The sequence below is a fragment of the Tachyglossus aculeatus genome, chromosome 13, assembly GCF_015852505.1.
Source record: "Tachyglossus aculeatus isolate mTacAcu1 chromosome 13, mTacAcu1.pri, whole genome shotgun sequence".
Classification (NCBI taxonomy): Eukaryota; Metazoa; Chordata; class Mammalia; order Monotremata; family Tachyglossidae; genus Tachyglossus; species Tachyglossus aculeatus.
Genome location: NC_052078.1, coordinates 1,180,033 through 1,249,131, shown reverse-complemented (window position 1 = coordinate 1,249,131; position 69,099 = coordinate 1,180,033). Strand labels below are relative to the sequence as shown.

Sequence of the window (69,099 nt, the reverse complement as noted above, 5' to 3'; positions counted from 1 at the left end):
CGTGGGCAAATCACATCACTTCTCTGGGCTTCAGTTACCTCATTTGTCAAATGGGGATAAAGACTTGGAGCCCTAGGTGGAACAGGAACTGTGTCCATCCTGACTAACTTGTATCTACCCCAGCGCTTCATACAGTTCCTGGCACATAGTAAGCGCTTAACAAATACCATAAAAAAAGTCAAGGAGAAGGAAGGGAGGGAGGTGGGGAGGGAGGCCCAAAAGGCTGCAGCCTCCATCCCAGGGACTGTGGCCCTGGAACCATCACCACGGCGCCCACCATGGTCCTCCCTGAAACACGGCCACAGATACCTCTGACCCTTGGCTTGGCCAATGTGGGCCTCTCCCTTGGAGAGGCAACTCTCCCAGGAGGTCTTCCCCGATTGCATCCATCCATGTGCCAGGGAGGTGAAGGGGCTGGTCCAGAGAGGGGAAGGGGTGGGGGGGAGACGAGACAGACAGGTGAAGAGCACCTCACTCCTTGGGCGATGGAATATTGGGTGCACTCCAGGCGTGTCTCTGTTGGGCTGCGATGAGCAGGCAGGGGTTCTGGCTCCATTCGGGGCCCCAGCGGGAGACCTGAGTTGTACTTTCCAAGCGCTTAGTACAGTGCTCTGAACACAGTAAGCACTCAATAGATATGATTGAATGAATGAGACCCCTCCTCCCGCTAGTCGGGAAAACTCGGCAGCCCAGGCTGCCAGGAGATGCGGAGGTGGGGGTGGCCCCACTGAGGCACGGGAAGCGGGTAGTGGAAGGATCCCAGGCCGGGAGAAGCCAACGGAAACCATTTGGGATGGCATCCGGCAGCTCCAGGTCCTCTTGGCTCCTCACTGTGGTGCCAACTTTCCCTTCTCTATATTGTGAGATCAAATAATAATGGTATTAGTTCAACGCTATGTGCCAGTCACTATACTAAGCGCTGGGGTGGATACAAGCAAATCATATTGGACACACTTCCCGTCCCATGTGGGGCTCAAAGACTCAAACCCCATTTACAGTTGAAATGATTGAGGCCTAGAGAAGTGAAGTGATTTGCCCAAGGTCACACAGCAGACAAGTGGTGGAGCTGCGATTAGAGCCCATGACCTTCTAACTTCTAGGTCCATGCTCTATCCCCTATGCCACGCTGCTTTCCTGCTACTTCTGTTGTGTTGAACTCTCCCAAGCGCTTAGTACAGTGCTCTGCACACAGTGAGTTCTCAACAATTCCAGCGACGGATTGACACGCTGCTTCCCCGCTACTTCTGTTGTGTTGAACTCTCCCAAGCACTTAGTACAGTGCTCTGCACACAGTGAGTTCTCAACAATTCCAGTGACAGATTGACACGCTGCTTCCCTGCTACTTCTGTTGTTTTGAACTCTCCCAAGTGCTTAGTACAGTGCTCTGCACACAGTGAGTTCTCAACAATTCCAGCGACGGACTGATTTTCAGCCCAGAAAGGCAGTGCCGGCAGTCAGTATATATCAGTCAATCGATCGATCAGCGATCCATCACCCGCGTAGCTTGACCTCCCGCTGAATTCCACGTACTGTATTGAACGCTTGGGACAGCTTGCCAGAAACAAGACACAGGCCACCTGCCATTGGGCTCCTGCTGTGCCCGCCAAGTCCTCAGTTCAACCCCCTGCACCCATAGGGTGCTCAGTACATACCACTGCTACAATTACTACTTCTCCAGGAATTTATAAACCCACGGGGAAGACAGTCAGTCAAATGGTAGTTAGCAACTGGAGCAACAGGAGAAAGAACAAGGGTGAGATGTCAGGTGTCATTTCCTCCTGGGATTTACTGAGTGCTCACTGTGAGAGTGAAATGAGACAAGGCCCTGTCCCACCCGGGGCCTCCAGTCTATAATAATAATAATAATACTTGTCAAGTGCTTACTATGTGCCAAGCACTGTTCTAAGCACTGGGGCATATACAAGTTAAACAGGTTGGACACAGTCCCTGTCCCATATGGGGCTAGCACTCTTAATCACCATTTTACAGATGAGGGAATTGAGGCCCAGATAAGCTAAGTGACTTGCTCAAGGTCACACAGCAGATGGCAGCCCGAGGATTAGAACCCAGGTCTTTCTGACTTGCAGGCTCATACTCAATCAACTAACCCTTGCTGCTTCTTGAGTGGGGGAGCAGAGGGACCTCACCCGTGATGTACAGAGGAGGAAAAGGAGGCCCAGAGAGGTTGAAAGGCTTGCCCAAGGTCCAAAAGCAGGCCAAGAAGATCCAGCCTCCTGACTCCCTCCAGCGTTCTCTTTCCCGGGCCTCGCTGCCCCACAGCCTTCAACGGGAAGCCCCCAGAGGCCTCCAAAACTCTGGCCCCGAATGGAAATAGGTAGCTGGACCAGCCCAGTGGCCAGCAGGTAGGACTGTATCAAGCCGTCCTCTCCCAAGCACTCAGTACAGTGCTCTCTCTGTAGACAACGCGCAATACAGACCACCGATTGATCAACGGAGCTGTAAGCCTGGTGACTTGCTGGGTAGACAGAGGCAAGTCCCAAGGCGGGCAGGGACTGTATCTGATCTGCTCTTCCCTTGTGTCCACCCCAGTGTTCAACAAACTTCCTCACAGTTTCCCGACGGGGAGCTGAGACCTCCGCTTTCCGCGCCCCTTTTCCCCGGGGGGCCCCTGGCGGGGCTGGTTCCAGGCTGCTCCACCCTGCATCCCCCCAGCTCTCGGCTCACCAGTCACCCCCACCAGGTGCCCAAAGTCACTAAGGCAGCTGTAGCTGAGAGGGTCCTGGCCAGCTGGGCGGACGGCCTATCACCCAGAAAGAGACAATAATAATAATAATGGCATTTATTAAGCGCTTACTATGTGCAAAACACTGTTCTAAGCGCTGGGGAGGTTACAAGCTGATCAGGTAGTCCCACGTGGGGATCACAGTCTTAATTCCCATTTTACAGATGAGGTCACTGAGGCAAAGAGCCGTGAAGTGACTTGCCCAAAGTCGCACAAGTGGCGGAGCCGGGATTTGAACCCCTGACCTCTGACTCCAAAGCCCGTGCTCTTTCCACTGAGCCACGCTGCTTCCCATCTGCTTCCCAGATCAAAGCTCAAAGGGCCCCGGCAGCGGTGGAGCTGGGATTTGTCCCGGGACACCCGACTTCCCGTGGGGAGGGGTCAAGGTCAGAGATGGCGGGGTCGGTGCGGGGGCTGTGGGAATGCGCTCCCCGTGGCAAGATCCCACGCAATGATCTCGGATTCTGGCTGGAAAAGGGGTCAGGATGTTCAGACGGGGCTTGGGAGCGAGTCCTTGGCTAACTGTTCGGCCCAGCCGGACCGGGGACATCTTGATCTGTTTGGAGCCTTGGGAGAGGGAGGTGGGTGGGGGGGAGACGAGAGGGAGGGGGACCCCTTAAAGGGACAAAGCAGCTCAGCTTCTAGAATCCCATAATCACAGCTCAACCCTCGACTGACAAAACGATGTAAAACGGTGCGCAAGTGTGTTCTCTTACAGGACTTTTTCCCATGCAACGAACATGCCAACTTGCACCATTTGGCCTTGTTCTCATTTTTATGGCAACGAACGAACTAGGCACTTAGTCGGGGCCAAGCACCATGCTGAACGCTGGGATGGGCACAGGGGAGTCTGATAAGATCCAGACTCCATCTTTTTTTTAACGGCATTTATTAAGCGCTTACTATGTGCGAAGCACTGTTCTAAGTGCTGGGGAGGTTACAAGGTGATCAGTTGTCCCACGGGGGGCTCACAGTCTTAATCCCCATTTTATCATCATCATCATCAATCGTATTTATTGAGCGCTTACTATGTGCAGAGCACTGTACTAAGCGCTTGGGAAGTACAAATTGGCAACATATAGAGACAGTCCCTACCCAACAGTGGGCTCACAGTCTAAAAGGGGGAGACAGAGAACAAAACCAAACATACTAACAAAATAAAATAAATAGAATAGATATGTACAAATAAAATAAATAGAGTAAAAAATATGTACAAACATATATACAGGTGCTGTGGGGAAGGGAAGGAGGTAAGATGGGGGGGATGGAGAGGGGGACGAGGGGGAGAAGAACTGACGCCCAGAGAAGTGAAGTGACTTGCCCAAAGTCACATAGCTGACATTTGGCGGAGTTAGGATTTGAACCCATGACCTCTGACTCCAAAGCCCGGGCTCTTTCCACTGAGCCACGCTGCTTCTCAAGGGAGGGCAAGGGACTCGTTGTGTCAAATGCAGGGAGGGCAGGGATCTCACCCTGATTGAAAGAGAGGGAAATGGAGCCCCAGAGAGGTTGAATGATTTGACCCAAATCACCCAGAAGAAGAGGGGCAGAGTTAGTGATAAGAAGCAGCATGGCAAACTGGCTAGAGCACAGGCCTGGGAATCAGAAGGTCACGGGCTCTAATCCCGGCCCTGCCATTTGTCTGCTCTGTGACCATGGCAAATCACTTAGCTTCTCTGTGCCTCAGTTCCCTCATCTGTAAAATGGGGATTGAGACTGTCAGCCCAACCTGATTTGCTTGTATCCACCCCAGCGCCTAGTACAGTACCCGGCACATAGGTGATCAAGTTGTCCCACAGGGGGCTCACAGTCTTAATCCCCATTTACCAGATGAGGTAACTGAGGCACAGAGAAGTTAAGTGACTTGCCCAAAGCCACACAGCTGACAATTGGTGGAGCCGGAATTTGAACCCATGACCTCTTACTCCAAAGCCTGTGCTCTTTCCACTGAGCCACGCTCCTTCTCTTGCAGCGCTTAACACATTTTGCTGCAAGAGAAAATAGCACATTTTGTGCTATTTTGTTAAGCACATAGTAAGCGCTTAACAAAAACCATAATTATTATGATTATTGTCATTATTAAGAACTGGGATCTCCTGTGCTCCTTCAGGAGCTCAGATTTGCCATTACCATTGTGGAGCCTGTAAGCTCCTTGTGGGCCGGGAACGTGTCTACCAAATCTATTACACTGTACTCTCCTAAGCACTTAATACAGTGCTTGGCACACAGTATGTGCTCAGTCAATACAAGTGATGGATTGAGAAGGACACACTTCCACTGAAATGGGCCTCACGAGGGGGAATTTTCCTCTAGCGACACCAATCTTACATGGGCGACCCCCGTGTGAGGTTAACCTGGAAATCGGCCAGGGGAAGGGGCTTATTCGGAAAGAACACTCTTTGCTTTGGAAGGCCTAAAGGTCTTCAACGACTCTGATGGTAGCACACAACAAAGCAACTCTGCGGGTCACAGACAGCAGACACTCGGAAATGGCAAATACATGTTCCATCACCTATGTGAGGTGACCCAAGGGTGACCCAAGGGTGACGAAAAGAAGCAGCGTGGCTCAGTGGAAAGATCCTGGGCTTTGGAGTTAGAGGTCATGGGTTCAAATCCTGGCTCCGCCACTTGTCAGCTGTGTGACTTTGGGCAAGTCACTTCACTTCTCTGTGCCTCAGTTACCTCATCTGGAAAATGGGGATTAAGTCTGTTAGCCCCACGTGGGACAACTTGATTACCTTGTCTCTACCCCAGTGCTTAGAACAGTGCTTTGCACATAGTAAGCGCTTAATAAATGTCATTATCATTAATAAATGCCATTATCACTCTACCTGACCCTTCAGTCCCAGTGCAAGTCCCATCTATCTCTCAGACCAATGTCAGGGCCACCTCCATCGTGGACTGGACCACAGTTCCTAGGGGTTTTGGGGACGTGCATAGCATGGTTGGGTTGACCAGTTCCACACCAGCCTTCTCATCCAAAGGTTACTGTCCCCAGGTGACATCTTTGTCATCAGTGGGCACCTGTGTACAAGAATGAGGAGAATCACCTGAGTTTTGGTGTCTCCAGATAGTGCAAGGGTCACTGGCACATGGAAACATGCCCCAATTTCACTGCAGGAAGAGAGAGGGCCTAAAACTAGAGACCCCGGGGTCACTAGCCACTCTTGGCCCCCCAGCCCCATTTTCTGAGAGGCTGGATACCCTCTCTTCCTCCCCATCCCCCCCGCCCTACCTCCTTCCCTTCCCCACAGCACCTGCATATATATATCTGTACAGATTTGTTACCCCGTTTATTTTACTTGTACATATTTATTATTTATTTTGTTAATGATGTGCATATAGCTTTAAATTCTATTTGTTCTGATGATTTTGACACCTGCCTACATGTTCTGTTTTGTTGCCTGTCTCCCCCTTCTAGACTGTGAGCCCATTTTTGGGTAGGGACCGTCTCTAGATGTTGCCGACTTGTACTTCCCAAGCGCTTAGTACAGTGCTCTGCACACAGTAAGCGCTCAATACAATTGAATGAATGAATGAAAAATGACTGACTCTCTTGCTGTTTAGAAGAGAAGGACCAGGGAGGGCACTTCTAGCTGGAGGTCAGGTCAAAGAGGGTAAGGCTCAAGAAGGGCTTGAGATGGTCGTAGGAGAGGAATGGGCGGAGAGCACAGGACACATCACTCCTGGCCGGTGGTTGTTTGAAACCGGCTTCTGGAGCGGCCGAGAGTACGTCCAGGGCAAGGTGGGATGGTGGATCGTAGCCTGTTTGGCAGAACCTCAGTCGCTACAGCGTGCCCCCAAAGATCCACAGTCATGACCCCCAACTCTCGTAGCCCAGCCTGGCCAAGGGCCTGGGCTCCATCCCCGCCATCCGCCACACAATCTGATGGGGCCATTTTGGAAAAACCGGGGCAGTGAGCGAGGCTCAGGGGCTGCCTCACTGAGAGAGGAAGCCCCAGCACCATGCCCAGGGAATAATAATTGTAATAATTGTGGTATTTGTTAAGCATTTACTACGTGCCAAGCACTATACTAAGCGGTGGGGTGGATACAAGGAGATCAGGTTAGACACTGTCCCTGTCCCGCATGGGGCTCACGGTCTTAACCCCCATTTTCCAGATGAGGTGATTGAGGCGCAAAAAAGTGAAGTGACTTGCCCAAGGTCACACGGCAGACAAGTGGCAGGTCCGGGATTAGAACCCAGGGCCTTCTGATTCCCAGGCCTGTGTTCAATCCACAATGCCATGCCACTCATTGGGAGCAAAGCTCAAAGCTCTCCATCATCTCGCCCCCCTCCTACCTCACCTCCCTTCTCTCCTTCTCCAGCCAAGCCCGCACACTCTGCTCCTCTGGCGCCCTGGCCCAGGTCCTACCTCTGGCCTATAATGCCCTCCCTCCAAACATCCGCCAAACTAGCTCTCTTCCTCCCTTCAAAGCCCTACTGAGAGCTCACCTCCTTCAGGAGGCCTTCCCAGACTGAGCCCCCCCTTATAATAATAATAATAATGGCATTTATTAAGCGCTTACTATGTGCAGAGCACTGTTCTAAGTGCTGGGAAGGTTACAAGGTGATCAGGTTGTCCCATGTGGGGCTCACAGTCTTAATCCCCATTTTACAGATGAGGTAACTGAGGCTCAGAGAAGTTAAGTGACTTGCCCAAGGTCACACAGCAGATGTGGCAGAGTCGGGATTCGAACCCATGACCTCTGACTCCAAAGCCCGTGCTCTTTCCACTGAGCCACGCTGCTCCTCCTCCTCCCCATCGCCCCACTCCCTCCCTCTGCCCTACCCCCTTCCCCTCCCCACAGCACTTCTATTTGTCCATATTTATTACTCTATTTTATTAATGATGTGTTTATAACTATAATTCTATTTATTCTGATGGTATTGACACCTGTCTACTTGTTCTGTTTTGCTGTCTATTCCCCTTTCTAGACTGTGAGCCCATTGTTGGGTAGGGACTGTCTCTATCTGTTGCCGAATTGGACTCTCCCAAGCACTTGAGAAGCAGCATGGCTCAGTGGAAAGAGCCCGGGCTTTGGAGTCAGAGGTCATGGGTTCAAATCCCCACTCTGCCAGCTGTGTGACTTTGGGCAAGTCACTTAACTTCTCCGGGCCTCAGTTCCCTCATCTGTAAAATGGGGATTAAGACTGTGAGCCCCCCATGGGACAATCTGTAACCTTCGCAGTGCTTAGAACAGTGCTTGGTACATAGTAAGCACTTTTCCTCTCCTCCCCCACCCCCCCCACCCTACCTCCTTCCCCTCCCCACAGCACCTGTATATATGTTTGTACAGATTTATTACTCTATTTATTTTACTTGTACATATTTACTATTCTATTTATTTTATTTTGTTAATATGTTTTGCTTTGTTGTCTGTCTCCCCCTTCTAGACTGTGAGCCCACTGTTGGGTAGAGACCGTCTCCATACGTTGCCAACCTGTACTTCCCAAGCGTTTAGTCCAGTGCTCTGCACACATTAAGCGCTCAATAAATACAATTGAATGAATGAATGTCATCATTATTGTTATTAGTCCAGTGCTCTGCACACAGTAGGCGCTCAATAAATACGACTGAATGAATGAATGAATGAATGATTCGGGCCGGCCCATGAGGCGCCCCGACAACGCCTCAGGCCCGCCCGCCCACATGGAGGCGCATGCGCATGACCGCCGAGGCGAAGGCGCACCCGCGCGCGAGCCCCAGCCGGGCGCTCCCCGCCCACCCCGTGGATCCCTCTCCCGATTGGTCGAGCTCCCCGCCCACCCCGGGGATCCCTCTCCCGATTGGTCGATCTCCATGTCTGCCCCTCCTTCCCCCCCTCGCCACCTCCCAGCCGGGCGAAAGGTGACGTCACGGGCCGGCCACGCGCCGGCTTGCCGGCCTGTGATTGGCTGCGGCGGGTGAGGGAAAGGCCGGGGCCCGGCCCGGCGTCGAGTAGAAGCCGGTTGGCGCCTTGTGCTGCGCGTTGTAGCATCCTGTCAGCGTCGGTGAGTGGGCGAGGGGGGGCGGGGGGACCCCCACAGACAGACAGACAGACAGACAGACAGACAGACAGACAGACAAACAATGGCGGAGCGTGAGGGGAACCCGGAAAAAGGACGGGTCGTGGCGGACCTGAGGGCGGGGAGTTGAAGGGAAGGTCACGGGCAGGGGTCGCCGGGACCAACCATTTGTTAATATCAATCGTATTTATTGAGCGCTTACTATGTGCAGAGCACTGTACTAAGCGCTTAATAATAATAATAATAATGTTGGCATTTGTTAAGCGCTTACTACAAAGCACTGTTCTAAGCGCTTGGGGGGGCTGCAAAGTCCCACGTGGGGCTCCCAGTCTTCATCCCCATTTGACAGTTGAGGTACCTGCCAGTTGTCAGCCGTGTGACTTTGGGCAAGTCACTTCACTTCTCTGGGCCTCAGTGGCCTCATCTGTAAAATGGGGATGAAGACTGTGAGCCCCACGTGGGACAACCTGATCCCCTTGTATCCCCCCCCAGCGCTTAGAACAGTGCTGTGCACATAGTAAGCGCTCAATAAATACGGCTGAATGAATAACTGAGGCTCAGAGAAGTTGTCATCATCATCAATCGTATTTATTGAGCGCTTACTATGTGCAGAGCACTGTACTAAGTGCTTGGGAAGTCCAAGTTGGCAACATATAGAGACAGTCCCTACCCAACAGTGGGCTCAGTCTAAAAGGGGGAGAGAGAGAACATAACCAAACATCCTAACAAAATGAAATAAATAGGATAGATATGTACAAGTAAAATAAATACATAAATAGCATAATAAATATGTACAAACATATATACATCTATACAGGTGCTGTGGGGAAGGGAAGGAGGTAAGATGGGGGGATGGAGAGGGGGACGAGGGGGAGAGGAAGAAGTTAAGTGACTTGCCCAAGGTCACACAGCAGACATGTGGCAGAGCTGGGATTAATGGCTTTAGTTTTGTCGTCCGTCTCCCCCCTCCAGACTGAACCCGCTGTTGGGTAGGGACCGGCTCTAGATGCTGCCAACTTGTCCTCTCCCAAGCGCTTAGTACAGTGCTCTGCACTCATTCATTCAGTCAGTCGTATTTATTGAGCGCGTACTGTGTGCAGAGCACTGGACTAAGCGCTTAGGAAGTCCAAGTCGGCAACATCTAGAGACGGTCCCTACCCCACAACGGGCTCACGGTCTAGAAGGGGGAGACCGACAACAAAACAAAACACGCAGACGGGTGTCAAAGTCGTCGGAACAAATAGAATTAAAGCTCGATGCACAACATTAACGAAATAAATAGAATGGTAAATATGGACGAGTAAAATAGAGTAATAAATATGTACAAACATATATACAAGTGCTGTGGGGAGGGAGGCAAGGCGGGGGGGATGGGGAGGAGGAGAGGAAAAAGGGGAAGCAGCGTGGCTCAGTGGAAAGAGCCCGGGCCTTGGAGTCGGGGGTCATGGGTTCAAATCCCGGCTCCGCCACTTGTCAGCTGGGTGACTGTCTGCATCATCATCATCATCATCAATCGTATTTATTGAGCACTTACTGTGTGCAGAGCACTGTACTAAGCGCTTGGGAAGTACAAATTGGCAACAAATCTGCACACAGTATGCGCTCAATCAATACAATCCTCTCCCCCTCATCCCCCTCTCCATCCCCCCCATCTTACCTCCTTCCCTTCCCCACAGCACTTGTCTATATGTTTGTACATATTTATTACTCCATTTATTTATTTTACTCGTACCTATCCTATCTATTTTATTTTGTTAGTATGTTTGGTTTTGTTCTCTGTCTCCCCCTTCTAGACTGTGAGCCCGCTGGTGGGTAGGGACCGTCTCTAGATATTGCCAGCTTGTACTTCCCAAGTGCTTAGTACAGTGCTCTGCACACAGTAAGTGCTCAATAAATATGATTGATTGATCAATTGAACCGACAATGTGCCCGTCCAGGGGCCCGGCTCCCTCAGGGCCCTGACCTCGTTGGGTTGGGGGCAGCCAACCCCCCAGGATCTCCCAGAACCCCCCCGCTCCACGAGGACTAATAGTCATTATAATCAATCAATCAATCGTATTTATTGAGCGCTTACTGTGTGCAGAGTACTGTAATAAGCGCTTGGGAAGTACAAGTTGGCAACATATAGAGACAGTCCCTACCCAACAGTGGGCTCACAGTCTAAAAGAAGCGCCTGTTAAGTGCAAGGCACTGTACTAAGCGCCGGGGTAGAGAAGCAACGTGGCCCAGTGGAAAGAGTCCGGGCTTTGGAGTCAGAGGTCGTGGGTTCGAATCCTGGCCCCGCCACTTGTCAGCTGGGTGACTTTGGGCAAGTCACTTAACTTCTCTGAGCCTCAGTTTCCTCATCTGTAAAATGGGGATGATTACTGTGAGCCCCACGTGGGACAACCTGATCACCTTGTAACCTCCCCAGCGCTTAGAACAGTGCTGTGCGCATAGTAAGCGCTTAATAAATGCCATTATTATTATTATAATAAAAGAAGCACCTGTTAAGTGCGAGGCACTGTACTAAGCGCCGGGGTAGAGAAGCAGCGTGGCCCAGTGGAAAGAGCCCGGGCTTTGGAGTCAGAGGTCATGGTTTCCAATCCCGGCCCCTCCACTTGTCAGCTGGGTGACCTTGGGCAAGCCACTTAACTTCTCTGGGCCTCAGTGACCTCATCTGAAAATGGGGATTAAGACCGTGAGCACCCCCGTGGGACAACCTGATCACCTTGTAACTTCCCCAGCGCTTAGAACGGTGCTTTGCACATAGTAAGCGCTTAATAAATGCCATTATTATTATTATTATCCAGGGTAACTGGGTTGGACTCCGTCCCTGGTTCACAGTCTTAATCCCTGTTTTACAGATGAGGGAACTGAGGCCCAGAGAAGGAAAGTGATTTTTCCCAAGGTCACACAGCAGACGTGCGTAGGGTCCTTCTGACTCAGGCCTGTACTCTGTCCACTAGGCTATGGTGCTTCTCTAGTAACTTCTGACTTTAAGTTGGGTCCGCATGGCCCAACCGATGCAGGTGAGAAAGCCCGTGGGGAATGCCCGCCTGGCATCAAGCTGACCCTCGCCCCCCAGAAAATAATACTGATGATATTTGTTAAGCGCTCACTATGTGCAAAGCACTGTTCTAAGCGCTTGAGGGGGGGTACAAGGTGATCAGGTTGTCCCACGTGGGGCTCACAGTCTTAATCCCCATTTTACAGATGAGGGAACTGAGGCCCAGAGAAGTGAAGTGACTTGCCCAAAGTCACACAGCTGACAAGTGGCGGAACCGGGATTTAGAACTACGTGCAGAGCACTGCATTAAGCTGTTGGGACAGTACAGATCAACAGAATTGGTAGACACGTTCCCCGCCCATAATGAGTTTACAATCTTGGAGAAAGAGCAGGTATAATCTCCATTTTCCAGATGAGGAAACCGAGGCCTAGAGAAGTTAGGTGGCCTGCCCAAGGTCACAGCTGACAAGTGGCCAGGCCTGGGTTAGAAACCAGATATTCTGTCTCCTTGGTAATGGTTTTTCTACTGTGCCACGCTGCTTTTATTTACAACTTTTTTTAGGGTTTTGTTTTTTTTTTTTAACGATTTTCACTGTCCAGGTGACCTCAGAATGTCCCCCAATTTCACTATGGCCTACTTAAGTGGCTGGGTGTGTCTTTTCTGTAAGGGTTCGTCACTTAGCCATTGTTGCGGAGGGTTTGTCTGCTCTGTCTTGGGTAGAGGGTGTGGCCATCCTTAGGCAGCTGGTGCCTGAAGTCATGGGAGGGTCAATAATAATAATAATGATGATGACATTTATTAAGCGCTTACTATGTGCAAAGCACTGTTCTAAGCGCTGGGCAACATGGTGTAGTGGATAGAGCAAGGGCCTGGTACTCAGACGGTCATGGGATCTAATCCTGGCTCCACCACTTGTCTGCTGCGTGGCCTTGGGCAAGGCACTTCATTTCGCTGCCTCAGTTACCTCATCTGCAAAATGGGGATTAAAGACTGAGCCACTTCGGGGACAGGGACTGTGTCCAACCCGATTTGCTTGTATCCACCCTAGTGCTTAGTACTGTGCCTGGCACATAGTAAGCGCTGAAGAAATACCAGAATTAATAATAATAATGGCATTTATTAAGCGCTTACTATGTGCAAAGCACTGTTCTAAGCACTGGGGAGGTTACAAGGTGATCAGGTTGTCCCACGTGGGGCTCACAGTCTTAATCCCCATTTTACAGATGAGGGAACTGAGGCCCAGTGAAGTGACTTGCCCCAAGTCACATAGCTGACAAGTGGCAGAGCCAGGATTTGCACCATTAACCTCTGACCCCAAAGCCCGGACTCTTTCCACTGAGCCACGCTGCTTCTCTACTGTTACTACTACTGTTATTATTATTGTTATTTTTATCGGCGTCCCTGGGGCGGGAGCATCCAAGCCACTGAGACATCATGGTCCAACTTGGCATCAAAACCCAAAGCAACGGTCTCGACGATGCCAAGAATGCCAGCGGGCAGCGTTCATGGACCATTCATCCCTGTGGGCAATACGTGGCCTTATTCAAAAGACAGCTTGTGTTCTTTTGGCCCAAAGTTCAGCCTGATCTCTTCGCCACCCTGGCATCAGTCTCAGAGGGTGGTATTTTTTTAAAATGACGTTTGTTAAACAGTTACTATGTGCCGAGCACCGTGCTAACCACTGCAGTAGTTGCAAGATGTTCAGGTTGGGCACAGTCCATAACCCACTTGGGGTTCACCGCTTTAATCCCCATTTTACAAATGAGGTAACAGGCCCAGAGAAGTGAAGTGACTCGCCCAAATTCACACAGCAAACAAATGGCAGATCTGGAATTAGAACCCCCAGGTCCTCTGACTCCCGGGGCCTGGGCTCTTTCCACTAGGCCAAGCTGCGTCTCTGTTTTTAACAATAATAATAATAATGGTATTTGTTAAGCGCTTACTATGTGCCAAGCACTGTTCTAAGTGCTGGGGTAGATACAGGGCAATCAGGTTGTCCCAAGTGGGGCTCACAGTCTTAATCCGCATTTTACAGATGAGGTCACTGAGGCCCAGAGAAGTCATGTGACTTGCCCAAAGTCACACAATTGATAAATGGTGGAGTTGGGATTAGAACCCACAACCTCTGACTCCCAAACCCGAGCTCTTTCCACCAAGCCACGCTGCTTCGAACCTGAAAACTCCACCCTCTGGTATCGGGCCGTCTGACTTTGGTCAAGTCAGGACTAGATGAGGCTGGGATCTCCTCCTTCCTCAGAGGCCAGGGCGCACAATAATTGTGGTTAAACGCTTACTACGTGCAAGGCATTGTACTGAGTGCTGGGGTAGATACAGGTAATGGGGTTGGATACAGTCTCTGCCCCACCTAGGGCTCACAGTCTTACCTTCCTGCCCCCACACGCATCTCCCCAGGGCTGGGCAGGAAATGGGCACCTCACCCCGGTTGCTCAAACGACTGTGTACATTACTCATCGGACCTAGGGAGGGGGGCGGGGAGGGTAGCAGAAGGGAGGAGTGTGGGGTAAAAGTAAAATTGCTCACCGGGCCACCTCCCTGCCCACTCACAGCCGGACTCAGGTGTGAGGGGAGCAGGGGGCTCTCTGCGGCCCAAAGTGACACTGGGCTTGGGGCCAGAATCGGTCCCCCCCGGCGAGGGGTGAGTATGCCAAAAGGGATGGGCTCTATCTCTCCGTGGAGCGCTAGGGGTTCTGTTAGGGGGGATCCGGCCCCGGCCCGTGCCCCTTGGCAGGCTGGAATGTATGGGCCACGTACCAGAGTGGAGGTCTGGGATTGAAGGGAGTGGGGAAGAAAGGCGGAAGGTGGTTTGGTGCAGAGGAAGGGGGGACCGGAGAGATAAAGCCGGGGAGCACTGTGAGTCGGGGCAAAGGAGAACCTCGTTGGGACTTCCTCTCCTCCTCCCCTTCCTTCCTCTCCCTCTCGTCCCCCTCTCCATCCCCCCCATCTTACCTCCTTCCCTTCCCCACAGCACCTGTATATATGTTTGTACATATTTATTACTCTATTTATTTTACTTGTACGTATCTATTCTATTTATTTTATTTTGTTAGTATGTTTGGTTTTGTTCTCTGTCTCCCCCCTTTAGACTGTGAGCCCAATGTTGGGTAGGGACTGTCTCTAGATGTTGCCAATTTGTACTTCCCAAGCGCTTAGTACAGTGCTCTGCACATAGTAAGCGCTCAATAAATATGATTGATTGATTGACTTCGGACACCAGCCGGGAGCCCTTGATGGTTCGGTATCAAGCAATGGTGGCTTCAGATGGTCAGTGCGAATTGACCAGTGGCAAAACGGGCGTGGAACCCCGTTGGGAGCCTGCGGGGGAGATGGGTTCATGCCTTTGGAGCAAGAAACAAACTCCCGGCTGAACTGAGGAACTGCCACAGGGCAAACGACGCCTCCTGTTCCATCTAAAGGAAGTCAGGTCCTCGCCAAGCCTCCATTAGGAGCAGGGCGGCTGAAGGGAGATAATTCTGGACTCAGTTTTCATCCTGCTCAGCTAGCCCGGATAAGGAAATGGGACACAGTCCTGTCCCCCCTCGGCACTCCCAGTCCAAGAGGGAGGGCCAACGGGTGTCTTGCCCACATTGTGCCGAGGAGCAAGTTGGCAGGGAATGTGTCTGCTATGGACTTTCCTAAGCGCTTAGTACAGTGATCTGCACACTAAGTGCTCATTAAGTATGATTGACTGACTGAAGCCCAAAGAGGCTAAATGACTTGCCCGAGGTCACCCTGCAGGCCCAGGGCAGAGCTGGGCAGGTCCCTTGACTCCCGTGCCTTCTTCAAGAGGGCAAGCACCTGTTCCGGCCTTCACGTGGTCACTGGGATTTCTCGAGGCTCCCTCGGGGGGGGCACCGTGTGTGCCATCCTCAAACCACGGAACCACCGGAGGTAGGTTGGGGTTAGAAGGGGAAGGTGGGCGGCAAAGCCTGACCAACGTGGGTGGAAACGGCCCAGATTTGCTACCGCTTCTGTGGACGTGTCTCTCCTCCAGTTCCTATCCGTCACAGAGGGGCCAAACCGGTTGGGAAGCAATACGTCGTGGGCATCGTTTCAAGTGATCCCTCACCCCTGACAGCTGGCTTACCAGAAGGCCCCAAAAAGCCATCTCTCCTGGGATGTTCTTCTAGGAAAGTGGTCCCCAAAACTGGTATCCGCGGCGCTCCTGGTTTGTCTGAATCCAGGAAACCCCCGTGACACCACCGGTCTCTGGAAACCCGAATTGGGCTGATGGCTGACCCCGGCCTCTTTGATGTTGGTTTAGGACAATCCCAGCCACCATGTCGTCCAACGCAGACATCGCCCTTTCTTCCTACCAGTCAGACGAGGACCAGGGCTCCAAACTGATCCGCAAAGCTAAAGAGTCACCCTTTGTACCCGTGGGTAAGTGCCCGGTGGTCGCTGAGGCGGGAGAGGGGCCACGGCCCCTCTGTTGGCAGCCATGAGGAGATCAGCGAGAATGGTGATGGCATTATTCAGCATCCACCGGTACCGGTGCTATTCTCTTTTTGGGGGGAGACAAGATCAGATTGGGCACGGTCCCCATCCTACGTACGGCTCATAGTCTGAGAGGGAGGGTAGAGGGCAGAGGAGGAAACTAAGGCCCAGAGTAAGTAAATGGCGTGGCACGGGTGGGCCCTGTGAAGCCGTTGCTCTGTTTGGTGGGCCTCCCCACATTTCCCCCCCCATCTCCGGGCCCACGCAGGAGCCAAAGGGCAGAGGATCCCCCAGTTGGCCCACGGTGGGTTGCGGGGAGGGCCAGCTCCCCGGGCACCCACCCTCACGCTCTGTTGGCTCTCGACTGTCCAGGGATAGCAGGCTGCATGGCGGTGGTGGCATACGGCTTGTACAAGCTGAAGAGCAGAGGGAACACCAAGATGTCCGTCCACCTGATCCACATGCGAGTGGCCGCCCAGGGATTCGTCGTCGGCGCCATGACCCTCGGTAAGCACGCGTGTGCCCGGCCTGTCCTCCGCTAGTCATCTAATACTATTAAGAATTGCGGTGGTCGTTGTTACGTGCTTAGTAGGTGCCAACCACTGGGCTAAGCACTTGGTAGATAGAAGATCATCAGGTTGGACAACAGCTCCGATCCCATAGAGGCCTCAGAGCCTACGTAGGAGGAAGAACAGGTTTCGGGTCCCCATTTTACAGATGAGAAAACTAAAGCACAGAGAAGTTGAATGATTTACCCAAGGTCACAAAGCAAGCAAGTGGCAGAGCAGGGATGAGAATCCAGATCGTCTGACTTCCAGGCCACTAGGCTGAACTGCTTCTCACACCCTCGGTTCTTTCCCTTTCCCCCCCTTCCCCGCCTCTCCCCCCACAGTGTCCACCTGACCAGTAATAATAATAATGATAATGGTATTTGTTAAGCGCTCTCTATGTGCCAGGCACTGTAGTGAGCGCTGGGGTGGATACAGGCAGATCAGGTTGGGCACGGTCCCGATCCCCATTTTCTAGATGAGATAACGGAGACACAGAGAAGTTAAGTGAGTTGCCCAAGGTCACACAGCAGACAAGCGGTGGAGGCGGGAATAGAACCCATGACCTTGTGATGCCCGGACCCCGTGCTCTGTCCACTTACTATACTGCTTCACTCCAACGTGGCCCTGTTGTTTGCTCTAGGTATGGTCTACTCCATGTACCGCGAGTACTGGGTGAAACCCAAGCCGTAGAACCACCAAGGGGTTCAGCACTGCGGGGAGACCTCACATTGAGGTGTCCCACTCTCCTTGTCTCTGCGAATGTGTGTGTGTGTTTGTGTGTGTCTCGCTCTCCCGGTTAAATAATAAATCCTGTCCGAGTCTGGTTCGAACTTCCACCCGAGGGGATCGGATCGTGTCTCGGGCAGATGAGCTCCTCTCTCACACTCGCCCGAAAGCAGCCGCAGGTCACCGTGGAGGCCGACGGGCGTGAGATGAGCTAGCCGTCGCTACCCCCTTGGCCTAGGTCAGAGCTGCCCCTCCCCGGCCCCCCAGGCTGGTCCCGCCTCTGGGGCTGGAAGCGAGGGGCTGCCCAACCTGGGCAGGGGACCCTTCCGCAAGCCCTTGCTCCCAACTGCCAAGAAAACAAACTCCCTTTCCTTTATTTAAAATAAGACTAATAATAGCAAACACGCTGCTCGAGAGTAGTATTTATAATAGAGCCTTAACTTGAGGAACTTAATGGAAATTGGGACTCGGCGCCGGGGAATGCCCTCACCCAGCCTCACAACGTGCGAAGTGTGATCCTGGGCCGCCTGATGTTTCCGAAATGTCATTGGGAAGAAAAGTGTATTTGCGATGTTCGTGTCATCGGGGAATTAAAGGCCTCTTTAATCTGTGTCAATCATCTGCCGTCTTTGAAAGGACCTTAAAACCTTCCTCCAGTGAAAAGTGGGTTTGGTGTCGCTCAGCCGGGGGCAGATTGGGGCCACCGGACGGGAGGAAGACGATTTGAGCCGTGTGAAGCCCCCTGTGCCCAAGAGGTTGGCACCACGGGGCATGTGGGGGACCCCGCCGGCCGACTTGGGTGGTGGGCTGGACCCCCCATGGCCTTGGAGTTCCGGACCAGAAGTGAGTTCCACCGAGTGAACCCGTCGGGGTGACGCTCCCGTTTCTGGGCGGGGGGAAGCAGGGATGGGGTACTCTACCGGATCTCCTCCACACTGGGGTGAGGGGGTGGTAGAAGAGGGTGGGGCCGGGATCGATCATTGACAGAGCCCTCACGGGGAAACTGCTTTTCTGCGTCTCTGCTGGGATGGAACCAGGTTCAGGCCCTGAAAGTGTGGTGGCCTTAATTTCTGCTCTGGCCCTCTGTGGGCGGCGCGGCTGGTGAAAGACCACCAGAGGTGGGAACAGGAAGGATTTGGAAGCCCAGCCCAGGCATAGAACTACTTGGCTAAAGAAAGACATACAGTTTGGGGGGGAAATTACCCAGGTGCCTCACGTAAGCAGCTCATTAGCCCCCAGGAGTAAAGAGAACTAAAGTACTCCCTATTAATAACTGGCATTGGGTAAGTGCTTACTATAGGCCTAGCACTTACAAGGCGCTGGGGTAGATACACAATCCCCATCCCACATGGGGGCTTACAATCTAAGGGAAGGGAGAACAGGTATTAAATCCGCATTGTACCAATGAGGAAACTGACACAAAGAAGTTAAGTGACTTACCCAATGCACCCAGCAGGCGAGTGGCAGAGCTGCCCGTGTTCTTGGCACTGGCCCCGCTGCTTCCGTTTTTTCATTTTGTTTTATGGTATTATCTAAGTGCTTACTGGGGGCCGGGCACCCTTCTAAGCCCTGAGGTAGATACGAGGTAATCAAGTTGAACACAGTCTGTGTCCCACTTGGGGTGGCACCGTTTTTAAAAATCCAGTTTACAGATGAGGCAACTGAGGCAACAGAGAAGTGAAGTGACTTGCCCAAGGTCACCCAGCAGACAACTGGCAGAGTGGGGACCAGAACCCAGGTCCTTCTCACTTCTAGGCCTGTGCTCTATCCACTAGAGCACACTACTTCCTAAACGGACACCCTCCCTCCACACCCCCTAAAAATGGAGGCATTTAGGCCTTTAATAGAATAATAATAAAAACAATAGCATTTATTAAGCACTTACTATGTGCCAAGCACTGGGGAGGTTACAAGGTGAACAGGTTGTCCCACGGGGGGCTCCCAGTCTTCATCCCCATTTTACAGATGAGGTAACTGAGGCCCAGAGAAGTTAAGTGACTTGCCCAAAGTCACACAGCTGACAATTGACGGAGCGGGGATTTGAACCCACGACTTTATGATGCACCAAGCCCTTTACTAAGTATGGGAGTAGATCCAAGATTGTCAGGTTGGACTTAGTACGGTGGTTTGTACATAGTAAGCGCTCAATAAATATGATTGAATCAATGACACAGTCCATAATTGTAATGGTTATTACAAAGCAATTTCCCTCCCTCCACACATCCGCCAAGCTAGCTCCCTTCCTCCCGTCAAAGCCCTACTGAGAGCTCACCTCCTCCAGGAGGCCTTCCCAGACTAAGCCCCCTTTTTCCTCTCCTCCTCCCCCTCCCCACAGCACTTGTATTTATTTGTACAGATTCATCACGCTATTTATTTGTACATATTTACTATTCTATTTATTTTGTTAATGATGTGCATATGGCTTTAATTCTATTTGTTCTGACGAATTTGACACCTGTTTACATGTTTTGTTTTGTTCTCTGTTTCCCCCTTCTAGACTGTGAGCCCGTTGTTGGGTAGGGACCGTCTCTATATGCTGCCGACTTGTACTTCCCAAGCGCTTAGTACAGTGCTTTGCACATAGTAAGCGCTCAGGAAATACGATTGAATGAATGAATGAATTTCCTGACGGGCGCCAGGGCGAGCCCAGCTATGGAGAAACCCGCCACCTTGTGGAGAGAGGAGGAATTGAATGCAGTCATAACTTTAATCAATCAATCAATCAATCGATCGTATTTATTGAGCGCTTACTGTGTGCAGAGCACTGTACTAAGCGCTTGGGAAGTACAAGTTGGCAACATACTTTGTTTTTTTGAAAAGGGACTTTCCCACCATTTCTCTCCTCCAATCCTCATAGCATTTCAAAAGGAGAGGTCGTAGGTGCCAAGCCTCTCTGTAAATTTTTTTGAATGTCTGCCTCATCCCCTAAGACTTTGAGCCCGTTGTTGGGAAGGGACCAGCTATATGTTGCCGATTTATACTTCCCAAGAGCTTAGTACAGTGCTTCGCACACAGTAAGCGCTCATTAAATGCGACTGAATGAATAAAGTTGAGGGCAGGAATCATGTCTACCAACTCCATTGTATTGTGATAATAATAAGGATGATGGCATTTGTTAAGTGCTTACTATGTGCAAAGCACTGTTCTAAGTGCTGGAGGGGGATACAAGGTGATCAGGTTGTCCCACGTGGGGCTCAAAGTCTTAATCCCACAGTAATTATTGTACCTGGTGAACACATACTGTGTGTCAGACACTTTACGAAGCGCTGGGGTAGATACAAGCTAATCCAGTAAAACACAGTCCAAGTCCCAAGTGGGGCTCACAGTCTTAATCCCCATTTTACAGATGAGGTAACTGAAGCACAGAAAAGTTAGGTGACTTGCCCAAGGTGACACAGCAGGCATGTTAAGTGCTTACTATGTGCCAAGCACAGTTCTAAGCAGTGGTGTAGAAACAAGATAATCTGGTCCACCTGGGGTTCACAGTCACAGTAGGCAGGAGAATAGGTATTGAATCCCCTTTTTGCATATGAGGGAACTGAGGCAGAGAAGGGAAGTGACATGCCCAAAGTCACACAGCTGGTAAGTGGTGGAGCCAGGATTAGAACCCAGGTCCTCTGATTCCCAAGCCCAGGATTTTTCCACTAGGCCACACTGCTTCTCCCCAAGAACTTTGTAAAGTGCTCTGTACACAGTAAGTGCTCAGTAAATACCATCAATAGATTGATTGGCCAGGGTATGATCATCTTTAAGCTTGCCGCGTTCAGCCGAAGCAATGCTCAGAGCTCGGGGTCAGGAGTAGCCAAGGGGCACGGGGGAATAATAATAATAATAATAATAATAGCATTTATTAAGTGCTTACTATGTGCAAAGCACTGTTCTAAGCGCTGGAATGCCACTAGTCCCTGGGGAGGGTCCACCCTCCCTCCCAGCCTCCTCTCCCACATGCTCAGCACTCCTTTCATGCAATAGTATTTACTGAGTGCTTAACTGTGTGCAAAGCACTATACTAAGCGCTTGGGAGAGTACAATACAACAATAAACAGACCCATTCACTACCCACAATGAGCTGACAATCTAGACAATCTAACGAGGGAGACAGACATTAATGGAAATGAATAAGTGACACATATGGACATAAGGACGGTGGGGCTGGGAGGGGGATGAATAAAAGGAGCAAGTCAGGGTGATGCAGAAGGGAGTGGGAGAAGAGGGAAGGAGGGCTTAGTCGGGGAAGTCTTCTTGGAGGATATGGGCCTTTGATAAGACTTTGAAGAGGCCCGAAGTCACACAGCTAACAATTGGCAGAGCTGGGATTTGAACCCATGACCTCTGACTCCCAAACCAGGGCTTGGAAGTCAGAGGTCCCTTCTCACTCTCGGCTTCAAGGCTGTCCATCCCCTCGCCCCCTCCTACCTCACCTCCCTTCTGTCCTTCTCCTGCCCAGCCCGCACCCTCCGCTCCTCTGCTGCCGCTAACTTCCTAACTGTGCCTCGTTCTCACCTGTCCCGCCGTTGACCCCTGGCCTGGAAGGCCCTCCCTCCAAACGCCCACCAATCTAGCTCTCTTTCTCCCTTCAAAGCCCTACTGAGAGCTCACCTCCTCCAGGAGGCCTTCCCAGAATAAGCCCCCCTTTTCCTCTCCTCCTCCCCATCCCTTCCTTCCTCTCCCCCTCGTCCCCCTCTCCATCCCATCTTACCTCCTTCCCTTCCCCACAGCACCTGTATATATGTATATATGTTTGTACATATTTATTACTCTATTTATTTATTTTACTTGTACATGTCTAGTCTATTTATTTTATTTTGTTAGTATGTTTGGTTTTGTTCTCTGTCTCCCCCTTTTAGACTGTGAGCCCACTGTTGAGTAGGGACTGTCTCTATATGTTGCCAACTTGTACTTCCGAAGTGCTTAGTACAGTGCTCTGCACACAGTAAGCGCTCAATAAATACGATTGATTGATTGAATGATTGATACCCCCCACCCTACCTTCTTCTCCTCCCCACAGCACCTGTACATATGTTTGTACAGATTTATTACCCTATTTATTTTACTTGTACATATTTACTATTCTATTTATTTTGTTAATGATGTGCATCTATTTCTACTTGTTCTGATGACTTGACACCTGTCTACATGTTTTGTTTGGTTGTCTGTCTCCCGCTTCTCGACTGTGTGCCCGTTGTTGGGTAGGGACCATCTCTATATGTTGCCGACTTGTGCTTCCCAAGCACTTAGTACAGTGCTTTGCACACAGTAAGCGCTCAATAAATATGACTGATTGAATGAATGAGAGTCATTGTTGGCTTTGAGGAGGGAGGGCTTTCCAGGCCAGAGGGGGGATGTGGTTGGCCACGAGAAAAAGGAGATCCTCTGCCGCTGTTCCTTTCCCAGTCTCCCCCAGTGGCTGAGGCCGGGTCCCCTCCCACCCAGCTGCCTGCGGCCAGCAGCTGTTATTCGGAGGTAAGACAGAGTCCTTGCAAGCTGAAACACAAAATACCACAACTGCCCATATGTGCAAACGTGTGTGCACACACAGACACTGAGTGGGTGGGCTGGCCAGCCTGGTTTTGAGAGGGAAGGCCAAATCACACCTCACTAACCCGGAGTTCTCTGAAGAGGTCATGAGGGTCTTCACTGATTTATTCTACCCAGACACTCCCCTTTGCATCCCCTGACCCCAGTACTTTGTGCCAAACACCACGCACTTTGGGGCTCATAGCTGCTAAAACCACTACCCTATTACTTAAGCACTTAAGATTAAACAGTAATCGTGGTGTTTTTTAAGTACTTATTATGTGCCCGGCACTGCACTAAGGGCTGGGGTAAATATAAGATAAGCAGGTTGGGCACAATCCTAGTCCTGCATAGGGCTCAGGGTCTAAGTAGATGAGGGAATAGGGAATAAGTATTTGAATCCCGATTTACAGGTGAGCAAACTGAGGCACAGAGAAGTGAAGTGACTTGCCCAGGATCGCAAAGCAGACAAATGGCAGGGCAAGAATTATAACCCAGGTCCTTTAAACTCCCAGGCCCTGGGCTCTATTCACTAGACCAAGTTGTTTCTCATCCTTATTGTCAAAGAAAAGAAAACCCAAAACCCCGAAAGCACAATTTTACCAATTGTAATAATAATCACTATGGTAGCTGGTAAGCACTTACTGTGTGCCAAACATTGTTCTAAGCGCTGGGATAGATGCAAGTTAATCAGGTTGGACACAGTCCCTGTCCCACATGGGGCTCATACTCATCCCCATTTTACAGATGAGTAACTGAGGCACAGAGAAGTAAGGTGACTTGCCCAAGGACACACAGCAAACAAGTGGCAGAGTCGGGATTAGAACCCAGGTCCTTCCGACTCCCAACCCCTTGCTCTTAACACTAAGCCACATTGCTTCTATCGTGCACAGTCGTAACAAGCGCTGAGCACTTGGGGCGGAGACCCGGACCTAAGGAGGTCGAGGAAGTGCCCGGCCTCTGCCTCTCCCCAGCTCCCCTCTCCCTCCCCTCTTGTCATAACAGGAGAAGCAGAAGCAGCATGAAACAGCGTGGCACAGTGGAAAGAGCACGGGCTTAGGAGTCAGAGGTCATGGGTTCTAATCCCAGCTCCGCCACTTGTCAGCTGTGTGACTTTAGGCAAGTCACTTCACTTCTCTGTGCCTCAGTTACCTCATCTGCAAAATGAGGACTAAGACTGTGAGCCCCACGTGGGGCAACCTGATCACCTTGTATCCCCCCCCAGCGCTTAGAACAGTGCTGGTATTAACAAATACCATCATTATCATTATTATTATTATTCTCTGTGCCTCAGTTCCCTCATCCGTAAAATGGGGATTAAGACAGCCCCGTGTGGGCCAGGGACTGATTAACTCGTATCTACCCCAGCGCCTAGAACAATGCTTGGCACCTGGTAAGCGATTATTAAATGTTACAATTAATTACTAGTATAATTGATTAATATCATAATTATTTGTTATATTTCATAAACCAGGGGCCCGGGACGTACGGCTCCTTACGGTCGCGACTCCGGGACCTCCATCACGGCGGGCGTCGCGCATGCGCCGGTGTGGGTGAGTGGTTCCCATGGTAACGGTTACCAGATGCCAAGCGACCCTAGCAACGGGCAGCCTGAGGGGACCGGCTCCTTGGGCGGCGGGGCAAGAGCGGGCCCGGCCGCGCATCTCGAACTCTGACCCCTGACCCCGCCCTCCGACCCCCGGCCGGTGCCTCCTGCCGACCCTCCCGTCGCCGGGGTAAGTGTTGAGGGCCCCGTGGGAGAAAGCACACCCACCCAGGCAGGCACACTCAATCATTCATTCGTTCATTAGTTCATTCATTCATTCATTCAATCCTATTTATTGACCAATTAATAATAATTATTATTATTATAGTATTTGTTAAGAGCTTACTATGTGCCAAGCACTGTTCTGAGCGCTGGGTGGATACAAGCTAATCGGGTTGTCCCACGTGGGGCTCACAGTCTTAATCCCCATTTTCCAGATGAGGTAACTGCGGTACAGAGAATAATAATAATAATGGAATTTGTTAAGTGCTTACTATGTGAGAAGCACTATTCTAAGTGCTGGAGGGGATACAAGGTGATTAGGTTGTCCCGCGTTGGGCTCACAGTCTTAATCCCCATTTTACAGATGAGGTCACTGAGGCGCAGAGAAGTTAAGTGACTTGCCTAAAGTCACACAGCAGACAAGTAGCTGAGACTGAATTAGAACCCATGACCTCTGACTCCCAAGCCCGGGCTCTTTCCACTGAGTCACGCTGCTTCTACTGTGTGTACAGCACTGTACTAAGCGCTTGGGAAAGTACAACACAACAATAAACAGGGACACTCCCTGCCCACAACGGGTTTACAGTATAGAGGGGGGTGGCAGACATCAATACAAATAAATAAAATGACAGATAGGGACACAAGTGCTGTGGGGCTGGGAGGAGGGAAGAGCAAAGGGGGCAAGTCAGGGTGACGCGGAAGGGAGTGGGAGAGGAGGAAAAGTGGGGCTTAGTCTGGGAAGGCCTCTTGGAGGAGGTGGGCCTTCAGTAAGGCTTCAAAGTGGGGTCGGGGGGAGAGTCATTATCTGTAAAATTTGAGGAGGGAGGGCGTTCCGGGCCAGAGGCAGGATGTGGGCCAGGGGTCGGCGGCAGGATGGGCGAGATGGAGGCCCAATGGGAAGGTTGCGACAGAAGAGCGGAGTGTGCGGGCTGGGCTGGAGAAGGAGAGAGAGAGGTGAGGTAGGAGCGGGCAACGTGATGGAGAGCTTACAGTCAGTGGTGAGTTTTTGTTTGACACAGGGACAGAGGGGCAACCACACTCACGCCCTCATGGGCACACTGACATCCACGTGGGGCCTGGAGTCCCCTCCCTCCTAAGACGCCCCTGCCTGGCCACCTCCTTCCCACTCGGCCCCCATCGAAACGGCCTCCTTTCCCAAGCGCTTAGTACAGTGCTCTGCACACAGTAAGCACTCAGTAAATATGACTGACAGACTGACACCTCCTAGGTAGCCCCCCAACCTCCCTCCTTGACAGAGCCCCTCCGGAGTACCCAAATACAGCCAGGTCACGTCATCATCATCATCACTACGTACTGAAAATGTGTCCGCAATAGTCTGTGCTGGGTGCCTACTAGGTGCAAAGCCCTGTGCTGGGCACCTAGTAGGTACACAGCCCTGTGCTGGATGCCTACTAGGTACCCAGCTCTGTGCTGGGCACCTACTAGGTGCAGAGTTCTTTGGTGGCTGCCTATCAGTCTCCCAAGCGCTTAGTACAATGCTTTGCAAACAGAAAGCGTTCAATAAATATGATTGAATGAAATGAACGAATACTAGGTACCGAGTTCTGTGCTGGGCATCTACTAGGTGCAGAGCTCTGAGCTAATAATAGTGATATTGGTTAAGCACTTTCTATGTGCCAAGTGTTGAACTAGGGACTGGAGTGGACACAAGATAATCAAGTTGGACACAGCCCCCATCTACTTGGGGCTCACAGTCTAAGGGGGAGAGAGAGTAGGTGTTTAATCCCCACTTTAAAGAAACTGAGGCAAAGGCAGGCAAGTAGCTCAGGACTAGTTTCCTGGCTCCCAGTTCTAAGCTCTCTTCACTAAGCCATTCTGCTTCTCTTCCTAAGTCTCCATCCGTGTCCCGGCCCGGAAGAGCCCTGGAATAATAATAATAATAGTAACAATTGTTTTTGTCAAGCACTTACTATGTGGCAAGCACTATTCTTAGCACTGGAATAGACAGAAGCTAATCAGGTTGGACACGGTCCCTGTCCCATGTGGGGATCACAGTCTTCATCCCCGCTTTACAGATGAGGGAACTGAGGCCCAGAGAAGGGATGCGACTTGCTCGAGGTCCCACAGCAGACAAGTGATGGAGTTGGGACTAGAACCCGGGTCTTTCTGACTCGCAGGCCCACGCTCTATTCACTAGACCACATTGCTTCTCAGGGATTCGGGAGAGAGCCAGCTTGTGTGGCGGAAGGGCTGCGAGACACTCCGGTCCTGTTCCACCCTCCGGAGGGGCTCCGGGCGCCCACCCGGCAGCCGGACATGGAGTCTGACGAGAAAACTTGCCAGCAGCTCAGGCTCCAGTTCCAGGCTTTGCAAGCCCAGCAGCTGAAGCGGCTGCAGAAAGTGATGGAGAGAAGGAAGGACAGGCCGCCGGCCACCCACGGCCAGGAGACCGACGAGGCTCAGCCCCGGACTGCCCCGGACCGGCCGAGCCCACCGGAGCCGGACTCCCGGCCACCAGCCACTGAGGACCGCAGCCAGAGGTAAGGGGAGGTGCAGCTGGATGCCAGAGAATCCATTTCCCTGACAGAACGTGAGCCCTGGGGTGCTGGGATAGTAGTAGTAGTAATAATAACAACAACTATAATAATAATAACAATAATGATAATCATGGTGATATTTGTTCAACTATGAACGGGAGCACTGTACTAAGCCCTGGGATGGATACAAGAAAGACGGGTCGGACGCAGTCCCTGCCCCTTGTCGGACTCCCGCTCTGAGTAGGAATAAGATCGGCGTTGCAGGGTAGGGCACTGTACTAAACGATTGAGAGTGTTCAGAATAAGGAAGCAATCAATTCCCTGTGTGTATGTTTTTTATTGGTATTTGTTAAGCATTTACTATGTGTCAAACACTGTTCTAAGTGCTGGGATAGGTATGGGTTCATTAGGTTGGACACAGTACCTGTCCTATATGGAGCGCTCCGTACAGTATTCAAGCGCTTAGTATAGTGCTCTGCACACAGTAAGCACTCAGTAAATACGATTGAATGAATACGGAGCTCACAGTCTAAGTAGCAGGGAGGAAACATTTGAGGAAACTAAGGGCCAGAGAAGTGAATAATAATATAATGATGATGGCGTTTGTTAAGCGCTTACTATGTTCTAAGCGCTGGGGGATACAAGGTGATCAGGTTATCCCACGTGGGGCTCACAGTCTTAATCCCCATTTTACAGATGAGGTACCTGAGGCTCAGAGAGGTTAAGTGACTTGCCCAGGGTCCCAGAGCAGACAAGTGACAGAGCCGGAATTAGAACCCAGGGCCTTCGGACTCTCGGGCCCGGGCTCTCTCCACTAGGCCACGCTGCTTCTCTTAAGGAGCTTGCGCACTAACCTAGCCCAGGAGGGGAGGGCTCCCTGGCAGAGGAGGCCTTCTGAGCCAGGGGCCGGGGTTCCCGCTGTCCAGGTTGCTGGAAGAGGAGCTGACGCTGCTGCTGGAGCAACTGCGAGAGGTCAGGGACGAGAACGGGAGGCTGCACAAGCTGGTCAGGGACAGAGACGGGGAAATCAGGCACCTGACCAGGAAAGCGGAGGAGGACCGACTGGCCCTCGCAGGTAGCCACCCCGGCCCTGTCCCCCACTTCTAGCTCCTTTTGGGCAGGGAATGTGCCTGTCACTTTGTTCTATTGTACACTCCCAAGCGCTTAGCACAGTGCTCTGCACACAGAAAACGCTCAATAAATACAACTGACTGGCTCTCGGGCGCCAGCCAAGGACGGGACGCTGCCCGGGCCCCACCTGCCCCCCGGGGCAGCGGAAGGCCGCAGCCGAATGCCAGGGTTCCTCCCTCCAGGGGTGGCCGGTGGGGCGGGGGACGTGGCCGCCACCAGGATCGTCGAGCTGTCCAGGAGGAACCGGGACCTGACCGCGGAGGTGGAGAGCCAAAAGGCCAAGGCCAAACAGCTGAGCGGCAGAGTGCGCGAGCTGGAGAGAGAGGTGCCGGCTGCTGGGCTGATCCTCCCTCATGCCACCCCCGGCTCCCAAGGGGCTCCCAGCCTGGGAGGGTGGGAGGGCAGGGATCTCACCCCATTGTACAGAGGAGAGGCAGTGAGGCCCAGAGATGTCAAGTGACTTGCCCAAGGTCACCCAGTAGGCCTGAGGACTGGAACCTGGGTCCCCGGGGTGGCAGCCCCGCACTCTCTCTTCTGAGCGGCACGGCTTGTGGTAGGACAAATGGTCGATGGCCCGAGAGTCTGGACCCGGGGAGTGGAGGGTGAGATACTCAGGAGGACACTTGGCCTTCCCAGCTGCAGGCGGTGGAGACCAGGGCCCGGGGCTGCGGCGGCCCTGGGGCTCATGATCCAGGCTCCAAGCAGCTCGGTGCCGGGATGCAAGGAGGCACAGAGGTAGGAGAAGCAAGGGATGCTGGGCCCAGGGCTGGTGACGGGGTTGGTCGGGCTGTGGGGGCCCATTGGGAACATGAGTCAGAAGGATCTGGGTTCTAATCCCGGTTCTGCCACTTGTCTGCTGTGTGACCTTAGGCGAGTCACTTAACTTCTCTGTACCTCAGTTACCACATTAGGAAAATGGGGATTAAGACTGTGAGCCTCACCTGGGATTGTGACTGTGTCCAACTTGATTAGCTTGTATCTCCCCCAGTGCTTAGTACAGTGCCTCACACATAATAAGCACTTAACAAATATCACAATTATTACTATCATCAACATCATCATCATTACTATTATTAACGTGGAGGCCCAGTCAGGGCCATGGGGGCATATCATTTGGCGGGGTTTAGCGTCGGGGCACTGGAAAGGCCAGAGTGAAGAAATGGTCAGCGGTCAACTGCTCAAGCCGGAAGCTGAGTCTGACCCCCCTGTCAGACCCTGTGGACAGGAGGGCCCTGGCAGCTATAAAGATGGGAACCCCACCCTCCTCCCGCCCTGCATGACCCTCCCCCTCCAGCCCAATGCGAAGGCACATCCTTGCCACCCACAATTACATCCCAGGGGACATACATGTCCACCTGAAAGGCCATTCCGGGTCATCTCCCTCCCTGAACATGTCCATACCACCACTAGCTTAAAAAGAAGGCACCATCTATGTCTACACCAACATCAGTTCCCCAGGCTGTGTCTACACTGCTGTTGGTTAGTGTCCATCTGAAGGGCTGAGTCGGTGCCTGGCCAGCTGGGTCTACGCCGCCCTCCCTCCATCTCCGCCGGTCGGGTCTTCACTGCTGTTGGTCGGGCAGGGTTCTGGATTTAAAGCCCCAAGTCCTCATTTTCTCCCCTTGTCTCCTCACCTCCTCCCTTGTCTCCTTGCCAACCCCCATGTCTCCTCGCCCGGCCCCTCGTCGTCTCTCATCCCCAGGCGGAAAGCCCAGAGGTGAAGGCTTTACAGGAGAAACTGTCGGCGGCCCAGCTGAAAGTGGTCGAGTATCGCAACCAGATCCAGGTGGCCAGGCAGGAGCTCAGAGTGGCGCACAAGGTGCCGCATATCTCCCCCTGTCCTGCCCCCTTCCCCCACCCCCGTGGCTGTTTGCCCTCCTCAAGGGCAGGGATGGCCATTCCCACATCCACTATCCTGTCACAAGCCCTCAGTACAGCGCTCTGCACTCCACGGCGCTCAAACAGTAGCTCTGACAGACCGCTTGATGGCAGGTTTTAGCCAGCGAAGTCGGGGAGGACGCCAACATCGCCCAGCTGCTGTCATCCCCTGGAAGCTGGAGGGGCCGGGCCCAGCAGATCCTGGTTCTTCAGGGCAAGGTGGGCGACACCCCCCAGCCTGGGAGGACCCGAGCCACCTCGTGAAAAAGGACTGGGCCTGGGAATCAGGAGACCTGGGTTCTCATACTGGCTCTGCCAATTCATTCATTCAATCGTGTTTCTGAGCACTTCCTGTGCGTGGAGCACTGTACTGAGTGCTTGGGAGAGTACAACATGATAATAATAATAATGGTATTTGTTAAGCGCTTACTATGTGCAAAGCACTGTTCTAAGTGCTGGGGGGATACAAGGTGATCAGGTTGTCCCACGGGGGGCTCACAGTCTTCATCCCCATTTTACAGATGAGGGAACTGAGGCACAGAGAAGTGAAGTGACTTGCCCAAAGTCACACAGCTGACAATTGGCGGAGCCAGGATTTGAACCTATGACATCTGACTCCAAAGCCCGGGCCCTTTCCACTAGTCACGCCGCTTCTCTATGCTTGCTGTGTGACCTTGGGCAAGTCCCTTAACTTCTCTGTGCCTCGGTTTTCTCAGCTGTAAAATGGGGATTCAATGCCAGTTATCCCTCCTGCTTAGACTGAGCCCCATGTGGGACAGGGGCTGTATCCGACCTAATTAACTTGTACCTACCCCAGTGCTTAGAAAGGTGTTTGATATATAGTAAGAGCTTAACAAATACCATTAAACAAAAAAACAAAATAAATAATTTTTAAAAACCCAGAAGCAAAACACGCTCCCTCTGTCCTCCAGGAGCTAACAATCTAAGGGACAAGCCACATTCCCCATCGTCATGGAGTTCAGATTCTATTGGGAGCTGAGGTGGCCAGCCTCCCTGTGGGTTGTACTCAGTGCCAAGCACTGTGCTGGGGCACTGGGGTGGACATAGGACAGTCAGAGTGGACCCCCACAGGACTTCCAGTGTGATGAGAGGGAGAGTATCGCCATTGGGCCGAGGAGGAGACTGAGGCCCGGAGAGGACCTTCCCAAGGCCTCAGAGCATGCCAGGAGCCCAGCTGGGACTGGTGGCTCCTGGGTCTCCATACTCCCAGGCCCGGGCGCGCGCTCCCCAGCAGGATGCACTGCCCCAGAGGCCTTTGGAACAGTTCTGCTCGCCCACCCACCTCAGGTCCGGGAGCTGGAGGGCCAGCTGGGCCGCAGCCAGAGCAAATGGTCCGGCGAGGAGGCGGCGTCTGGCCCACGGGGCCTTCACCGGTCTCCCGCCCGGGAGAAAACCATCCAGAAGATCCGCTGCTTGGAGAGAGAGAGGAAGGAAACGCTGGAGGTAACCGGCTGTTGGTCGCTGCACCCGCGTGGCACTTTACGGGGAGGAATTATCCTCTCAGCCTCCTCGAAGGGGCTCTCTGGCGTTGACTGCCCGCTCTCCCAAATGGCCCTTTGTGAGGAGCAATGACGGTCAGTGTTTCCAAGTGGCATTTTGGGAGGAACAGTGACTGTCAGTACTCCCAACTGGCGCTTCTGGGGGAAGCATGGACAGACCACACCCACCCGATATGGGGGGACTTCGGGAGGAGCACTGACTGTAGGCCCTCCCAAGCGGCTGGGGCATTTTGGATCACATCTGGCTTGGGGATGGCACCCTGAAGCATTGGCCTGGCTGAGCCGACCAGGTGCTGTCCAGACCTCTGTGCCAGACTACCGCACTAACCACTGTGCTGAACGCTGGGCAGATGACAGAGATACGGGTCGGACCCGATCCCTGTCCCCCACAGGGCCCGAGTGGGAGGGAGAGCGGGGATTTCTCAGGCCCATCCTACGGAGGAGGGGCCGGAGGGGCAGAGCTGGGAGGAGAACCCAGGTGCAGTCTTTCCCCTCTGTCCCGGCACCATCCTGCGGTGGTGGCAGAAGCTGAGCAGCGAGCGGGACGCGTTGCAGCGGGACCACGACAACCTGAGGAGGAAGTGGGAGGGCGTGAGAGCCCGCAACCAGGTCCTGACGGCCGAGGGGAAGGCGCTCCGCAGCCAGGTCCTCACCCTGTTGGACAAGGGCAAGCACGACGACGAGCTTATCGACGCCCTCCTGGTAACCGAGGACCTCTGCCCCCTGGGGAGCCTTCCCGCTGCCCCGGCCAGCCAGGGCGAGGATAGCCAGCTTGGCAAGGGGCAGAGGAGGAGTCTGGTGGTGGGTGGTGGTCCATGCTGGGTCCCCGGGCAGGGTCAGGGGTGTGGGATGGTCCATGCTGGGACACTGGGGGAGAGTCGGGGATGGAGAGGGGAGAGTTCGGGGGGTTGGATGGTCTGTGCTGGGTCACTGGGGGGGAATTAGGGAGAGTGGAGAATCAGGGATATCGGGTGTCCAGATGGCGACCAGTAAACAGTTCCTCCCAGCGGCCTGGTGAAGGAAGTAGGGACAGAGTCCTGAGCTAGACAGGCCAGGAGGCCAGCCCCGGGGCATGGGGGTCACTTTAAGGCAGAAGCACTATATTTTGGAGGCAGGAGCCAGAGTGGGAGGAGTCAGTGAGGGCAACCCAGGAAGGTTCCCTGGAAAAGGTGTGGGATCAGTGCTTGGGGGGCACGGTTCGGGGGACTAGGGAGGGGAGACGGGCCCTGCACCCTCAGGGCTGCCCCCTGCCCTCTTTCCGGGGACCACCCAGGGACAGCCTAGGGGTTCCTACTTGTATAGGAACAGATGAAACAGTTGCAGGAGACTCTAAGCCGCCTGAGTCACCAGGAGGAGCAGAACAGGGAATCCCAGCAGCCGCTGGGCCAGAGGCTGCACAGCGAGGCGCAGAGGACCAATTGCCTCGTGGCCCAGCTCCGGGCCCTGGTAGCCGAGCGAGAAGCCAAGGTCCAGGAGCTGGAAGCCGAAGTCGGACTCCTCAGGCTCCAGGTAGCCCGGGCCGGTTCCAGCTACCCCCATCGGTCTCCCTGGAACCCCACCTCCCCAGCTTCTTCCTAAAGCAGTAGCCAAAGGCCCAGGGTAGGAGCCAGGAGGCCTGGGTTCCAGGCCCAGCCCTGCCCCGGACCTGGTGATTGCCCTTGGGCAAGTGTCTCAACCTTTCTGTTCCTCAGTTTTCCCCTCTGCCACTGCTATCCCTTCTGAATGGGGCGGGAGGAGTTGAAGAGGGACAGGGGTAAGGAGTTCAGGAGCGAGGGACCAAGCCCCGGACAGGATGAGACCAGAAGAAAAATAGCAAGTTACACTACCTTGTAGGTGCCTACTATGGGCCAAGCACTGGGGCAAGCCCTGGCCGGAGACAAGAAAATAATAATAATAATAATAATAATGGTTTCTGTTGAGCACTTACTATGTGCCAAGCACTGTTCTAAGTGCTGGGGTGTATACAAGTTGATCAGTTTGTCCCCAGTGGGGCTTACAATCTTAATCCCCATTTTACAGATGAGGTAACTGAGGCACAGAGAAGTTAAGTGACTTGCCCAAAGTCACACTGCTGACAAGTGGTGGAGGCGGGATTAGAACCCACGACCTCTGATTCCCAAACCCATGCTCTTTCCACTAAAATCTGATCAGTCTCAGTCCCTTCCCACAGCGGGGCTCACAGCCTAGAAGAGGAGAGCAGGGATCTTACCCCCGAGGTAAAGAGGAGGAAAGGGAGGCCCAGAGAGGGTGCGGGCCGTGCCCGAAGTCACACAGCAGGCCACCGGCAGGGCCGGAGCTTGAACCTGGAGCTCCCGACTTCTGACCCCGCACTTTCTCTGCCAGACCACCGGACCCCTTGGTGGGGCAGGGCGTAGTGGGAATGCTGCTGCATGGGGTTTCTGCTGTGCCCCCGGCCTCCCCCAGCAACCAGGATCTCCCTCACCTGCCAGGGCAGCGCAGAGCCCGGCACATGGACCTCGGACCCCCCGAGCCCCCAAGACCCGGCCCCTGACCCCGGCTCGGCCCGCCCGGCTCTAGAAACAGAGGAGGGGTCTGCCGGCGAGCCTCCCGACCCCCAGGAGGAACAGAGTGGATCCCTGACTTGGCCCCCAGCCTCGACAGAAGACCCCAGGGACAGGCCTACACTGCCTCGGTGAGACGTACTCCGGGGGCCAGGGAGAGGAGGGAGGAGGGGGTGCGGGGAAGATGGCACCACGATTGAAGCCCTCTGCTCCAGCCTCCCCCAGGGCTGAAACAGTCCAACGTTGGGACTGCCAGGGACTGGACCTGGGCCACCAGACAGCTGCTTCCCAGCTGCCGTGGCTTCGCATCCAGAGCCCATGGACGGGTGGTCCCAGCCTTCCCGGGATCCAGCCGGACCCCTGCCCTGCCCACGGCTCATCCTAGATCCACTGGGAAATGACCTTTGACAAGTTGGGAGGGTCAAGGGGAGAGAGCTGGGGGGCTTGGGACCCTGGGAGTCAGAAGAACCTGGGTTCTAACCCCACCTGCTGTGTGACCTTAGGCAAGTCAATTAACTTCTCTGTGCCTCAGTTACCTCATCTGCAAAATGGGGATTAAGACCGTGAGCCCCACGTGGGACTGTGTCCAATCTTACTGGCTTGTATCTAACATAGAGCTTAGTACAGTGCCTGAAAGTCAGCACTTAACAAATGCCACTGAAAAAAATATAAAAATCCAGAGCTGGGAGGTGGGAGATCCTGCTGGGAGACGCCACGCCAGTCACTTAACCTCTCCGGGCCTCAGTTTCACCTTCTACACCTGGCAGACAAGATCCCCACTCTCTCTCCTTCTCAGACCGAGGGGCTTATCTCGTACCAGACTATGTAAGACCCCAATGATAACACTCGGGTTCAGAGAGGCTTGCAGGGAGTCGGTCGTTACACTGTTAGGTCCACAAGGGCCCCGGCCTTCCATAGTGGCAGACCTCAAACGCTCGGGTGGACAGTGTGGGGGTCTCGTGGTACGTGGCCCCCGATCACCTCGGCATGTCCCCCACCCTGCAGCACTGTGAGCCAGCTGGGACACACCCTGGTGGAATCAGCTGTTACTCAGCCAGCCCGCGTCCCTCGTCTGGCCATCTCCCCAACCAGGTACCTTGCCGATGCACCCCCAGCAAGGACGATCTCTCAGCCGCTGCAGCATCCCCTCTCTCCCTGCCCCGGCCTCCCCCAGGATTCACCCCCGACCCTCACCTGCCCTGACCTCTCTCCCCCGTCCCTGGGCCCGTAGAGCCTCCGGGCTCTCCCAGCTGCCCCCGCTCTTCCCCGGCACAGGCCTCTGGAGGCCTACCCCGCGGCGGAGCAGGGCTGGCGGGCTCAGCTGGCCGAGGTCACGGCACGCTGTCAGGCCACCCAGGTGGAGCAGGACCGGCTCCTGGAGTTTGTCACCGTGCTGCAGAAAAGGTAGAGACAGGTGCCAACTCATGGACCCTCTCTGGGCCTTCGTTTCATTTCCCACTCCGACTGGGAGCCCCGTGTGGGACGGGGGCTATTGTCCCATGTGGTGGTCCGGCACTTGCCCGTCGCTCAATAAATAAGTTAATCATAAATGTCCCCCTAATGACGAGTGTGTTGAGCAGGCCCAGCCCAGCCCACTACCCCCTCCGGGGGTCAGAGGAGCCACGGCAGCGCTTGGCCTCTGGAACCCACACTCCAACTCCCGGGGACCCACACTGGCCCAGAGGGACGAGGGGAGGCAGGCCGTGGACTTCCCCCACCCCCAGACACCAGTGGGCAGAGAGGCGCTGGCTCCGAGGGGGTCCCCAAGTCTCCTGCATCACACGGACGTGCCACCAGACACAGTGTTTTGTCTCCAAACATGGATAACTCAGGGCCTTCGGCTCCACACCTCAGGTCGGCAGGCTGGCTCCGGGATCCACGCCAGAATTGGGGGGTGAATGACCCACATCTGAGCCAAACTGCACCTGGAACCCAATTCCATCCTGCTGTCCAGTACTCCTCTCCCACCCCCCACAATGCTGCTCATGGCTCTGCACATAGCAGACACCCATGACAGGGATCTAACACAACAGGTGCCCAGTACAGTGCTCTGCACACGGCAGGCACTCAGTACACAGTTCATTCATTCAATCGTATTTATTGAGCGCTTACTGTGTGCAGAGCACTGTACTAAGTGCTTGGGAAGTACAAGTTGGCAACATATAGAGATGGTCCCTACCCAACAGCGGGCTCACAGTCTAGAAGGGGGAGACAGAGAACAAAACAAAACATATTAACAAAATAAAATAAATAGAATATGTACAAGTTCTGGACATAGCAGGCACCCAGTACACATTTATATTAATACCTGTCTATCCCTCTAGCCTGTAAGCTCACTGTGGGCAGGGAATGCATCTGTTTATTGTTATTTTCTACTCCCCCAAGCACTTAGTATAGTGCTCGGTTCACAGTAAGTGCTCAATAAATACAATTGAATGAATGAACACTCTGCACACAGCTGACACCCAACAGTTGTTCAGTACAGCACTCCCCACACAGCAGGTGAAGTTTGTCTACTGACGCATGATCCTGATTAGCATCAGGTGAAGTTTGAAGCAATTCATCCCGATTGTTTCCCACCAAGATCCATGATGGGTGGACCGACCAGCAGGGCAGCACCGGTCAGCGAGGATCCAGCCCCGTGGCGCTGCCCCATTCAGGAAAGGGCCCTCCCCCCACCCCCCGAAGGCCACCACAGCCCCAAGAACTGGGGACCCCGAGGCCTCGGGTGGGCTGCGACCCCTCCTCCCTACTACACTGTCCACCTCCACTAGACTGTAAGCTCGTTGTGGGCAGGGAATGTGTCTGTTTATTGTTGAATTGTACTCTCGCAAGCGCATAGTGCAATGCTCCGCAAACGGTGAGTGCTCAATAAATATGATTGTCTGACTGAGTCCCTGACACAGAGGCCAAGGGACAGAGTCTGTGTCCAACTTGATTAACTTGTATCGACCCCAGGGCTTAGAACAGTGCTTGGCACATAGTAAGCGCTTAACAAATACCACTATTATTATTATTATATTTTTATTATTATTATTTATCTGGCTGCACCAGGGGTGATTTCTCTCAAACCCTTCCTCCAGGCGGATTCTGGCTTGGAGCCATCAGCGACCTGAGCCCCCGGCTCGTGGGGCGGAGGGATGAGCATCAACCGGGAGAAAGGTCACGAGGGGTCACCTGAGAAGCAGCTTGGCCTAGTGGAAAGAGCGTGGGCCTAGGCGTCAGAGGACCTGGGTTCTAATCCCGGCTCTGCCAATTTCTTACTGCGTGACCTTGGGCAAGTCGCTTCACTCCTGTGCCTCAGTTCTCCTGTTCTCCCTTGTACTTAGACTGTGAGCCCCAAGTGGTACAGGGACTTTGTGCAGCCTAATTCCCCTGTATCTACTGAAATGCTTAGAATAGCGTTCGACACATAGTAAGAGCTTAACAAATACCATAAAAAAAGAGAGGTCCGGGTTCGATCAGTGGAGCGACCGGTCCGCCGAGGCAGGGAGTCTGCCAGCGGCCTCCGGCTCTTCCCGACCGGAAATGTCCCAGTGGCTAAGCTGCGGCGGGAGACCCAGGCCCTCTCCAAGGCGCGGGGCCCCCATTTTCCCGCTTCACTGGGCACGGAAGCCACGTAACCAAAAGAGCCTGAGGTCTTGTCACAGGAGCCTCGTTGTTCCCATCCCCCTCCTCAACTCCCTATCTGCCCCCTCACCTTCCCTCCCTCACCATCTCCCTCCTTGGTTAGCATGACCCACTGGGTGGCTGCACTTAAGTCACTTGCCCTCTCGGACCCTCGTTCTTTTCTGAGCTGCAAAATGGGTACAGCCCCCTTCCACCACCGCCAGAAAGGGGCAGGGCACCCTAAGAGGCCAGAGTGCTGGGCAAATCTGGGTTGGAGCTGGGCAGAGCCAGCCCACGAAGAACCCCACACTCTGACTGAATCAGTTTGATAGGGAGCGGGACCACGACCCGGGCTGGTCATCCCCAGCCTGGAGGGTCATCGAGGACCACGGTGGCCATCAGAGGACAAAATCCACTGGCCAGAACGGGCCCCGTTGCTCAGTGCCCCTCTCCCGGCCTAGAAGCTCCCTGTGGGCCAGGAGTGGGCATCTCCCCAGCACTTCCAAGGGCTCAGGAGATACTACTCACAACACGAGCTAAACAACACAAGCGCACAGGAAGCGCTGTACTAGTGCTGGGGAGAGCCCAGCTGAAGCAAAAGTCATGTCCCTTGCCTTCAAGGAGCTTGGCCCCCTCCCACCTCCTTTTTTTAAATGGTATTAAGCATTTACTATGTGTCAGGTGCTCGGGTAAATACAAGCTAACCAGGTTGGGCCCGATACATGTCCCATGTGGGGCTCACAGTCTTAAACATGAGGTAACTGAGGCACAGAGAAGTGACTTGGCCAAGGTCACACATCAGACAAGAGACAGAGCCGGGATTAGAACCCAGGTCCTGCTGTCTTCCAGGCCCGTGCTCTATCCTCTGAGCCACGCTGCTTCTCGATTCCCCCAACAGGGAGTTGATTAATTAGTGGCTCTGAGCCTTGGCCGGACGGCACTGAAGGCCGCTCTCGACTCTCGGCTACCCTGGCCTCTGACCCGTTGAGCCCTCGGAGGGCAGACCCGTGCCCGGGGTCTGTTGGTCTGTCTGGATCCCGGCCCCCCTGCCAGCTGCCCGGGGTCATAGGATGGCGAGCCATCCTCAGCTCTCAGGGCCCGGGGAGACCCTCCTCACCACAGCAGTGACCCCAGCGAGTCAGGGCGGTTTCCATCTGCCCGACAGGGTGGGTGACGGGGCTGCCCGGCTCTGGGAGACGGAGAGGAGACTGCAGGAGGAGCGGCGCCGGTCAGTGGTCCTGGAGCAGCTGCTGGAGAGGGCCCAGTTAGACGCAGCCAAGAATGGGAGCTCCCAGAATCACACAGGCCAAGGCGGAGCAGGTAAGAAGTCCAGTGGTCTGGGAACTTTAAGTACCAAAGTGTCCACCTGAACACGCAAAGCACTAACTCACCCTTGCAGAACAGAGAGAAAATCAGTCGGTCTGTCAATCATATTTATTGAGTGCTTACCGTGTGCAGAGCACTGTACTAAGTGCTGGGGAGAGTATAATAAAACAACAAACTGACATATTCCCTGTCCACAACAAGCTTACAATCTACAGGGGGAGGCAGACATTAATATAAATCAATAAATGGCAGAGATGGACATAAGTGCTGTGGGGCTGGCAGGGGTGGGATGAATAAAGGGAGCAAGTCCGGGCGACACAGAAGGGAGTGGGAGAAAAGGAAACAGGGGGTTTAGTCAGGGAAGAACTCTCGGAGGAGATGGGCCTTCAATAAGGCTTTGAAGCAGTGATTCAGAGAAGTTTACCATCCTGCAAAAATGGGTATTTCATACCAAGCCAAGAAGCTCACGGGGTGGGAGAGAGATCTAATCAACCTTCTCCTTTGTTCGCATATATCTGCAAGGCTGTTGGGGTCTCGTGGCCTAGTGGAAATAGCCTAGGTCTCGGAGTCAAAGGACCTTGGTGCTAATCCTGACTTTGCCACTTGCCTGCAGGGTAACCTTCTCTGGGCCTCAGTTTTCTCATCTGTAAAATGGAGACTCGATACTTGTTCCCCCTCCAATAGAGTTGGTAGGCACGTTCCCCGCTCACAGGGAGCTTAAAGTCTAGATGGGGTTTAAGTTATTTTCCAAGTTACAATTCACAATCATACTCAACACTAATATAACCGGAACACTTCTAACACTTCCAGGAGTGCACATAAGTGAACCATATATTTTTAACCTAATCAAATAACACAGTTGATACTTCTACCCATTTACTCAGACATTCAGCATATTTTCTCATGAAGAAAGCTACTCTCCCATCACCCTACCTGCATTTATTGGCTAGGTCTCTGGCAACAACGATTTTTCCAATACCTGCAGGGCCATAAAACATGTAACCCCTTGGAGGTGGAGGGAGGAGGACTGCATCTGACCCGATGATCTTAATAATAAAATAATAACAACAATTGTGGTATTTGTTATGCACTTACTACACGCCATGCACTATACTAAGCGCTGGGGTGGATACAAGCAAATCGGGTTAGACACGATCCCTGTTCCACAAGGGGCTCACAATCTTAAGTCCTATTTTATAGATGAGAGAACTGAGGTACAGAGAAATGAAGCGACTTGCCCAAGGTCACACAGCAGACAAATGGCAGGGCCGGGATTAGAACCAAGGTCCTTCTGACCCCCAGACCACTCTGTTTCTGTGGGGTGGATCTGCTGAGGCTCCGGTTGGCAAATTAAAAAAAAAACTGATTAGGGTTAGGGTTGGGGTTATTTGTCAGTAACAACAACAACAATAATAATAAGTGTAAGAATTTGAGGCAGAGAATCTGGGTTTCCAACTTGGGTCTGCCCTCTGGTCCTCCCTTGCTCCTTCCTTTCCTTCTCTTCTTCTCTCTCTCTCGCCTTCCCCGTGTCCCCCTACTCTCTTCTCTCTCCACCTCCCCAGTCCTGCTCTTGCCCAGAATGGCACGGTGCCCTCTGGGAGGGTCTGGAGGAAACCCTGGCCCTCAGCTTTCCCTGGCTTCTTCATTACATCCTCGACGACCCCCTCAAGTCCCCCACTGCCGCTGAAGGTTAAGTTCCGAGTCGGGGGCCGGGGGCAAGGTGGGCAGCGTTGCCCCTTCAGTGCTGCCGGGCCAGGATCAGGGGGCGGCGGTGGGTAACCGGACCCCACTGGAATGTGATAACGGGCCGCTATAAATAGGGCACTCGGCTCGGATGGCCGGGCTAAAAAAGGCTCCGGGCACCAGGTTCCCGGCCCATCCCATCAGCCTCAGGACTCTCTGCCCCTGGAGACTTGCCGGGACAAACCCCACCCCAATACAGACCCACCCTTTGCAGGGGTCGACAGGACTCTGACCTGAAGGCTGGCACCAACACCAAACCCGGGCACCCCTTACCCTCACCAGGTCCTTGCCATCCTGCCGCTCTAGTTAAAGCAAAGGCAGCGATTGGGGCCAGATCAGTGGGGCATTTGGGAGCCCTCTGTTACCCAAATCATCACTCTCATCATTGATGGCAGAGCTAACTAAGCCCTTACTTTGTGCAAAGCATTGTGCTGGTCGAAGTAAGATCATCAGATGGGACACATTCTCATCCCCCGTGGGACTCCTGGTCTATAAGGGAAGGAGGGAGGGAATGGGGCCCAGAGAGGTTCAGAGGGGTAGAGAGGGAAACTGCATGTGTGCAAATGTATGTGCATGTGTGTGCATACATGCGTCTGTGTACATGTGTGTGTGTGTTTGTGTCTGAGCAGTGAGGATGGATGATGAACAAAGGGCACAGGTTTCTCCTGCCCCCAGACCAGTAGCCTCCAGCAGCCCCACCCCCATCCCATCATGACACATGGAGGGCAGCGACCATGCTTCCATCCTCTCTCCATTTTTTGTCTAATAATAATATTTGTGAAGTGTTTACTATATGTCAAGCACTGTTCTAAGCACTGGGGAAGATACAAGTTCATCAGGTTCCCTCCCTGTCCCACTCTCTCCAGTCCCCCTCTGGCCCCCAGCTCCCTGCCTCCCAAGCACCGTTCTGAACTCCCAACAGCTCCCTGCCTCTCCAGAATTAATAATAATGGTATTTGTTGAGTGCTTACTATATGCCAGGCACTGCACTAAGCGCTGAGGAACTGTACTAAGTGCTGGGGCACTGTAGGTCCCCCACCTCCTGGGCCCCTTCCCTCTGTCCTCCATCCCCCTGAATGCAGGGCTCAGAGCCCGGAGCCAGCCAGCCCTTCTCTAGAGGCCGAGACTCAGTGGGCGCTGCCCATGGGAGAGGGCATTGTTTTGTCTGGAGACCTAGAACAATGGCACTCACGGCATGTAGCACACCGAACCGGGAAGCTACTGTGTACAGCAATACTCTCAAAGTGCCCAGCACAAGGCCCAGCCTCTGCATCCAGCTCCATCCTCTGGACAGGTGGGCCTGAGGAGAGGAGGCGAGGAATGGGCACCTGAGCGGTGGCCCAAGACTGATGCCAGTCCCCTGTGTGCCCACACAGGCTCTGGTTGCAGCTGGCTGAGATCGGGGTCCTGAGGGCGGCCACCCTGCACCACTCTCTGAGCGGGGAAGAACAGAGACGCGAGATGATGCCGGCCGATCCTCATCTTCCTGTGGTCCCTCGGCCGACAGGGTGAATTCCACACTTGGCTCCTTGCCCATCTCGGTCAGAGAGTCCCTGGGCCCCTCAAGGGAGTCACTGACCATGGGCAGCAGCACAGGTTGGGGTACTGTTATTGCCCCCTGCTCCCCTAATTTCACTCCTAGCAATGGGCACCATAAAAGGCCCTGTTGGGGCTGACTGGGCACTCCAGGCACCGAGGACTGGCTAACCCCATGAATTAAATGCCAAACTTCCTCCAGCAATGTCAAGGATCAAGGTCTGACTCTTGGCCAAATCCTCACCAGGGCACCCGGCATTCCCCCCTCCCAGATAGCAGTGGTCTGTTCACGTTTGCCACGTCCCCAGTAAGGACTAAGGGTGGCGAACCAGGCCCCCTTTCAACAGGTCTGGTGCCCATACCCGGTGCCCATACTGCAGGCTGATGCTCAGCACCCAAAAGTAGTGCCCATATTAAGCGCCAGTACCCAATGACGGTCCCCATTGCCCCAACGCAGTACCCAGAGAGCACTGCTGAAGGGTAATAATAACAACAGTGATATTTGTTAAGCATTTTCCAAGCACTCTACTAAACACTGGGGGAAAAACAAGATAATCAGGTTGGACACAGTCCCTGTGCACATGGGGATCACAAGTCTAAGTGAAAGGGAGAACAAGTTGATGAACTTCCCATTCTGCAATTGAGGGAACTGAGGTACAGAGAAGTTTAATGACTCACCCAAGGTAACACAAGCAGGTTCGTAGTGGAGCCGGAGCTGGAATTAGAGCCCAGGACTTCTGACACCCAGGCCCCGACTCTTTCCATTAAGTTGGGGAGCAAGTGTGTCCCCAGAGTGGAAGTGAAAGCCGCCCAGCTCAGTTCAGCCTGGCTACAGGCCTCCGGGCCCAGCTTGACTCTCCAGCGAGTCCCAGCTCAGAGTTGTTGGCAAGGAACACCTCCGGTCTCCTCCCCAGCCCACATCTGGCCACCATCCAACCCCTGGCCACTGTCCACCCTACCCCCCACCCTTGGCCCTACCAAGCTCCTATCTGACCCCCAGCCCCTTTCCTTCCCAGTCCCTGGCCCTCACCCAACCCCTGGCTCCCTGCCTCCCCTACACCCCCTTCTGGCTCCCATTCAGCCCCCAGCTCCTGCCCATGGCCTTCCGCCTCCCCAACATCAGTACTCCCCCCACACACAGCCCCCTGCCATTCTCAGCCCCCTGCTTCTCCAGCCCTGGTTCCTGGGAAAGGGGGAGTTCCCACCTCTAGAGGGGCCTGGTCCTGCTGGGACTGGAAGGGAGGAGAGGGAGCTGGGCTAGGGGGAAGACTTGCCTAAGGGTCATCAAGTCCGTGGATGGCGATCGCTTAGGCAACGATCGCCCTGCTGCTCTCACTGCATCCACTGGGGAAAGAACCACAGGAAACTGCAGCAGGAGGGACTGGGGCTATCCTCAGGGAAGGCCTTTCCGGTAGCCCATCGGACACCGGAACCGGGATGCTGAAGGATCTCCATCTCCAAGGACTGAAAACCCTGGAAGGCTAGGTTGGGTTTGGGCTTGCCCGGAGACAGGGGGATGGATGCTACGACCCCTCAGGGTCTCTTCGGCCTGACCCTTTGCCACCTGCAGGTGGAGGGACGCCTCTCCCCCACCCACAGCTGGTGACCCCGACCCCGTATAACTGGGCTGGGGTCCGCTCCGGCCCCCGGCCCAGCTGACCGACAATTGTGGAGACTCCAAGAGCCGGCGACAGAGGCCAAGGAGTAGGGAGGTCAAGGCCCTGCAGGTGCCATGACCCCGAGCTGCATCCTCACTCTCCCCCACCCCCTTGAGCCTCCCCGTCCTGGGCTTCCCAGGCCCACCCCCAGCCAGGCTCGGGGCAGGTTCCCCTGGCACAGCTCAGCTGAGAGGGAGGGAGCTCCCAACCGCCCTCCGCACTGCAGAGCTAAAATAAACCCTTCTCCCTGCTCTGCTCCCACCACCCGCAGCTAACTTGGTCCTGGGAGAGCCCCCTCCCCCGATCTATTCTGCTCCCCCGCCGGACCTAAATAAAGGCAGCCCGGCCCACCTCCAACCCTGCGCTCCCGGGGTGCGGACACTGCACACCCACTGGCCACCCACTCGGCGGTCGGACACGGATCCTGACGGTGCCAGCCAGTACTGAGCGGAGCCTCCACCCCCTCGTCCCTGCTGCTGGGCTCCCAGTTGGCCGCTCCAGCTTCGTCCAGGTCAGTGACAGCGCTGCCCCCGGTCCTGGCCACCAAACATGGGCCACCAGGCCTGGACAACTGGCCAAGGTCGGAGCTGGAGGCTGGGGAGCTTCGGGTAGGGACTGTCTCTATGTGTTGCCAATTTGTACTTCCCAAGCGCTTAGTACAGTGCTCTGCACATAGTAAGCGCTCAATAAATACGATTGATTGATTGATTGATTGATTGGTGCCCTCTCTCCTCTCGAGGGTCTTCGCACTGTGGGGCGGCAAAGGAAATTGGGTAGGAGGGGTCCTCTTGGCAAACTCGGTCCCAGAGTCAAGCATCAGTGCTCTGTCAAGGCTACCCCCTATCCTCCAGCCCTGTGTCCCCACTGCGTCAGGCATGGAATTTACACGGGGCTCTACAGGGATCGAGCACTGTATTAAACGGTGGGGCTGGTCCAGGAAACTCAAGTCGACCCCAGCCCCGGAGGTTCCCAGGCTAAGAGGGAGCGACAATCTCATACCCATTTTATGAATCAGGAAACTGAGACCCAGAGAGGTTGAGTGCCTCACCCAAGGTCACCCAGCAGGCCCCAAGCAGAGCTGAGACTGGAATCTGGGCGTTCTGGCTCCCAGGCCCGTACTCTGTCCACGCTGCTTGACCAACGGCCCCCTCCTCCTTCACTGGTTGGGGGGATGGGGGAGGCAGAGGGGAGACTTGGGGAGAGGAGGCTGCAGGGTTGGGGGGATGGAGGACTCCGGGGGTGCCCCCTCCCCCGGCTGCTGTGAAGCTAGAATTGGGACAGGGGGGTGGGGGCGGCCTGACACCGTCAGACTGAGCGATCCTATTTCAGGAAGCCGCTCCGATAACCAGCACGCAGGTCGCGGGCAGCTCGGGGCCGAGGTGGGAGATGTTGCAGGGACTCAAAGTTCCTTCCCTGAACTTCCCTCACCCCCGCCCCAGGGGCAAGGGTGACCCCCTCCACCTCCACTCTCGCCCCGACCCTAAACCCCCAAGCTGGGCTATCCTGGCCCAACCCCCGGGGGCTACAGGGGTGCCGTGAGAGTCTATGAGGGAAGGTGGGCCGGAGGACCATGTGCCTGTATCCTCCCAAGGTTCTCCTGCCCCCCCGCAGGTGGCTCCCTGGATGGGCAAAAGCCACCCCCTGACCTCTGCTCCTCCCTGGCCCCCGACCTACCCTCTGAAGGGGTCCCGATCCTCCAGGTTCATTCATTCAATAGTATTTATTGAGCACTTACAGTGTGCAGACACTGTACTAAGCCCTCGGGAAAGTACAACCCAGATTCCCTATGGTGACTCTGATGGGGGCGGGGGGGCTGCGACTGAGGGATGGGGCGAGTCTGAGGGATGGGGGCGACTCAGTTTTGTCCTGACAGAACCAGGGAGCCAGTCTACTGTCCAAGTACTTGGGCTGGAGGCTTCACCAGGGGATGAAGCCCCCAAGCCCAGTGGAGAAGCCATCTAATCTGGAATAGGGAGGGTCTCTGCCCTCAACGGGGTTGCCAGTCGGGGGGTGGGCAGAGAGGGGAGGAGAGAGAGAGAGAGAAACAGAAACACACAAACACATACACACACGACGCTGGGGGTGGGGCAGAAACCTGACCAGACACACAGAGAGGCACCAGAGCCTGCCAACTCCTCACCCCCACCCCCTCCTGTCTGCTGGGCAGCGCCCACTCTCCAGCTTGGACCGTCCACCCACCCCCAGCCGCTCCCTTACCAGGGCCTGGATTTGGGCCGGGCCACCATCCCGTCGGCCGAACGGAGACTCGGAAAGGTGACGGGATGGGAGTCCCAGGGGTCTGCCCGCTCCGATGGGGCCAGAGCTGCTGTCACCTGACCCTGGAGGTGGGTAGGGCTGGGCAGCCAGGCGCATCCGCACCCTGGGCCGGAGGGAGACGACGCTTTTTCGGTGCTGGCCGGCAGCATGGGAGAAATCAATTGGGGCCCAGCATCTGGGAGCAAAAAGGTTATCCACGGCGGGGGGCCTGGAGTGGACTCTCTCCCAAGCCCGACACCCAGTTCCCGACTGGGTGGATTAGGGTTGGGGGAGTGGGAAAAGAGGGGGGAACCAGTCAACAGAGCTCAGCCCTTCCCAGCCCAGTGCTTCCACTTAACTCCACCTCCCTTCTGGCCCCATCGCTTAGAGAAGCAATGTAGCCTAGTGGATAGAGCCCGGGCCTGGGAGTCAGAAGGACCTGGGTTCTAATCCCGGCTCATGTCTGCTATGTGTCCTTGGACAAGTCACTTCACTTCTTCTGAGCCTCGGTTACGTCATCTGTAAATGGGGATTAAGATCTCCCCTCCTTCTAGAGTGTGAGCCCGTTGTTGGGTGGGGATTGTCTCTATCTGTTGCCGAATTGTACTTTCCAAGCACTTAGTACAGTGCTCTGCACACAGTAAGCGCTCAGTAAATATGATTGAATGAATGAATGAATGAATGAATGAATTGGGAGCCCCATGTGGGACAGAGACCGTGTCCATCCCAGTTCTTAGTACAGTGCCTGGTACCCACTGTACCCACTGTAGAAACAGCGTGGCTCAGGGGAAAGAGCATGGGCTTTGGAGTCAGAGGTCATGGGTTCAAATCCTGACTCCACCGCTTGTCAGCTGGGTGACTTTGGGCAAGTCACTTAACTTCTCTGTGCCTCAGTTACCTCATCTGTAAAATGGAGATGAAGACTGTGAGCCCCCTATGGGACAACCTGATCACCTTGTAACCACCCCAGCGCTTAGAGAAGCAGCATGGCTCAGTGGAAAGAGCCCGGGCTTTGGAGTCAGGGGTCATGGGTTCGATTCTCTGCTCTGCCAATTGTCAGCTGTGTGACTTTGGGCAAGTCACTTAACTTATCTGGGCCTCAGTTCCCTCATCTGTAAAATGGGTATTAAGACTGTGAGCCCCCCCGTGGGACAACCTGATCTCCTTGTAACCTCCCCAGCACTGAGAACAGTGCTTTGCACATAGTAAGTGCTTAATAAATGCCATCATCATTATTATTAGAACAGTACTTTGCACATAGTAAGCACTTAATAAATGCCATCATTATTATTACCCAGTAAGAGCTTACCCTGTACCTCAATTATTATCATTATTATTAGTATTATTATTACTTTTGGTGATCTCGGGCCAGACCAAGCCCCTGCCACCTTGGAGACAAACGAGTGTAGAGATGAGCACTGGTAATCTGACACACCCCGGCCCCCCCTCCCCGGACCTTCTCTGGCCCCTGGCAGTCCAGATCCTCCCCCTGACTCCCGCTTCGGCCTCTTACCGGCCAGCTCACCCTCCGCGCAGTTCAGTGGAATTGTCCAGCAGTCCTCTCGACTGTAAGCTCATTGTGGACAGGGAATGCGTTTGTTCTATTCAATTCAATCGTATTTATTGGCGCTTACTCTGTGCAAAGCACTGCACTAAACATTTATTGTACTCTCCCAAGCACTTAGTACAGTGCTCTGCACACAGTAAGAGCTCAAGAAGCTGGAGAAGCAGCTTGGCTCAGTGGAAAGAGCACGGGCCTTGGAGTCAGAGGTCGTGGGTTCAAATTCTGGCTCCGCCAACTATCAGCTGTGTGACTTTGGGCAAGTCACTTCACTTCTCTGGGCCTCAGTTACCTCATCTGTAAAATGGGGATTAAAACTGTGAGCCCCCCTTGGGACAACCTGATCACCTTGTAACCTCCCCAGCGCTTAGAACAGTGCTTTTCACATAGTAAGCACTTAATACCATTATTATTATTTATTATTATTATTAATAATAAATACGATTGACTGACCAACTGACCGGCAGACAGGTGGAGATGGTGCCACTGTAGTAGGAAAACTCCTCTGTCATTGGAGCCCTGGCAGCCGGGGCTCAGTAAATGTCAACAGTCACCCAGAAGGGCAGAAGAGTCAGTCAGCCAATCCTATTTATTGAGCACTTACTGTGTGCAGAGCACTGTGCTAAGCACTTGAGACAGTACACTATAACACATTCTCTATCCACAGCAAACTTACAGTCTAGAGGGGGAGACAGACGTTAATATAAATAAATGAATGACAGGTATGCCCATAAGTGGGAAGAGCCCGGGCTTTGGAGTCAGAGGTCATGGGTTCAAATTCCGGCTCTGCCAATTGTCAGCTGTGTGACTTTGGGCGAGTCACTTAACTTCTCTATGCCTCAGTTCCCTCATCTGTAAAATGGGGATGAAGACTGTGAGCCCCCCGTGGGACAACCTGATCACCTTGTATCCTCCCCCACCAGCACTTAGAACAATGCTTTGCACATAGTAAGCGCTTAATAAACGTCATTATTATTATTATTATTATTATTATAAGTGCAGTGGAGCTGGGTCGGGGGGATGAATAAAGGGAACAAGTCAGGATGACGCAAAATTGGGAGAAGAGGAGAGGAGAGCTTAATCAGGGAAGGCCTCTTGGAAGAGATGGGCCTTCAATAAGGCTTTGAAGATGGGGAGAGGAATTGACTGTCCTGTCAGAAATGAAGAGGGAGGGGGTTCCGGGACAGAGGCAAAATGTAGGCAAGAGGGCGGTGAGATAGACGAAATGGAGGTCCAGAGAGAAGGTTGGCACTAGAGTGAAGTGTGTGGGCTGAAGGGAAATGAGGGCTTTAAAGCTGATGGTGAGGAGTTTCTGTATGATGTGGGGTCTCATGAGCTGCCCAGCACCCACATGACCAGGGAGCCTTCCCCACCCCCGGGGTCCCAACTCCCATCCAAACCTGGAGGAGGACAGTGTAATCCCAAGCCTGAGCCGAGGGGCACCCGGTGTGGAGAGCGGGGGCGGGCCACCCTGAGGGCACCCTGGCCTTAGGACAAGTCTCTGGCAGGGAGCAGGGCCCCCAGGCCTGATATCATAAAGAAACAGGGCTATGGGTGCCTCGTCTTTTTTTCATGGATGTGGGGGTTGGAGGCTCCAGGGGCCGCAAGGGGCTGGGCTTGAACTTGGGCAATCCCAGGCATCGGTGTGCCTGGAGCAAGAGGTCAGAGACGGGGCCAGAGAAGAGGTGATCTCGGTCTCTGCCATCAGTGACACAGACTGGTCTTTCTCCTCCAGCTCCAGGGGCATCGGCTGCCCGGGGACTGCCCTGCCAGGATGGGCATCAAGACCGCCTTGCCCTCGTACGAGCTGGGCTTCTATGCCCTGGTCCTGAGCTGTGCCCTTGCCTACACGGGCACGGGCCTTTTTGAAGCCTCTCGAGGTAAGTTCCCTCACCAGACTTCCAGGGGGGTGCCAGAGGTCAGAAAGTTGTGACGGGGAGGGGGCTGGGGGGGGGGGGCACGGACCCTAGACCCGGCTCCAGGGGCACTGTGGCGGCCCTGTGGGGTTGTGGTTGGGCAAGCTCTCCGGGGTCTGGTGCCTGGGACCCCATCCCAGCGGGGCTGCTATCCTTTCAGACAGCATGAACAGAAGAGGCCTCAGGGACTATGTGAGACCAGGTTGGCACTACTTCGGCCGGAAGATGGTAAGAGCCAGCTGGAGAGGGAGAGGAGTCCAACGATCGGGTGGAACAATGGAGGAGGGGGCGGGGTGGGCAGGAGTCCCAGTGGGCACTAGGAGGGCAAAGCCCCCAGGAGGCTCGCTGCCAAGAGCAGGGTTGCCTGGGGAACCCCAGGCTGATTCTGCAGGAAGCGGGCCGGCCCAACAGGGGCCCAGATGCCCATCTGACCACCCCTAGCTCCTTGCTCCTGGAAGGGAGTGAAGGGGGGGGCTCCTGTGTCCCGGTGGGGGGCTGGGTTCACAGGCCCGGTCCCCCACCCCCGCAGGACACCGCAGACTTCGAGTGGGTCATGTGGTTTACCTCATTCCGGAACTCCATCCTGTTCGCCCTGTCGGGACACGTGCTGTTCGCTAAAGTCTGCTCCATGGTGGCTCCTCAGGTGAGCCAGCAGCAGGGGGTGGAGTGGGGGTCTGGGGGTGGGGGGTCCGGGGACCCAGGCGGCGGCAACAGCAGCGTCCCTACCCACCTCTACCCACTAGATGCCCCTTATGGGCTGGTCCTAAGCACTCTGGATTAGACAGCTGCCCCCTCCCCACAGCTCCCAGGCTCCCCCAGCTCAATTTCTCCCTGGAGCCATATTCTCCATTCTCCCAATCAATCAATCAATGATGGATATATAATACTTCACTATATACACATATATATATATATATATGGTCTTTGTTAAGTACTTACTATGTGCCAGGCACTGTACTAAGCGCACAGGACTGGGAGTCAGAAGGTCATAGGTTCTAATCCCGGCTCCACCACTTGTCTGCTGTGTGACTTTGGGCAAATCACTTTATTCCTCTGTGCCTCAGTGGCCTCATCTGTAAAATGGGGATTGAAGCTGTGAGCCCCTCATGGGACAGGGACTGTGTCCAACCTGATTAGCTTGTTTCCACCCCAGTGCTTAGTGTAGTGCCTGGCACATAGTAAGCACTAAACAAATACCACAGTTATTGTTATTATTAAATTAATCAGGTTGAACACAGTCCACGTCTCACATGGGGCTCCAAGTCTTAACCCCCATTTTGCAGAAGAGTTAAATGATGCACAGAGAAGTGAAGTGACTTGCCCAAGGTCACACAGTACCCAAGTGGCAGAGCCAGGATTAGAACCCATATCCTTCTGAGTTCCAGGCCTGTGCTCTATCCACTAAGGCACACTGATTCCGCTTACTGTCCATAGAGCACCATTACTAAACATTAGGGAAAGTACCATGCAATAGAGTTGAGAGATGTGATCCCTGCTCATGAGGATCGCACTATCATGAGGGGGTGACAGACACTATAATCTCCTACAGAGTGAAAGGATATGGACACAAATGCCGTGAGGCTGGGGAAAGCATCCAGTATGAACTACTCTCCTAGACTGTAAGCTCCTGGAGGGTAGAGAACATGTTTACTGACTCTACTGTATTCTCCCAAGCACTAGTACAATATTCTGCATGTGATAAGTGCTCAATAAATACCACTGACTGATTGATTAAGGGATACAGACCCAAGGGCATAGGTGGCACAGAAGGGAGGGGACATGAGAGTTAGCCGGGAAAGGCCTCTTGGAGAACATGTGATTTTAGGAGGCCTTTGAAGGTGGGAAGAGCGGTGGTTCATCACATATGAAGAGGGAGAGAGTTCTGGGCCAGAGGGAGGACGTAGGTGAGGGATAGGTGGCAAGAAAAACAAATACAGAACACTTCATGAATCGGTTTGTCAAAGCTCCAGCCTGAAGCTTCCTCCCCCTCAAACCCTCCAGTCTCCAGCTCTCCTCATCTTCAAAGCCTTCTGAATGCCCACCTCCTCCAGAAGACCTTCCCAGATTAAGCCCCACCTACCCAGGCCTCAGTTACCCTGAGCCCCTGTGTTGACAGGCTCCATTGCTTAGACTTATTTATCTGAGTTGAGAATATACATATTTATCCTAGTACCAAGTATTAGGTACCTGATATTCACCCCACTCTCAGTCCCACAGCACTTACATATGCATTCATAACTTATTATGTTTATTATGGTATCGGTTAAGCACTGACAGGCACTGTACTAAACACGGTGGAAGACATAAGCTAATTAGGTTGGACACAGTCCCTGACCCACATAGGATTCACAGCCTTAATCCCCACTTTACAGATGAGGTAACTGAGGCATAGAGAAGCGAAGTAACTTCCCCAAGGTCACGCAGCAGACAAGTTGTGAAGCCAGGATTAGAATTAAGGTCCTATTTATTTATATTTATGTCTGTCTCCCCCTCTAGACTGTAAGCTCCTTGTGGGCGGGGAATGTGCCTACCAATTCTGTTGTAGTGTACATTCCCAAGCGCTTAGTGCAGTACTCTGCACACAGTAAGCGCTCAATAAATACCATTGATTGGTTTACTGATTGATCCTCCAACCCTCAAAAGCCACAGGGTTTTGTGACTCTCCACTAGAGAGTATGCTCCTTGAGGGCAAGGCCTCCAAGTGCTCACTCCGGTGCTCTGCCCTCAGTAGGCACTCAGTAGAGACTCGGGATGAATCAATGGGGGCCTCTGTGCGGGACCACCTTCTAGCCATCCCAAGCTGATGGGCTCCCCCGGCCCCAGCTCGCAAGCCCCACGGCGGGTGGAGGCTATGACGTGTCTCCCCGCCTCTGCCCACAGTTCCGCTCCTGGGTATACATGCTGTACGGGGCACTGGCCGTGCTGGGCACCATGGGTGCCTCCTACCTACTGGTCCTGCTGGCGCACTGCCTGGCGCTCTACGTCGTCTCTCTGCTCAAGCGGAGGTGGCTGTGCTTTGCCGTGGGGCTGGGCAGCCTCGCCTCCTTCAAAGTGGAGCCCATCAGCGCCTGGCAGGTGGGTATGGACGGTGGTGGTCTGGGGGCAGAGGGCCCACGAACTGTCAGAGGTCACGGCCAAGTGGGAGGGGGCACCACAGGGTCACCTATCCCTCCTTTGGAGCAGACGACAGGGTGCTGGGGGAGGTCGAGCCGCTTAGGGACGCCCCCCACCAGGCTTTCCAGAGGTCATCTTATCCATCCCCCTGCCTCCAGGCCCCCACCCAGAGAAGCCCTTTGGGATGGCGGCACGGAACCTCCCCCAGCCCGTGCCGTTCACCCCGCGAGTGGAATGACTGTTCTTTCTCGCCTAGAGTGGGTTTGTAACGGGGACTTTTGATCTTCAAGATGTCCTGTTCTACGGCGGCGCCGGTTTCACCGTGGTCCGCTGCATGAGCTTCGCCCTGGAGAACTGCGAGCGGGGGCAGGGCCACTTCTCCCTCATCGACCTCATCAAGTATAACTTCTACCTCCCCTTCTTCTTCTTCGGGCCCGTGCTGACCTTCGACCAGTTCCACGCCCAGGTCAGCACCCAGGGGGAGGCCCAGCATGGAGAATTTGGGACGGCCTTTTCATTTGTCCATCAGCACCGGGGGAGGCAGGGATCGTCATCCCCACTGCTCAGAGGGGGAAACAGAACCAGAGAGGTTGAGGGATTTGCCTCAAGACACGCGACAAACCAGTGGCGCAGTGGAGACCAGAACCCAAGTCTCTTGACTCCCAGCCCTGAGCTGTGGAGCAGAGCTGTTACAAAACATTTGTGTCTTGACTCTTTTTAACGTAAACCTGACAATCTGAGGGAGGAAGGAGGAGGAAGGGAGGACAGGGGATAAGAAGGGGTAGGAGGAGTGGGGAGAAGGAAGGGTAGAAAATAATAATAATAGCATTTATTAAGCACTTACTATGTGCAAAGCACTGTTCTAAGCCCTGAAAAGAGATAGAAAGGGGAAAAGGAGAGGTAGAAAGGGGAGAGGAGGGGCCAGAAGGGGAGAAGGAGGGATGGAGATGGGGTGAAGGGGAGGAAGAAGAGGATTTTCAGGAGAAGGGGATTGGCTTGAAAAGGAGGGCAGGGAGAGAGGCTGGAGGAAGATTCCAAGATGGGAAGGAAAGGTAGGAGAGAGAGGGCAGTGAGTAGGATGGAAGCGTCGATCCCAGGGGGCAGAAGCTCCGGTCGTCTAGGGGCTACAGCATGGGGCGAGGGGGTGTGAAGGGGAGGAAGGTGTGACCTCAGAGATACACCCTGGCTGGAGAACCGCATGAAGGGGAGACTTGGATGATGCCCCTCAATGTCTCGGAGCCCTTGGGCAGCCCCAACCCTCCTCAGTCCTTGTTAACCTCTAATGAGCCTGGAAACATTCATTCATTCAATCATATTTATTGAGCACTTACTGTGTGCAGAGCACTGTACTAAGCACTTGTAAAGTACAATTCAGCAACAGATAGAGACAATCCCGACCCAACAACGGGCTCACATATCTCTCCAGCCCAGCAGGGGACAGGGAACCTTAGGTATATATACACACATATGTATGAATTACTCTATTTTATTTGTATATATTTATTCTATTTATTTTATTTTGTTAATATGTTTTGTTCTTTGTCTCCCCCTTCTAGACTGTGAGCCCACTGTTGGGTAGGGACCATCTCTAAATGTTGCCAACTTGTACTTCCCAAGTGCTTAGTTCAGTGCTCTGCACACACTAAGCGCTCAATAAATACGATTGAATGAATGAAAGGTCACTGGCCCAAGCGGGAGCTTCCTACTGGTCCCTCAAGCAACTGTTCGTGGGTGGGAGGCAAGAGAGGACTGGAGGGGAGGACTGGAAAGAGACACGTGGAGCAAGTTGGAGACTGAGATTGCAAGAGTTTCGTTTGCTGGGGGTAAGAGGAGGTTCCAGAGTCCTGGCACCCATTTCTCCCCGGGGGGAAACCGAGGCAGGAAACAGGTAGCCCTGCCCCGACACCCTTGCCGCCCACCACCTTCCTCCACCAGGTGGGCAGGAGTGAGCTGGAGCGGAAGGACCGCGAGATATGGCATATCCGGGCCCAGGCCCTGCTCAGCCTGGTGGGCATCCTGGCCGTGGATGTCTTCTTCCATTTCTTCTACATCCTCGCCCTCCCGGCAGACCTCAAGCTGGCACACCGCCTCTCCGACTGGTCCCTCGGTAGGTCAGGGGGCAACTGCGCCCACTCCTCCCCATCACGCCATTGGGTAGTACACTTGGGGTCATGGAATCGTCCTCATGCTAACAACAAATGCTCCTCTATTTGGGCTGGGTGGCACAGCAGGGGCGGGGGAAACCAGCTGGAGGCAGGGGGATGGATAAGATGACCCTTGGAGAGGTCGTGTGCCTCCCATTAAGAGATGCCAGAGTCTATGAGGGTGGGTAGAGGAGGAACCCAGGGAGGATTTTTCCCTGCTCCTCCACCCTTCGCTGATAGCCCACCCATCCCCTGCTCGCCCTGTCCCCAGCCGGCCTGGCATACGCCAACCTAGTGTACGACTGGGTGAAGGCGGCCGTGATGTTTGGCGTCGTGAACACCATCAGTCGTCTAGACCACCTGGACCCCCCAAAGGCTCCCAAGTGCATCACCATGCTCTACGTCTTCGCAGAAACGTGAGGGCCAGGGACACTGAGGGGAGAAGTGATCTGAGGTGGTGGGCGGGGGGTACCACAAGGGGAACAAACATACGTCCCTCTATCCACCCAGGCCAGACAAGAAGGAACAGGCCTGAAAGGCAGCAGCAAGGATAATTGTGGTATTTGTTAAGCGCTTATTATGTGCCAGGCACTGTTCTGAACCCTGGGGTGGATACAACAAATTGGATGGGATGGGGGTTAGCCACTAGGGAGGGCTTCCTGGCTGATGAGATGCTGGGATCTCTCCTGGGGCAACCTCCCCACCTGGAGGACATCTTAAGGGAGGGACAGAATTGCTCTCTTCTTAAGGTGGGTGACATGGGGGCCTCACAGAGGCAGGGGGAGGGACGAAATGACCCCTCCAGGCTGAGGACTCTCATTCTCCTGCCTGATGCCACCCTTCTCTCCTAGGCACTTTGACCGAGGCATCAATGATTGGCTCTGCAAGTAAGTCCCCTCCCCTTCCCCCTGGCTGCCAACCACCCCATACCACACCAAGAGGGGTTCCCAGGGGCTCAGTACCATCATGCCTCGTCTGGCGAGGGATGGAGGAGAAGGCAAATTCAGTCTTCCCTGATCCCACCTTGTCTACTCCCCAGCCCCTGTCTTGTCACTCCTCTTCTGGCTGCTAACTCTCTCCCCTTTTAGAGCTCCACGTGGGCAGGGAACGTCCCTGTTTACTGTGACATAGCACTCTCCCACTTGCTTAGTATAGTGCTCTGCCCCAGAAAGTGTTTAATAGAACTGAATGAATGAATGATCCCCCCGCCCTGCAGATACGTGTACAACCACCTCGGGGGTGACCACACCCAGGTGGTGGCCGAGCTGGGGGCCACGGTGGCCACGTTCTCCATCACCACCCTGTGGCTGGGGCCCTGCGACATCGTCTACATCTGGTCCTTCCTCAACTGCTTCGGCCTCAACTTTGAACTGTGGGTGCAGAAGCTCTCGGAGAGCGAGCCCTTCGCCAGTCTGGAGGTGCCCAGGGGTGGGGCTGGAGGCCGGCCCACAGCTCCCTCAAGCCGGCCGGGTCCCTGACGGAAGGGCTGAGGGTCTGACCGGTGGGGCGCGTTGCCTGGGGTCCTGGCCTAGAGGAAAATTTTCCTTTTCCTGAGATCACATGGGGCTGAGGGCCATGCTGATGCCCCTAGCCGTACCCACCCCAAAAGTGGCAAGCTTCCATGTGTCAGCTCCCCACTGGACCTAGTCTCCGGGGGTGGGACCCCCAGGGCCCGTGCCAAGCCCCCGCAGCCATGACCGACACCCATCTCCCACCGATGCCCCACAGGCCGGCCTGTCGGAGCCCATGGCGCGAAGGGTCCGCGGGTGCTTCGGGGCTGCCAACTTCTGGGCCATCGTCTTCTACAACGTCCTGGCCCTCAACAGCCTGGACTTCTCAGAGTTGGTCACCCGCAGGCTGCTACTTACAGGTGCGCATGGGGGAATATGTGCGCACACCAGTGATGGGGCGGGAGGAGAGCATGTTTGTGCGTACAAAGCCAGAAGGGGCCTTAGAGGGCCATGCCGTCCATACTCCTGCCTCGCAACCACCCCATCGTGGAAGGGGAGGGTGGACGGAGGCTGGGAGGGAGAGGGGAATCCGGGCAGGTGCCCCTCAGAAGTACGGTAGTCTGGGGATCCTGCCGGCCCCACCCAGCCCCCGCTGTCCGCAGGTTTCCCGCGAAGCACACTGACCCTGTGGTTCGTCACCTACTGCGGCGTGCAACTGGTAAAGGAACGGGAGCGGCTACAGGCACTGCGCGCTGAGACTGAGGCTGCCAAGGAGAAGTCCGAATAGGTGGGAGCCGACCCCTTATGGCCAGCGCCTCATCTGTCCCTCAGCCCCCAACTACGCACACTGAAATGGCACGGGGAGACATATACACACACATCCTGAGGCAGAGCCAAGAGACAGGGTTGTGGAACAATAAAGAATTTCCTCCCCCATATTTGCAGGTGTGCCCACCCCGGGCCTCGGCCCCTCTAACCAGGTGAGAACTCACAGTTCAGTGCCCCCTGCACCCAGCAGAGCTCTATCCCTGCTGATCACACCCCATTTTTGTACCAGGGAGGGTTTAGGTCACCACTTTGTTTTCAACCTCCTCTTCCAACAGTGAGGCAGGGGATCCTAATAAACACTGTGGAGGGGGGCCTGGTCCCTGCCCTGACTAGTACACCAGGCCCACCTAGCCCTATTCATTCTCCTACTTCCACCCCTTCTGTGCCCCCTTAATTCCCGTCCTCTGTGCCCAGCAGTGGAGTAAACACTGTTGTACTAAATACAGCAGTTGGGATTCCTGCCTTCAACTCTTACCCTCTCAGAAAAGAAACTCACTGAAGTCATCTACAAGCTGATGGAGTGAGCTAAGTGATTGGAGAGATGGATCTGTTCATGAGTAAGGGGTAACCTAAGAGGATGAGTCACTGTGGACAAAAGGGAAGGTTAGCTCACTACTAATGCCTCACTCTGGATTAACCATTAAGGTAAGTCAGAGGAGAACCGCCCCCTCCTTCCTCACCCTCTCAGAAAAGCAAGCACAGGCCTGGAATCCCTAATTTAACCCATAACAAAACTGAAGCACAAAGTAATTCTGTGACTCACCCAAGGTCATCCAGTAGGCAAGTAGCATAGAGGAGTATAGGCCTGGTAATCAGAGGACCTGTGTTCTAATCTCAGCTCCAGGAATTGCCTACCACGTGAACTTGGACAAGGAACTTCACTTCTCCAAGCCTCGATTCTCTGAGTCGTTAAAGAGGGATTCAGGACCTGTTCTCTCTCCTACTGAGGTGGGGAGCCTCCATGTGAGACAGGGCCAGCATCTGACTACTTAGCTATGCCCACATTTATCACAGTGTTTGCCGTGGAGTAGGCACCTCATACAATTATTTTGTAGTAATGACTGGCAGCACCAGACCAGCACCCTGGTCTTCTGCCTCCCCACCAAGCCTACAGGTGGAAGAAGGGGAGGAAGCCAAGACTGTCAGGAAAATTTATCTGGGGGTGGTGGACTTTAAGCAGTATTTCAAGAGCCCTGCCTCCACTGCACAGCAGGGAAGAAGGTCAGATCCATGCCTGGTGGTCAACACCAGCTGTGTCCCAGACCCTTAACTCACCCAGTCTCTGCCCCGTAGCCCCTGAACATGACAAGCAGAGAGACAAGTTGGACATTTTATTTGACATATACAGAGTTGGTACACACAGATGGCACACAGCGCCTGGACCAGCTCAAGACAGCAATGTGGGAGGAGGAGGAGGAGGGGGGAAGGAGAGAGGGAGTAGACAAGACCATTTCCTTTGGGGGCAACACTGCCTTGTGGATGGTTTGTCCATTTACTGCTCCCCACCCCCATGGCTCCTCCCCAAGGGATTGTGGTTGTGTGCACACTCACATCACTCTGCTAGCTCCTGGGCTCCCTCCCTTGAGGCTCTCCCTGGGTAGGAGGAGGAGTCTGGAGTCAAGGGCAGGAGGCTCTGCAGACTGGACTGTGGGGTGGCTTGACCTGTCTATGGAATTGAGGGCCCCAGGCCTTGCCCGGCCCCACTGCCCAGTCAGGAACAGGCAGAGCCCCTGCCCCAGGCCCCAGCCCCATCCTCCACTCAAAGAGAGCCTCCTCACACACTGCCCCCACCTACACACACACACACACACACACACACACACAAAATCACCTCCAGGAGAAGCCAACAGCAACCCACGCCCACAGCCCCCGAATAAGGCAGTGTTTGGGGCCAAAGGAGACAGCCATGTCAGGGAGGAGGAGGAAGAGAAGGAGTGGAGGTAGCGTGGGGCTGCAGAGGGGCACTAGGCCCTGCCCACAGTGGTTGGTGCCATCCCATCCATCCTGCAGTGCGAAGCGGCAGGGAAGGGTCCATCTGTTCCCAGTCGTCTCCGTGAGCTGCTACCTCGCCATCCTCATGAGCCATTTTGCTGCCCACAGAATAATAATAGTAATTGTGGTATTTAAGCGCTCAGCCTGTGTCAGGTACTATTCTAAGTGCTGGGATAGATACAAGCAAATGGGGTTGGACACAGCTCTTGTCCCACATAGGGCTCAGTCAACCTCCCTTTAACACATTTTTTGAGTGCTTAACTGTGTGCAGAGCACTTTACTAAGCACTTGGGAAAATACAAACACAATACTGACATTCTTTGCCCACTATAAGCTTACAGTCTAAAGGTAGGGGAGGGGGGAGAAAAAAAAACAGACAACAGTACAAATAAAATTACAGATATGGACTTTATAGTGCTATGAGGCTGGGGGCGGGCGTGGCCTGGAGAGAGCAAAGGGAGCAAGTCAAGGAACTGCAGAAGGGAGTGGGAGATGAGGAAAAGTGGGGCTTATCCTGGGAAGACCTTTTGGAAGAGATTTGCCTTCAGTAAGACTTTGAATGGTAAAGGGTAATTGTCGGTCAGATTTGAGGAGGGAGGGTGTTGGAGGCCCGAGACAGGACGTGGGCGAGATAGAGGCAAAGTGAGAAGGTTAGCATTGGAACAGTGATGTGTGCGGGTTGGGTTGTAGAAATAAAGGAGTGAGGTGAGGCAGGAGGGGGCAAGGTGATGGACTGCTTTAAAGCCAATGGTGAGGAGTTTTTGTTTGATATGGAGGTCGATGGGCAATCATGGGAGCTTTTTGAGAAGGGGGGTAACGTCCTCAGTGTGTGTGTAGAAAAATGATTGAAGCAGCAGAATGAAGTATGGACTGGGGTGGGAAGAGACAGGAGGCTGGGAGGTCAGCAAGGAGGCTGATGTAGTAATCCAGGTGGGAATAGGATGAATGATTGTATTTACGCGGTAGCAGTATGGATGGAGAGAAAAGGGCAGATTTTAGCAACATTGTGAAGGTGTGGTTGACAGAACTTGGTGACCAACTGAATATGTGGGTTGAATGACAGAGAGGAGTCGAGGATAAAGCCAATGTTACGGAGCTTTTGATTCAGGAAGGATGGTGGTGCTGTCTGAAGTCATGGCAAAATCAGGAGGACGACAGGGTTTGGGTAGGAAGGTAAGGAGCTCTGTTTTGGACATGTTAAGTTTGAAATGATGGGAGGACATTCAAAAAGTAGAGGGGGAACTGAGGCACAGAGAAGCCAAGGGACTTGCCCAGGATCATACAGACAAGTGGCAGAGCTGGGATAAGAACTCAGGTTCTTCTAATTCCTAGGCCCATGCTCTATCCACTAGGCCAAGCTGGTTAAGAGGGTAGATCCCAGCCCTCAGGGAGCCCCTGCCCCACATCCCAGCCCCTTCCTCCCCAGGCCTGCGGGCCTCAGAACTCACCCTTGGCACCTGCTGTCCACTGGGTGTGGATGTAGGAGCGGCCTGCCGCAGGCAGGACAAGTGGAGCCGCTCAGTGGCCTGGGCACATGGATTCATCAGGAGCTGCACAGCTGTCCTGCCCCAGAGATACAGTTGTTCAAGAACAGCAGCCCATGCCACCCCACTCACCTCCGGCCCTGGGGGCTAAGGCCCCTCATGCCCTACCCATTTCCTGCTGCCCCTGCCCGGTCCCAGCTGTGTCCCCAGCCTCTGTCCTCTCCCACCCCCACCTCGTGTCTGCTAGAACTCGTGCACCCCTGCCACCACCCAGTGCCACTGGGCCAAGGGACCAGGCAGCCACAAAAGATAGCAGCTGCCCTCACATACAAGGGTTCAAGTAACCCCTCTTGGGGCTGCCTCCCCCTTCCCACCCCTGCACCCCCCCAATTTCTAGATCTCTCTTACCTGCAATTGTCCCTGGGGTCGTAGTCTCTGTCTTCGGCCATGGCGATGTACAGCCCTCCCATAGCCCAGCCCCAAGAGCCCCCAGCCCCACCATGCCCACCCTCCACGATGCCTACACCTTATGCAGCGTGGGGCCCAGGAGTCCGGGTGCCCAGGGGCCAACCACCAGCTCCCCAGTGAGGGCGCTCACTAGGGAAACCATCCCTGCCCGCTCCCAGACCCTGGCATCATCCACTCCACAACCATCCTCTGCTGGACAGACCAGTAACACTGCTACCCCCGGATAGCTGGCACGTACCAATAATAATGATATTTCTTAAGCACTTACCATGTACAAAGCACTGTTCTAAGCGTTGGGGAGGTTACAAGGTGATCAGGTTGGCCCACGGGGGCTCACAGTTTTAATCCCCATTTTACAGATGAGGTAACTGAGGCACAGAGAAGTTAACTGACTAGTCCAAAGTCACACAGCTGACAGTAGTGGGGTGGGGGCATCCAGCTCCCCAAGACGCACGGAAACAGTGGCACGGATCCTGTTCAGGGAAGCTCACAGACTAAGGCGGCAGATCACTGTACTAGGCGCTTGTGAGAGTACAGTGTAGCACTAACAGACATTCCCTGCCCAGAACGATAGCTGTAGAGCACTTATTGCATGCAGAGCCTTGCATTTAGCACTTGAGAACGCCACACCACAATTAGCTGACACGTTCCCTGCCCCTGGGGAGCTAACAATCTAGTCAGACCGGAGCCCAGAGACCCCTGCACCCGATGGGGTGGAGACAGGCTGAGACACACGCTCAGACACGATGGCCCTGGTGGGCCCCATAGCGAGGGTGAGGGGTGGGCTCAGACAGACTCGCGGACGAAGCTTTGGCCCAGGCCCGTGTTGGGTTCCAGACGGGCTTGTGTTGGGGGGAGTGAGGGACCCAACCTGAAGCTCCGTTTTCCCACGATGCCATCAGCGGCCCCGCCCCGGAACAGCGCGATTACCAGCTCAGCATCAATCCAAATCGCATCAGGGAGCGGAATCAAGACCGGAGCGCTGAATTCACGGGTTAAATCATCATCATCATAATAATAATAGCGGCATTCATTAAGCGCTTATGTGCAAAGCAGTGTTCTAAGCTCTGGGGAGGTTACAAGAAGATCAGGTTGTCCCACAGGGGGGCTCACAGTCTTAATCCCCATTTTACAGATGAGGGAACTGAGGCCCAGAGAAGTTAAATGACTTACCCAAAGTCACACAGCTGACAACTGGCAGAGCCAAGATTGGCACCCATGACCCCTGACTCCAAAACCCGGGCTCTTTCCACTTAGCCACGTTGCTTCTCACGTTAAGAAAGTAACGCGATTGGAGTCTGGGTAAGACAAGTCATTTCGCCCGGCCGGAGGCAGAAAGGAGCCCCGCACGATCCGAGAGAGGATAGGAGGGAGCCTTCCCGGACTGGGACCTCTCGGACGGCTCGATCTACGACGATACCATCTCCCCCAGACCTGTGGCCAATGCTGGCCCTGCCCCCGAGGGGCTCACAATCTCAGATCCTGGGGTACGCTGGCCCTGTCGGCGGGGGGTGAGTGGCCTCGGGTCACCCACTACACATTGTTCTCAACAGATCCCCACGGACGTTCATTCGATCGCATTTATTGAGCGCTCACTATGAGCGGAGCACTGTACTAAGCGCTTAGAAAGTACAATACAGCAATTGAGAGACAATTCCTGCCGACAACGGGCTGACGGTCTAGAGGAGGTGTCCGTCCTTGCCACCATCCGGCGCCCACTCAAATCTCAGTGACCCGTTTTCAGAGTTGGGGAAAAGACACAACGTTAGGTGAACAGAAGTTGTTGTCCTGGGGTTGGGGAAGCCCAGGATGCGGCGGCGACCGCCGCCGCCCTTTCCACGCTAGGCCAGGAGTCGTCTTGATTATGCCCAATGCCCTGTATTCAACGCTTGGACCCAGATTTCATGCCCACCAGGAGTTTCCACCCCAAGGAAAAACCAGACCGGAGAAATAGTTAAAGCGAGTAGATGCACGCGAGCTGAGGACCGGTCAATAGACAGGTGAGTGTCGGAGGCGTTAGTTAAAGCCACTTTCATCTACGAATTCCTGGGGGGCGAGCGGCCCTGGAAAAGGGGAGGAGAGGAGCGATGCAGTAACGAGTTCATTCATTCAATCGTATTTATTGAGCGCTTACTGTGTACAGAACACTGTACTAAACGCTCAAGACCCGGAGACCGGTAAAGGGCAAGGGAGAAATAGTCAGGAGCCAAGCGCCGAGCCACGTTTCCTCAGGACGATCCGGGAAAGGTCAGGGGCGAGACCCACACGGACAAAGAAAGGGCTTTAGGGTCGCTGGCGCCCGGGCCAGTTAAGGGTTTGGAAGGAGCGGAGCCGCCCACAGTAGTAGTAATAGTATTAATATTATTAATAGTTAGTAATAATATTAATATTAATAATAATGGTATTTGTTGCGCTTACGATGTGCCCAACACTGTTCTCAGCGCTGGGGCAGATACAAGGTAATCAGGTTGTCCCACGTAGGGCTCACAGATTTAATCCCCCTTTTATAGATAAGGGAATTGAGGTACAAAGAAAGTAAGCGGCTCGCCCAAGGTCACACAGCAGCAAGCGTCGGAACCAAGATTAGAACCCAGGTCCTCTGACTCCCAGCAGCGGGCAGGAGAAGCTCGCTTCCATGTCACCAAGGGCGCACCTGCTGCCAGGCGTATGGTGACCGCATCCGCAAGCCCCCCATATATATACACACAGCCCCACCCTTTCCGCGGATTTGGTCCACTCAAGGAAGCCACCGAGGCCGCCCCTCACTATATAGTAATAAAAATAATATTGCTTAAAGTATTTAAGCGCTTACTATGTGCCAGGCACTGTTCTAAGCGTTGGGGTGGCTACAAGGTAATCAGGTTGCCCCACGTGGGGCTCACAGTCTCAACCCCCATTTTGCGGGTAAAGTAACAGGCACAGAGAAGCGAAGCGACTCGCATAAGGTCACACAGCAGACAAACATCAGAGCCAGGATTAGACCCCACGTCCTCTGACTCCCAAATCAACACTCTTGCCACTAGGCCACGCGGAGCCCTACTGGACACGCTGGCCACCATCCCTGCCCACCAACGCGAGGGGAGACGAGCAGTGCAACAGCTGGACTGTGTGGGCAGGGGTCGGGCCTACAGACCCCCGTATCCTCTGCATTCAAAGCCAAAGGCCACGGACGATGGAATGGATGGTTCAGTAAGGCACTCAAAGAAAACACAGCTGGGCCCCAAAAGCCACAACTGCACAGCTGTGTCACTCACACGCACGTGAGGATGCAGACGCACAGGTAGTGAGCACGCGGTCACCGACCTTCATGCCCCACGTGCCCAATTAAGCGTTTCCTCGTGCCCCCCCCCCCCCACCAAGGGGGAGGCTAGAATCACTGACCAAGTCAACCCTCCCCCAAACCAACGCCATCCAGCCAAAACCCCACCCCCACCCTTAAATGCCCCACGTGCCAAATTAAGCGTCTTCTCGTGCCCCCCCCCCACCAAGGGGGTGGCTAGAATCACTGACCCCCAAGTCAACCCTCCCCCAAACCAACGCCATCCAGCCAAAACCCCACCCCCACCCCTTAAATGCCCCACGTGCCCAATTAAGCGTTTTCTCGTGCCCCCCCCAAAAAGGGGGCGACTAGAATCACTGACCCCCAAAGTCAACCCTCCCCCCAACCAACGCCATCCAGCCAAAACCCTACCCCCACCCTCAAATCAAGTCTTCCTTTCACCCACCCCCAGACTCTACCCCAATCCTCAGGACCCCCGGATCTGTAACAGTTTCATAAGCAGTGAAAACGTCTTCAAATCAACACAGCCATTGATACACCCATCCCCTAAAAAAGGCCCCCCGAAACCGCCCTCACATTAAAATTCATTTCAATTCTCCAAAACAATCCCCCACATTTGAGCCATACATCCCAAATGGCTTCAGAACCACCGACACCTTCCCCCCCACCCGCAACTCCTCATCCTTCCAACCACTCCACCCCCACAACCCCATCATCATGAAAACAGTAAGGCAGCGGCGTTAACAACATCACCCCCACAAAAAATAGAAAAACCAGGGGAAAGTGGCCACTATTCCCAACTGACCAGGGCCCAAGGGGCCACGCTCTGTCTCCTATCCCAAGTAGTCTCGCACCCCCGAGCCTCTGGCGCCTTATAAAGGGACGTTGGCAGGGGCGGGGAAGGCGCCTCCAGGGCGAAACTAGGCGGGGTTTTTGTGCTCAATTAGAGACACCTGGGGAAGTGGCTGTGTTGGGGGCGTCTGCCGGAACGCAACACCGAATCCTATTCATTCATTCAATCGTATTTTTTGAGCGCTTACTATGTGCAGAGCACCATACTAAGGGCTCGGGAGAGGACGATACAAAAATAAACACACTCTCTGCCCACAAGGAACTTAAATTCTGGTGTCAGGGGAGACAAACATCAATACAAATAAATTATGGATGTACCTCAGGGTTTAGATTAGTGCTTGGCACATAGTAAGTGCTTGACAAATACCCTAATTATTATTACTATTAGATTATAATAAGTGCTGTAGAGCAGGGAGGGGGGCTCAGTGACAAGAGCCTGGGCTTGGGAGTCAGAAATCACGGGTTCTAATCCTGCTTCACCACTTGTCAGCTGTGTGACCTTGGGTAAGCCACTTCACTTCTCTGGGCCTCATCTGTTTACCTGGGCATTAAGACTGTGAGCCCCACGTGGGACAACATGATTTGCTTGTATCTACCCCAAGGCTTAGAACAGTGCTTGGCCCATAGTAAGTGCTTAAAAAATACCATCATTATTATCATATTATTAAAAGAGAGCAAGTCAGGGCGACGCAGAAGGGAATGGGAGAAGAGGGAAGGGGCCTGCACGACTCAATCACTTAGTGGTATTAATTGAGCCATTACTGTGTGTAGAACACCATATTAGGCGCTTGGGAGAGTACAATAGAGTTGTCAGGCAGAATTCCGGGCCTCGGAGAATTTACAATTAAGGAAGACTTCCCCTCCCAGCCGGCTGCTATGCCTAACAACTCTCACAGGTGATCCGGGTTCTCCCCACCCTAAACTGCCCTTTGCTCTCAAACTGCTCCTCCCGAAAAGCCTCCTGTTCGTAGCTGGTGCCCCCAGGATTCGGTGTAGCCGAACCCACACTCCATTTGATCTGGCCGTTCAGCAGGGTGCAGTGGCTAGACTACGGGCCTGGGAGTAAAAAGGTCCTGGGTTCTAATCCGCACTCGGCCACTTGTCTGCTGTGACCTGGAGCAAGTCACTTCACTTTTCTGGACCTCAGTTACCTCATTTGTAAAATGAGGATTGAGACTGTGAGCCCCACTGGGGACAGGGACCGTGTCCAACCCGATCTGCTTGTATCCACCCCAGTGCTTAGTACAGCGCCTGGCATACAGTAAGTGCTTAACAAATACCACAATTATAATTTATTATTATTATTATTATCCATGTCTTCCCTTTGGTCCCGAAGTGAGCATGTGCAGTCCGGGCCATTTTGGCCCTGCCACTGGATGGTCAGTCCTACTGGGGGCACACAAGGTTGAGGGTAATAATAATAATAATAATGGCATTTATTAAGCACTTATTATGTGCAAAGCACTGTTCTAAGCGCTGGGAAGGTTACAAGGTGATCAGGTTGTCCCATGGGGGCTCACAGTCTTAATCCCCATTTTACAGATGAGATAACTAAGGCCCAGAGAAGTGAAGTGACTTGCCCAAAGTCACACAGCTGACAATTGGCAGAGCTGGGATTTGAACCCATGACCTCCGACTCCAAAGCCCATGCTCTTTCCACTGAGCCACGCTGCTTCTCTTCTCTGTGCCCCCCCACACACTGGAGCTCCGTAAACACTATTGTCCCTGTCCCTCCAACCCACCAATAGTGTTAAGGAACCATCTATTTGCAAGTGCAAGTTATGTGCAAGTTATGTACTGGCCACCTGCTGTGTGCAGATTTGGGAATATGGAGGAACCGACCCCATTGCTCCCTCAGCTGGAACCCGGGGACCCCAGCCCCAGCACCTCAGAGCTAAAAAGGGGGGAGGCCCAAATCTCATGGTGTAGTGGACAGAGCACGGGCCTGGGCGTCAGAAGGTCATGGGTTCTAATTCCTACTCAGCCACTTCATTCATTCATTCAATCAATCGTATTTATTGAGTGCTTACTGTGTGCAGAGCACTGTACTAAACGCTTGGGAAGTACAAGTTGGCAACGCATAGAGAGGCCACTTGTCCGCTGTGTGACCTTGGGCAAATCACCTCACTTCTCTGTGCCTCAGTTACCTCATCTGTAAAATGGGGATTCAGACTGTGAGCCCCATGTGGGACAGGGACTGTGCCCAACCTGATTAGCTTGTATCTACCCCAACGCTTAGAACAGCGCTTGGCATATGGTAAGTGCTTAACAAGTACCATTATTATTCCAGCACTTAGTTCAGTGCTTGCCCCATAGTAAACACTTAACAAATACCATATTATTATTAAATCTCCGAGATCTTGCCCTGGCAGCGCTGTGCCAGACTCAAGTGGCCCCAGCCCTCTGGGGCCCTGGGCTCAATGGGTCAACTTCCCCCCACCCCCAGATCCCGGGACCCCCACACCCCTGGCCAGGAAATCAGTGACTCAGTGAGAAGCCCGTTGGGGGAGAGGGCACATTTCGGCTCGGTTCGCCAAGGAACTAAATTTGGCTTGCAGCTGTGACTGCCGTGTTCCTCCCCACGGCCCCCTCCCCTGGGCTGCGGGAGCCTCAGGGCCCAGTGGGGGACCCCCCGGACGCGGAGGCCCCTACCCTAGCCCCTGCCCCCTGGGGCCACCCGTTGTGGTTGCCCCCCTCACCCGGAGTCTCCGTGGGGCCTGCCCACCCCCGGAATCCGAGAGAAATTAGACCAGCATCCACACAGATGAGGCAGAGGGCAAGGGGGGAGAGGGACGGCCGCCCCCGCCCCCCACCTCCTGCAGGCGAAAGAATCAAGGTTGGGGAGAAGTGGGGAAGGGGGGCAGAGGGATGGTGAGAGTCGGGGACACATTCGGAACCGTGCAACCCCCAGGGCTCGGCCTGGGGGGTCTCTGGGGGAGCAGACACAGTCCCGCCCTAGGGGAGCCCCGGTCTGTGGGCCTGGGAGGACAAAACACTCCTCCTCCTCCTCTTCTTCCTCCTCCTTCTCCTCCTCCTCTTCCTCCTCCTTCTCCTCCTCCTCTTCTTCCTCCTCCTCCTCTTCTTTCTCCTCCTCCTCTTCTTCTTCCTCCTCCTCCTCTTCTTCCTCCTCCTCCTCTTCTTCCTTCTCCTCTTCTTCCTCCTCCTCCTTCTCCTCTGCTTCCTCCTTCTCTTCCTTTCTCCTCGTCTTCTTCCTCCTCCTCCTCTTCTTCCTTCTCCTCTTCTTCCTCCTCCTCCTTCTCCTCTGCTTCCTCCTTCTCTTCCTTTCTCCTCGTCTTCTTCCTCCTTCTCCTTCTTTCTCCTCCTCTTCTTCCTCTTCCTCTTTCTCCTCCTTCTCCTCCTCTTCTTCCTTCTCCTCCTCTTTTTCCTCCTCTTCTCTCTCTTTCTCCTTCTCCCTCTTTCTCCCCTCCTCCTCCTCCTGGCCGGCCCCGACCGTTTGTTTGTCCGCGGCTGCCCGGGGTCACGGGAGAGGCCGCGGGGTGAGTTCCACCGGCCGGACCCCGTCCGATCCGGCCTGGGTGGGCAGCTGGTCCCCTCCGCGCCCCTCCCCCTCC

General features: G+C 54.1%; 3 protein-coding genes across 7 annotated transcripts; all 3 read left to right on the top strand.

The window, feature by feature from the left end:
* Window positions 1–8,654: 8,654 nt before the first annotated feature.
* On the top strand, window positions 8,655–18,091 carry HIGD1A (HIG1 hypoxia inducible domain family member 1A). Its single transcript, XM_038755753.1, has 4 exons — window positions 8,655–8,738; window positions 16,026–16,144; window positions 16,571–16,705; window positions 17,390–18,091. Exons 2-4 carry the CDS (start codon window positions 16,042–16,044, stop codon window positions 17,437–17,439), a joined length of 288 nt encoding a protein of 95 aa, XP_038611681.1. The 5' UTR covers window positions 8,655–8,738; window positions 16,026–16,041; the 3' UTR covers window positions 17,440–18,091.
* Window positions 18,092–24,630: 6,539 nt separating this feature from the next.
* CCDC13 (coiled-coil domain containing 13) lies at window positions 24,631–42,448 on the top strand. 4 transcript variants are annotated; one of them, XM_038755886.1, is made up of 14 exons: window positions 24,631–24,728; window positions 26,936–27,261; window positions 28,185–28,333; window positions 28,572–28,714; window positions 29,026–29,124; window positions 30,092–30,208; window positions 30,382–30,486; window positions 31,576–31,731; window positions 32,313–32,489; window positions 33,090–33,296; window positions 34,238–34,440; window positions 35,315–35,401; window positions 39,084–39,238; window positions 42,364–42,448. In XM_038755886.1, exons 2-14 carry the CDS (start codon window positions 27,038–27,040, stop codon window positions 42,396–42,398), a joined length of 1,857 nt encoding a protein of 618 aa, XP_038611814.1. In that variant the 5' UTR covers window positions 24,631–24,728; window positions 26,936–27,037; the 3' UTR covers window positions 42,399–42,448. The 4 variants fall into 4 exon arrangements, with proteins under 4 accessions (XP_038611814.1, XP_038611813.1, XP_038611812.1 ...); XM_038755885.1 differs by lacking the exons at window positions 39,084–39,238; window positions 42,364–42,448 and adding an exon at window positions 35,541–35,859 and having other exon boundaries at window positions 29,032–29,124; XM_038755884.1 differs by lacking the exons at window positions 39,084–39,238; window positions 42,364–42,448 and adding an exon at window positions 35,541–35,859.
* A 1,992-nt stretch (window positions 42,449–44,440) lies between these two features.
* HHATL (hedgehog acyltransferase like) lies at window positions 44,441–57,918 on the top strand. Of its 2 annotated transcripts, XM_038755832.1 has the most exons (12): window positions 44,441–44,692; window positions 49,734–49,878; window positions 50,075–50,142; window positions 50,444–50,557; window positions 52,795–52,989; window positions 53,285–53,494; window positions 54,964–55,135; window positions 55,444–55,588; window positions 56,024–56,059; window positions 56,389–56,590; window positions 56,901–57,042; window positions 57,286–57,918. In XM_038755832.1, exons 2-12 carry the CDS (start codon window positions 49,773–49,775, stop codon window positions 57,408–57,410), a joined length of 1,515 nt encoding a protein of 504 aa, XP_038611760.1. In that variant the 5' UTR covers window positions 44,441–44,692; window positions 49,734–49,772; the 3' UTR covers window positions 57,411–57,918. The 2 variants fall into 2 exon arrangements, with proteins under 2 accessions (XP_038611760.1, XP_038611761.1); XM_038755833.1 differs by lacking the exon at window positions 44,441–44,692 and having other exon boundaries at window positions 49,795–49,878; window positions 50,079–50,142.
* Window positions 57,919–69,099: the final 11,181 nt, after the last annotated feature.

Excerpts from the sequence above, each read along its gene's own strand:
- HIGD1A (XM_038755753.1), top strand. The coding sequence starts at position 16,042 with ATGTCGTCCAACGCAGACATCGCCCTTTCTTCCTACCAGTCAGACGAG. Across the intron at positions 16,145-16,570 it reads GTCACCCTTTGTACCCGTGG|GGATAGCAGGCTGCATGGCG; the intron begins GTAAGTGCCCGG and ends TCGACTGTCCAG. Across the intron at positions 16,706-17,389 it reads CGTCGGCGCCATGACCCTCG|GTATGGTCTACTCCATGTAC; the intron begins GTAAGCACGCGT and ends TGTTTGCTCTAG.
- CCDC13 (XM_038755884.1), top strand. The coding sequence starts at position 27,038 with ATGGAGTCTGACGAGAAAACTTGCCAGCAGCTCAGGCTCCAGTTCCAG. Across the intron at positions 28,715-29,025 it reads TGCGCGAGCTGGAGAGAGAG|CTGCAGGCGGTGGAGACCAG; the intron begins GTGCCGGCTGCT and ends TGGCCTTCCCAG. Across the intron at positions 31,732-32,312 it reads AGAGGAAGGAAACGCTGGAG|AAGCTGAGCAGCGAGCGGGA; the intron begins GTAACCGGCTGT and ends CGGTGGTGGCAG.
- HHATL (XM_038755832.1), top strand. The coding sequence starts at position 49,773 with ATGGGCATCAAGACCGCCTTGCCCTCGTACGAGCTGGGCTTCTATGCC. Across the intron at positions 50,558-52,794 it reads GCTCCATGGTGGCTCCTCAG|TTCCGCTCCTGGGTATACAT; the intron begins GTGAGCCAGCAG and ends CTCTGCCCACAG. Across the intron at positions 57,043-57,285 it reads CCGCAGGCTGCTACTTACAG|GTTTCCCGCGAAGCACACTG; the intron begins GTGCGCATGGGG and ends CGCTGTCCGCAG.